At 42.8% G+C, this 72,089-nt stretch overlaps 1 protein-coding gene across 2 annotated transcripts; it reads left to right on the top strand.

The window, feature by feature from the left end:
* The first annotated feature begins 21,859 nt into the window (after positions 1-21,859).
* Positions 21,860-56,160, top strand: rragca (Ras-related GTP binding Ca). Of its 2 annotated transcripts, none has more exons than XM_085962488.1 (6): positions 21,860-22,399; positions 38,570-38,769; positions 41,617-41,731; positions 43,157-43,299; positions 44,633-44,781; positions 54,381-56,160. In XM_085962488.1, the coding sequence occupies exons 1-6, from the start codon at positions 22,010-22,012 to the stop codon at positions 54,413-54,415; spliced, it is 1,032 nt and encodes a 343-aa protein (XP_085818614.1). In that variant the 5' UTR covers positions 21,860-22,009; the 3' UTR covers positions 54,416-56,160. The 2 variants fall into 2 exon arrangements, with proteins under 2 accessions (XP_085818614.1, XP_085818613.1); XM_085962487.1 differs by lacking the exon at positions 54,381-56,160 and adding an exon at positions 47,959-51,269 and having other exon boundaries at positions 21,862-22,399.
* Positions 56,161-72,089: the final 15,929 nt, after the last annotated feature.

Raw genomic sequence — 72,089 nt, 5'->3', positions numbered from 1 at the left:
TGTTCGCCATCAACGGGTTGTCCTCAGCGCCAGTTGCCCTGCCGAGAAAAGGGAACAAAGAACGCACTGAAGCCGACGCGCAGGCTGCGAACCCCGAAAGCCAGCGGTCGTCACCCGAGGGAAAAAGCTTACCCTCCCGCCAGGAGAAGACAAGCGCGGGAAACCGCCATTTTGCCAGTAGGCGGGGAAGAAGACAAGCGCGGGAAACCGCCATTTTGCCAGTAGGCGGGGAAGAAGACAAGCGCAGGAAACCGCCATTTTGGAAAAAAAAAGTTAACGAACAAATTCGTTGTTGTTTCGCAGAAAGACAGTGAGAGATAGTGAAGATGCCTAAGCATGGTAACATCAACAACTTCGATTCCGAGGTGGAAGATTGGGCCACGTACGTAGAACGTATTGAAATATAGTGTGAGGCCAATAAAATAGCAGATGATGATAAAGCTCTCACCTTATTAAACGCAATGGGGGCCAAGACATACGGGCTATTGAAGCATCTTCTATCACCAGCTAAACCGGCGGATCAGACTTTCGCTAATATTGTTACTGCCCTGAAGGATCATTTGAACCCCACACCACTGATGTTGGCGGAACGATTCAAATTCTATGCGAGAACACAACGGAAAGAGGAAAGCAACGCGGAATACTTGGTCGAACTGCGTAGACTAGCGAAATACTGCCAGTTTGGGGAAAATCTGACAGAGGCATTGAGAGACAAGTTCGTGTGCGGGTTGTCGAAGGAAGGAACACAAAAGTGTCTGCTCGAAGAAAACGATCTTACACTTGATAGGGCTGTCCTTATTGCAGCATCGCATGAAGCCGCAGCGAGAGGCACAGCAGAAATGCAGCTGAAGGCAGCGGTACTCAGTGTGGATCAAATTACTTCGGGTACATCGAAATGTTATCGTTGTGGGAAGACAACACACGACCAGAACCAATGCTGGTTTAAAAACCAGGAATGTAGAAAATGTGGCAAGCTTGGTCACATAGCTAAGGTATGCCGGTCAGGGAAGAAGACCAACAACAACAAAAAAAGTCACCGCAGGAAAAGTACAACAAGGTACACAAGGTGGCTGAGAAGAGTTCAGATGAACAGAATTTGGATTCAGACCCAAACGGCCAGGAACTGGGTAGTCTGAGAATTCACAATGTGAGTAAAGAAACCAACCTACAAACTATATGGGTCATGCTAAAAATAGCCGGAGTCCGAGTGAAAATGGAATTGGACACAGGATCAGCCCTATCAGTCATAAATCGAAAGGATTACAACCGGCTATTCTCACATATACCCTTGAGAGATACTAAGTTTGTATTGCAGACATACACGGGGCATAAAGTATACCCCATGGGAAAGATAAGAGTCAAGGTGAGAGACAGGGGCAAAGAACACCCAGGAATGGATTTATATGTACTACCTGAGGGAGGACCACCACTTCTAGGACGGGAGTGGATCAAGAAAATAAACATGGAATGGCACTACCTAAAAGCAATAACGAGTGAGGACTCGGTGCAGACAATCAGCTCAGACTCTGAAACGGATGACGATAAGACCAGCCCAAGTACGAAAGACAAGTCTAAAATGGACTTGCTGACTAAGGTTGGAAAAACGAAGGCGTGCATAAATGCTTATGCTCCAGAGGAGAACAAAGTTGCAGAACAGAATTCCACTGAACAACAACAACATAGTTTGACAGCGAATTCTGAGTCTGTCCAGGTTACAGACATATACATTACTGAGGAACACTGAGCTCGAACTCAACTCCATTGCAAATTACGACAGCAATTAGAACAATTGAGTTGCCGTCTCGAGCAAGAGATGAAAGCAATGCAAAAGTTCTTGGACACCGAATGGGAGAATCTGGAAAGACAACAGAAGCAGCTGAGGGAGAAAAGGGAGCAGGAGCACACAAACCGTCTGCGCGAGGAGGCCAAACGAATCAAAGCTGATTCGGGTTCTGAAGGTGCGTGCTCTAATCTGGTGGAACATGATGTTCAGCAACTGAAGGCGCTTGTTAGCAGGTTGCAGGCAGAAAAGGCTGAGTTGGTCGACATGACTTCCGAGCTCCTACTGAAGTTGGGTGCAGCATCACCGGACGATTCAATTGTGGAAATTCGAATGGTGGAGGCTGCGGATGATGGCGAAGTAGAAACAGCAAAGGAGCCCCAGGGCAAGGTTATAAACAGCCCTGCAGCTAATGGGAAACGGATGATGGCAGAAGAATTAACAGTCAGCCAACTCCTTCATATGCTGAGGGACAAGACTCTAAAATGGAAAAAACTTGAACACGAGCCTCAATCTTCAAAGAAAAGGGGTTCGGAGCTCTCAAAAGTTATTGAAATAGCTGAGGTGGCAACACAGACTGAGAAGACTGCAGCAGAGCAGCCCTTGGATGCCAAAAGTACGCTGACTCGCGCCAATGTAGAACAACGGAATGCTGAAACAGCTACTTCAGTAGAAGGATTGAATAGTCCGATCAATCAATCTCCGAATGAAGTTGAAGTATTGAAATCACAAATGAGGCCATTAGTAAAAGACTTGCAGGAAGCCCAGGAAAAGCGGGATGAAGCTGAACGCATGAAGAAGTCTCTTCAGGAAAGATGTCTGGATTTGGAACAAAAGTTGGCTAACGTCCAGCTGGGTAAGGAGGAAATAGAAGACCCTCTCGCTGGTCTAGCTCAGGACGACACCGAATATTACCATGACCTGTTGAGCGACACTGAATATTACGATGACCTGGTCTGCCCAGCTTGTGTTGAAAACTCCCAAAGTGCCGAAACCATGATGAATCACCTAAAGTCTAAGGAACATCGGGAGATGGTGGCGCTACTACGGGAAAAGGAGGATGAGAGGGAGGAACTGTGCATGCAGCTGGCAGCTGACAGTGGAGCCCAGAGAGTCTCCAGGAAGCAGAAAAGGAAAAGACGAAGCAGAAGACGATGACCATCTGAACCATTATCACCTCTACCAGATCACGCACGTGGTCCCTCCGAACGGAGCCAAATCAGTTGGGAAGTAGAGAAACTTCCCAAGGCAATCTAGCTGTTTGTAACAGTCAACAATGCTGGTTCAGAAGTGACGGAAGTTCAAGCTGTTAAGTTAGGGAAGGACTATTGGATGAGTCACTCCAGCAACGTGAACCGACTACACCACAAGGAACTGCTACACCACGGAGGCGTTGTCCGGACCGAGTCAAGAAGCACAGGAGACGCCTCCACAGAGACTGAATCTGTGAACTGTTTCCCGCAGAGACTGAATCTGTGAACTGTTTCCCGCAGAGACTAAATCTGTGAACTGTTTTACGCAGAGACTATATCTGTGAACTGTTTTTACATGAAGTGAATATATATTGTGTTAATGGGGAATAAGTATGTTGTAAGCTAAAAAGGGAGGATTGTAGTGTATGTAACTGTTCTACCTTTAAGAGAACTATTGTATGTAACCGTCCCCCTTTAAGAGAACTATTTTAGGTGTGGTACTATTTGATCTTGGCTGCTGTATACTGTAATACCGACGGTGACCACACCGGTATATAAGTGCTGTGTCAGGATTTATTGGGCAGATTCGCCCTGACCTTCGAATAGTAAAGTCCTGTTAAAGTTACTCTTGTAGTCTGTGTATTAATTCGCCATAATACCTACAGACTTTACATATGTTACCACCCATGATCTTGTGAGGAGGAATTGAGGTCACGGATGTACACCACTGTGAAATCTGTCTCCAATGTGCCTGTGTGGTACTGAGTCCAGACTACATTTACAGACAATCAGTGTGATCTTCTATTGCAGGTTTTATGATTACCAATTAAACAACCAGATGGAATTCTTTGCTTATAAATAGCTGCTCATTTCACCCTAATTGCAGTTAGAGAAGCTTCATGGTGACAGTTTTATTAATGATGCTGCAAGTGTTAGACAAACTATGAAAGATGGTGTTGGACTTTAGTCAGGCACCTCCATAGGTAGTTATTGTAATTGATCAAATACCATCTGTGTGAAAGTGAACGTATCTAGGAACTGTCTCCAAAATTCACTCCGATTACAGTTGTCGGTTCCTCGGCAATTTTAATAGAAATTACTTTGGATTTTTCTTCACTGGTCATTTTAAAATAGAATTAAACGGCCCCATCTTAACATTTAAACCTCCGACAAAAGGAGATGACAACTATGCATTATCTAAATAAATACTGTACGTTCAGAGTTGGAGTGAGGTATTTTTGAAGAAATCGCTTAGGAAATGCCCTGTAGGTGGACTCGTTCAAGCACACTGACAAGTAACTGAACATTAGTAATCCAAGAATATGCTTAAAATTTAATTTAGCACAGACACTGATTCATGTTTCAGGAAGTTTGGTTCCAAATGAGTAGTCTGCTACTCTTTTACATTTGGAACATGGGAACAGGAGTAGGCCATTCAGCCCCTCGAGCCTGCTCTGCCATTCAATGAGATCATGGCTGATCCATACTTCAGATCCATTTATCTGCATTAACTCCATCTGCCTTGACACCCTTACCTTACAAAAATCTATCGATCTCAGCCTTGAAAGCTCCAATTGTCCCAGCATATACAACATTTTGGGGGGTGAACTCCTGATTTCTACTACTATTTGATAATGTTACCTCTGATCATTTAGCCAAAAAATATGAACAAAGAATATGGGCGCAAATTATGGAAAGGTGTAAAACATCAGAATGGCCAGAAACACGTGAAGTAAAAAGAATGTGTATTCAATTAACATAAAACTCTCAGAATTATTTAGAGGTTCTACTGGGCATTTGGTGGCACACAGTGGGTTACAACCTCAGGACTTGAATCCACAGAGAATGAAGTCTGTGAGTTCCTCGAGTGAAATAAGTTTGAGAAGATTACAGTCCAGTTCCTGTAGGCCAAAAGTCCACAGCGCAGGCCTGTTGTGAACTCAGCAATCATATTCTGAAGGACCACAGGAAGGATGGTGTAGGGAATGGGAGTGCATTACTAGTGCTGTGAGGATGCTCTGCTGAGGTGGGGCAGCATACAGAGAACTTAGCACTGCGCATTTTGTATTATACCTGACCTGGGGAGTGCAGGGGAGGGAGAGAGTGGTGAACTGATGCCAACACTGGATACAGAAAGTATTTATCATGATCATCCTTTACCTTGGTGAAAGAAAGAACATTTGTAATTTCTAATACTTGTTACAGTTCTCCACGATGCCATGTGTTCCTTCTTATGTAAATTCAGTCAAGCATTTTGTAGCAGTTGTACAGAGAGCTAAACGGTGTGAAATAAAGATAAGATAATCTATTTTAATATGTGTGGTATTTTGTTCTTTAATACGAACATCCATGTGAAAGTTGGATGTACTTATCTGCTGTGTCGTGGAAAGTGGTTCCTACATCTGAATCAATCCCCACCAAAGCAATGTCATTACCAACTGGGATCCTTTTGGCATCCTTCTGCATCAGGATAAGTGAAAGAAGTGTTTTTAAATTTAGAGATTGAATTCACAGTGCTAGGAATTCAGTGATAATATAGGAATTCAGTGGTAGTGAAGTGTGATATGAGCAGGTGTTCAGGTTACTCAGCTTCATCTGACATTGGCCTAGGATGAAAGCTGCCCTAAAGACGGGTACACTTGAAGCCAGGACGAGTTCTAAAATCAGGTTCAGGAAGTTATTCTGGCAAATTGCAACTTAGATTTTGGGTAAGCTCAATTACCAACATCAAAGGAGGAACGAGACGGAGCAGTGAAAAACCGAGAGAAAGCTGGTGTAGAAGAGAAAGTAAATGACTTATATAAGAGGACTTTTCACATTTAGTTTTATTGATGGAAATGTCAGGGTTCACTCAATGCTGTAAATTAATATTGTCAATTATTTGCAAAATGGTAATTTGTGGATTGGAGAATAAATCTTTAAAAATATATTTCTCCACTTCTTCCTCACTGCTGCCATTTTAAAGTAGATTTTGCTCCCTCTCTTTACCTCCCCGTGCTATGTACCATTCCCTGACGGAGAGGGTGACAAGGTAGCCAGCTTCGAGGTAGTCTGCTCTCTCAGATGGACGTAAAAGATCCCATGACACTATTTCAAAGAAGGGGGTGGGGAGTTATCCTCAGTGTCCTGGCCAATATTTATCCCTCAATCAATATCACTAGAAACAGATTATCTGGTCGTTATCACAAGGCTGTTTGTGGGAACTTGCTGTGCGCTGTGCGCAATTAGGCTGTCACGTTTCCTACATTACAACAGTTACTATATTTCAAAAGTACTTCATTGGCTGTAAAGCACTTTGGGACGTCCTGAAGTTATGAAAGTTGCTAGAGAAATACAAGTCCTTTTTTCTTTTCAATGGTGCACGCCTCTTGCCTGGATCGTAGATGCCTGGATGGCTTTTTCTGCTTATTCTCCTTGTGTAATAATTCTCTCTGATGGCATGGCTGAGATCAGAAACTCAGAATGGGAGACTCACTGGCATGAACTTACCATATTGCAAAGCACAATGGCATATCAATGCACAGCTCCATCCTTTAAACACGTTAATGCTGTGTAAAGTTATGTGAAGTTAGTTAATCTGATGAGTGTTTGAATTGTGAAGCTGAATGGGATTTTAAGGTTCTACCAACATTTATAAAACATCAGCACATAGAATCACATTAACCAGGGTGGGGCGATTCCTTGGGTGTCAGTAATACATAATTAGCTCACATAACCAACAACAGACAGAAGCTTCATTACCTGGTCATCTTAAAATAAATGAGACTTTAAAAAGGAGAAATCTGTTCTAACTGAAGGAAAAGATGTTATCAATTTACTTTGTAAAAGGCAACAATCATTTTACCATTATACATTTTGGACAATTAAACAGTTAACAGGAGGAGGAGGCTCCAAAAATATCCCCGTCCTCAATGATGGTGGAGCCTAGCACGTGAGTGCAAAAGACAAGGCTGAAGCATTTGCAACTATCTTCAGCCAGAAGTGCCGAGTGGATGATCCATCTCGGCCTCCTCCTGAGGTCCCCAGCATCACAGATGCCAGTCTTCAGCCCATTCAATTCACTCCACGTGATGTCAAGAAACGGCTGAAAACACTGGATACTGCAAAGGCTATGGGCCCTGACAACATTCCGGCAATAGTACTGAAGACTTGTGCTCCAGAACTAGCTGCGCCCCTAGCCAAGCTGTTCCAGTACAGCTACAACACTGGCATCTACCCGGCAATGCGGAAAATTGCCCAAGTATGTCCTGTCTACAAAAAGCAGGACAAATCCGACCCGGCCAATTACCGTCCCATCAGTCTACTCTCAATCATCAGCAAAGTGATGGAAGGTGTCGTTGACAGTGCTATCAAGCGGCACTTACTCAGCAATAACCTGCTAACTGACGCCCAGTTTGGGTTCCGCCAGGGCCACTCAGCTCCTGACCTCATTACAGCCTTGGTCCAAACATGAACAAAAGAGCTGAACTCAAGTAGTGAGGTGAGAGTGACTGCCCTTGACATCAAGGCAGCATTTGATCGAGTGTGGCATCAAGGAGCCCTAGCAAAACTGAAGTCAATGGGAATCAAGGGGAAAACTCTCCATTGGTTGGAATCATACCTAGCACAAAGGAAGTTGGCTGTGGTTGTTGGAGGTCATTCATCTCAATCACATGACATCACTGAAGGAGTTCCTCAGGGCAGTGTCCTAGGCCCAATCATCTTCAGCTGTTTCATCAATGACCTTCCCTCCATCATAAGGTCAGAAGTGGGGATGTTCGCTGATGATTGCACACTGTTCAGCACCATTCGAGACTCGTCAGATACTGACGCAGTCCGTGTCCATATGCAGCAAGACCTGGACAACACTCAGACTTGGGCTGACAAGTGGCAAGTAACATTCGCACCACACAAGTGCCAGGCAATGACCATCTCCAACGAGCGAGACTCTAACCATCTCCCCTTGACATTCAATGGCATTACCATCGCTGAATCCCCCACTATCAACATCCTGGGGGTTACCATTGATCAGAAACTGAACTGGGCCAGCCATATAAATACTGTGGCTACAAGAGCAGGCCAGACGCTGGGAATTCTGCGGCGAGTGTCTCACCTCCTGACTCCCCAAAGCCTTTCCACCATCTACAAGGCACAAGTCAGGAGTGTGATGGAATACTCTCCACTTGCCTGGATGAGTGCAGCTCCAACAACACTCAAGAAGCTCGACACCATTCAGGATAAAGCAGCCCACTTGATTGGCACTCCATCCACCTTCAACATTCACTCCCTCCACCACCGGCGCACTGTGGCTGCAGTGTGTACCATCTACAAGATGCACTGCAGCAACTCGCCAAAGCTCCTTCAACAGCACCTTCCAAACCCGCGACCTCTACCACTTAGAAGGACAAGGGCAGCAGACGCATGGGAACATCACCACCTACAAGTTCCCCTCCAAGCCACACACCATCCTGACTTGGACCTGTATCGCCGTTCCTTCACTGTCGCTGGGCCAAAATCCTGGAACTCCCTTCCTAACAGCATTGTGGGTGTACCTACACCATATGGACTGCAGCGGTTCAAGAAGGCGGCTCACCACCATCTTCTCAAGGGCAATTAGGGATGGGCACTAAATGCAGGCCTAGCCAGCCAGCGACGCCCACATCCCATCAATGAATAAAAAAAACATTTGTCTCAATGTTTGTGGATCTTGCTATAGTGGCCTCTGCTGTTCAAAAACGGTAATGATATCTTCAGTATTCAAAGCTGCACAGAGATTACATATCCTAACAGGAAAAATGGATAAGGCAATATGCAGTGCAGCAAATGAACAGCAGAACTTTTTTTAACAAAGAAAATTCGCTGAGTCACATTCCCAAACTCTTTGCATTGTGATGTATTAATGTAGAAACGGGAATAACAGTTTTCACTATGGGAAACTATATTGTAAACCATATGATAGGTTCCTGAAGGCATAAACGTTTAGAAAACACGTGTCCGACGAGGTCTATGGGCATCAGATTATTAGGCAGAACAATACAGTTAGTCTGCAACATAGAAAACCAGAGCCAGAGGAAATTTGTGCAGAAGTAGGATTTAAGACAGTGTTTTCCTTGTTTTGGAAAAGCCACAGGAGGCATTACAGTATTGGTGAGTTTGTATTGTTCTAAGTAAAGAAACTTTTCCACAAAGTATGTGTTAGAATGTTTATGTAACCGAATACTTGGCAGGTGCAATAATACTTGACACTTTACTTGAAAGCATTGGGTAATAGGTGCTCTGGTGCACTATTTAATATACCAAGAGGACACCTAGGAAAACTTCAACTGAATCTGGACTGCAAGGTTCATCAAAAAATTAGGAATCCCTCTCTGGCTTTCCTGCAAACTCTGCCATGTGTCAATTTATTTACTGTGCGGCCATGACCTGAGGGGACAAGTCAGGCTGAAAGGCACAGACAGAAAAAAATACAACACAAAGCTAAACAACAAAATAAATCAAGTAAAGAAAACTGAGCGATAACACCTTATTATCTCAAAATACTTCACACACAGCGAAATACAAGGAGGTAAACATTTTATGCGCAACAAGATCCCACGAATAGCAATGAGATGAATGATTAGTTTATCTGGTTTTGGTGGTGTCGGTTGATGGAAGAATCATCAGCCAAGTACTCGCTGACCTTTAAACAGTGCCATGGGATATTTAATGTATAATAACAATTCAGAGACGATTCACTAGGTTAATTCCAGAGATGAGGGGTTTGACTTATGAGGAAAGGTTGAGCAGGCTGGGCCTATACTCATTGGAATTTAGAAGAATGTACAGGGCCTTGGTGAGACCGCACCTTGAGTATTGTGTGCAGTTTTGGTCACCTTACCTGAGGAAGGACGTTCTTGCCATGGAGGGAGTGCAGCGAAGATTCACCAGGCTGATACCTGGGATGGCAGGAATGACGTACGAGGAGAGATTGTGTTGATTGGGCTTATACTCACTGGAGTTTAGAAGATTGAGAGGGGATCTCATCAAAACCTATAAAATTCTGTCAGGTCTGGACAGACTAGATGCAGAAAGGATGTTTCTGATGGCCGGGGAGTCCAGAACCAGGGGTCATAGTCTAAGGATAAGGGGTAAGCCATTTAGGACTGAAATGAGGAGGAATTTCTTCACCCAGAGAGTGGTGAACCTGTGGAATTCTCTGCCACAGAGGGCGGTGGAGGCCAGTTCATTAAATATATTCAAGAACGAATTGGATATATTTCTTGAGGCTAAAGGGATCAAGGGATATGGGGAGAAGGCAGGGACAGGGTACTGAATTTGGATGATCAGCAATGATCTCATTGAATGACGGAGCAGGCTCGAAGGGCCGAATGGCCTACTCCTGCTCCTATCTTCTATGTTTCTATGTTTCTATGTGATCTTATCAAAACATATAAGATACTGAGTGTGGTGTATGTGCCTTTAAGAGCCCCAGGTGTGCGTAATGCCGGTAATTGCCACTTGGGCTATATAAGCCTGTGTATTGTGTATATGCTTTAGAACCCCCCCCCAGACTTGCTTAGTAAATACCTATGAACCAACTCCTGTCTTCAGTGTCTTTATCTACACACGGACACTACAGTGGCGACGAAGTGGAAACGGACTTACCTGCAATTCGGCAGCACCTCAAGGACATCGATTCCTCCAGCGTCCAGAAGACTCAAGGAAGTAATAGAAACTGTGGTTTCACCAGCTGGCCAAGCTGGTGGCAGGTACTGCGCTAATCCTTCCTGGGCGTCAGGCTGGGGCTCCAGCGGCGGGCTCTACAGCTGAGACAGGCAGCGAAATCGGAGGCAAGCAATAACGGACTGGGAGGGTGCACTCGGGAGACGGCCGGCGCGGCAAGCAGGTCAGCGTTTAGACCTCCGTCGGGAACGAATCTCCAACAGTGAATAAACGGAAACCACAGTAAAACAGCGTTGTTATCGGTAGCAGCGGCGGGAAAGCGCGGGAAGCGCCATATTTTTTTTTGAAATGCCTAAGTCTGGCAATATTGATGCTTTTGATAACGAAACAGAGCCTAACTTTGGCAATATTGATGTTTTTGATAACAAGATAGAGGATTGGACCACATATGTAGAAAGAGTGGAGGTGTTTTGCACCGCAAATGGAATAGAAGATGAAAAAAAAGCTTCAGTGCTTCTGGATCTAATGGGCGCAGAAACATACAAGCTGTTACGCAACTTAATCACTCCAGCTGAACCGATGGACAAGAATTTTGAGGAGATTGTCGATACCCTACACTGCCAATTCGAGGCAGGACTGGCAGATTCTCTGCAAGACAAATTCATCTGCGATCCCCTAAGTGTAGAAACACAAAAAAAGGTATCTTCTGGAAAAGATTTAACACTGGACAAGGCTTTCAGTGCAATAGGAGCGGCAAAGATACAGCAAAGGCCACAGGACTTCGGCACCCATGAAATGACACGGGGTTTCAAGAGATGTTATCGCTGCGGCAGATCCAACCATGACCAGAGGGATTGCTGGTTCAAAGAAAAAGCATGCAGGCGATGCGGAAAGATGGGACACATTCCACGTGTATGCCGATCTGAAAATAAAAAATCCACTAACGGGAAAAGAATCAATAAGGAAAAGCACAGGAAGGTACAAATGATGACGGACAGTAGCTCCAAAGACCAGAAGAGCGATAGCGACTCCGGGAACAAGAGACTAAGCTCTCTCAAATTACATAATGTAATGGCCAATGAAGATTACCAGACCATTTGGGTTACCCTCATAATAGCAGGGTCCCCAGTTAAAATGGAGCTAGATACAGGATCAGCTCTAACCGTAATAAATCGACGCGATTATGAGAGGCTATTTTCGCATATACCTCTAAAAGACACATCCATTATCTTAAAAACATATACGGGGCAGAAAGTATACCCCAAAGGAAAAATAAAGGTGCCTGTGGTATACAACGGCAAAGAAATACAAAAGTTGTATTTATACATTCTACAAGATGGTGGTCCACCGTTGTTGGGACGTGAATGGATAAGGAAGATACGTTTAGACTGGCACTCCATTCAGGCACTGACGGTGACCAGTAAGGAAAAAAACAATGATGACATCATACCTGAACGATTAAAAGACATCTTGGCCAACGCCAAAGAAGTGTTTCAAGAGAAACTAGGAACCTTGAAAGGCATCACCGCCTCAATAAAAGTAGAAGATGCAGCAATTCCAAAATTTTTTAAGGCAAGACCGGTGCCATACGCAATACGTCCGGCAGTCGAGGCAGAGCTGGAGAATTTGGAAAAGGCAGGAGTATTATCCAAAATAGATTGGAGCGAATGGGCAACACCCATCGTTCCAGTCATGAAAAAAGCATTGAAAAATAACTCTGAGGAACAGAGAAAAATTCGCATCTGTGGGGACTTTAAGGTGACTGTAAACCCGGTCCTTCACACGGTACAGTATCCTCTTCCGAGGATAGAAGATATTTTCGCCTCACTATCCGGAGGAAAACGTTTCACAAAAATTGACTTGGCACAGGCATATCTACAGATGGAGGTTGAGGAGACCTCTAAAAAGTATCTCACAATAAACACACACAAAGGCCTGTACCAGTACAATCGACTGGTTTTTGGAGTAGCATCAGCTCCAGCTATCTGGCAAAGAGCTATGGAGCAAGTCCTGCAAGGGATTCCGGGGACTCAGTGCTACCTAGACGAAATCCTTATAACAGGAGAAAACGACAACGAGCACCTTGCCAATTTGGAGCAGGTGCTCACTAGGCTGAAAGAACGGGGCCTACGAGCAAATCGCCACAAGTGCGAATTTTTCCAAAATCAGATATCATATTGTGGCCACATAATTAATAAGGAAGGGTTGCATAAGTCACCTGAAAAAATTGAAGCAGTTATAAAAGCCCCAGCACCTGAAAATGTTTCACAATTGAGGTCATTCCTGGGATTAATAAATTACTATCATAAATTTTTGCCGAACTTATCAACTATTCTACACCCTCTTAATGATCTTCTACACACAGGAGTGATTTGGAAATGGAACGAAGACTGTAAACGTGCCTTCCATAAATGTAAAGACTTAATCACATCCGAGAAAGTTTTGGCTCATTACAACCCATCACTACCAATCAGACTGGCGTGCGATGCATCCCCTTACGGCATAGGAGCGGTATTGTCCCATAGATTCCCTGATGGCTCGGAACGGCCGATAGCTTTTGCGTCACGCTCATTGAACTCAGCTGAGCGTAACTATTCCCAGATAGACAGGGAAGCACTCAGCCTGGTATGGGGAGTGAAGAAATTCAACCATTACCTACACGGACAAAAATTTACCTTACTGACTGACCATCAACCCCTCATCTCCATATTCAACCCTAAGAAAGGTGTCCCCATTATGACGGCACAAAGACTACAGAGGTGGTCCCTTTTTCTAGGGGCACACCAATACAACATTGAATACAAAGGGTCAAAACAGCATGGGAATGCTGACGGTTTATCGCGCCTGCCGTTGCCAACGATAGAAGAGGCACCTACAGTAGACCCAGTAGAGATATTCCACTCTACCATAGTGGAATGTCTACCGGTGACAAATTCTGCCATTGAAAGGGAGACAAGAAATGACCCTACTCTCTCACGGGTCTACGATTTAACAGTGAAGGGATGGCCAGCACATGGCGAACCACTGTTGCCAGCATTCTCGCAAAGAAGAGAACAGCTGTCAGTGTGCCGAGGAACCTTGATGTGTGGATCCAGAGTGGTGATTCCACCCAAACTCCAGGATAAAGTGCTAAAGGAGCTTCACGAGGGGCATCTGGGTGGAGTGAAAATGAAGAACCTAGCTAGGGCGTTTGTATGGTGGCCAGGTATCGATGGAGACATCGAAGACATGACCAAGAGCTGCCTAGGATGCCAGAAGGTCCAAAATGCTCCGCCACAGGCCCCTCTACATCCATGGGAGTGGCCCTCATCTCCCTGGCAAAGGGTGCACATCGACTTTGCTGGTCCATTTATGGACTCAATGTTCTTAATCGCAGTTGATGCACACTCCAAGTGGCCGGAGGTAATAAAGATGTCCTCCACCACCACGGAAAAAACCATCACAGTATTAAGGACCATATTTGCCAGGAATGGGCTGCCGGAACAGATATGTTCTGATAATGGACCGCAATTTGTGTCCAAAGAATTCAGAAAGTTCTTAAAGAACAATGGGGTAAAGCACTACACGTCCGCCCCATACCATCCCGCCACCAATGGATTGGCTGAAAGGTTTGTCCAGACCTTTAAGAAGGCCATAAAGGCCATGGGTAATGAAGACATAAAACTTCAGCACAAGGTGGATAACTTCTTATTTGCATATAGGAATGCAACACATATGGTTACAAACCAAACTCCCGCCATGATGTTCTACAATAGAAACCTAAGATGCCGGCTGGATTTGGTCAAGCCCAACATCCGAAGGGACGTGGAGAACCGGCAGTTTCAGGGCATGAATGAAAGGCCAACTAGGGCCTTCCAGATAGGCCAACCGGTTTTGGCCCGGGATTACCGTACCGAGAAATGGCAGCCTGGAACTATCTGCACACGACTAGGACCACTGATGTATACCGTGGACATCGGAGAAAGCATAATAAGGCGCCATGCTGACCAAATCATCAAGTCATCCGAAAAGGGACAACCTACACCACCACGCTATACATCTAACGATGAAGTAGAGATACCCATATCTACCTCCGATCCGGTGATACTGGAACCCGATGAACCCGACACTGGCCTTCAAGCCGAATCAGCCTTGCCAGAAGAACCTACTACACCACCAGAAACTACTACACCCCCGAGGCGTTATCCGGACTGAGTCAGGAAGCCTCCTGAGAGACTAACTTATAATTAATTAATACAGCAATGTATATTATTTTGCATATAACATGTAAATTAATAATTACTTAAAATATGATGTACTAGTTAGCTAGAAGGGGAGGAATTGTGGTGTATGTGCCTTTAAGAGCCCCAGGTGTGCGTAATGCCGGTAATTGCCACTTGGGCTATATAAGCCTGTGTACCCCCCCCCCCACCCAGACTTGCTTAGTAAATACCTATGAACCAACTCCTGTCTTCAGTGTCTTTATCTACACACGGACACTACACTGAGGGGGCTCGACAGGGTAGATGCAGAGAGGATGTTTCCCCTCATGGGGAAATCTAGAACTCGGGGGCACAGTCTCAGAATAAAGGGTCGCCCTTTTAGAACTGAGATGAGGAGGAACTTCTTCTCAAAGAGGGTCATAAATTTGTGGAATTCTCTGCCCCAGAGAGCCGTGGAGGCTGGGTCAGTAAATACATTTAAAGTGGAGATAGACAATTTTTTGCAAGATAAGGGAGTGAAGGGTTATGGGGAGCAGGCTGGGAAGTGGCTTTGAGCCCAAGATCAGCCATGATTTTATTGAATGGCGGAGCAGGCTCGAGGGGCCAAGTGGCCTATTCCCGCTCCTATTTCTTATGTTCTTATAACCAGGGAGACAGAGCTTTAGTTTAACATCTCATCCAAAGAACAGCATCTCCAACAATTCAGTCCACAATATTAAAGATACGAACAAGTAGAGCAAATGTATGTGGAATGGTTTCAATTTCCTGCATTAACTATTTGTTTGTCAGCTAAGAAATTCATATTGAAATGATGTGCCATTTAATGACATGTTGTCATAAGAAGTTGATATGTCTGGGCTCGAATGTATGACTAAACAAATGGAGACTAAACAATCTCCATAGATGAGTCCTTAGATTATACTTTTAATTGACTTTTTGGTTAAAAAATACATAAGATATATATCAGCCATAAAGGGACGAATATATAAACAAACGCTCCAAATAGCTCAAAAGTAAGAAGGCTTTTGCTCCATTATGTGTTCTCTTCAAGCTGTTTTCTTTGTTTGAATATTTTAATTTCTGTGCAATGTAATTGGGGACCTTTTTTTCCTTGGCTCCAACTCAACCCTGTTACAGTTTAGTGCTGCACCCCTGGTATACACCAACGGTGCCTCACTTTAAATAGAACATTGTAAATGAAGAGGGAAGTGAAATCACACCAAGTTCAACCAGTAGATGGCATCACCTGTGCTTGAAAACACATTTTAACCTTGTAATTTTGTTCTTTAAATAAAGTCTTAGTATAAAACAGGTTGGGTCACTTATGTAGAAAATACACCAGACATAACTCATTCACATCTGCCACATTAATGAGGTTTTAGGCTTGGCATCACTGTATTTCTTACACCATTGGTTTCTAACAAGGTTCACCACATTAATTTTGGAAACTGGCAAATGCTGTGTGCCCTTAGCACAAGTTTGAAGTCAATTGATAAGAATTTTAATAGCCTTTGTTGATATGGACATTATTTTACTGGGTTCCAATATTATTGCAACATAAAGGAAGACTTGCATTTATATAGCACCTTTCACAACTTCAGGATGTCCCAAGGCACTTTACAGACAATGAAGAACTTTTGAAGTGTAGTCACTGTTGTAATGTAGGAAACACAGCATCCAGTTTGCACACAGCAAGGTCCCACAAACAGCAATGAGATAATGACCAGATAATCTGTGATGTTGGGTGAGGGATAAATCTTGGCCAAGACACTGGGGAGAACTCCCCTGCTCTTCTTTGAATCGTGCCATGGGATCTTTTATCTCTACCTTGGTTTAGTCAGAAGACAGCACCTCCGACAGTGCAGCACTCCCTACATACAGTACTACACTGGAATGTCGGTCTAGATTTTCGGCTCAAGTCTCATAGGGAGTGTCTTGAACCCACAACCTTCTGACTCAGAAGCGAGAGTTCTACCCACTGAGCTAAGGCTGACATATTCAGATATTTGTTGTTACATGAACATCCTTTAAATATTTTATCATTTGAGCAGATGGCTGGTGGAAGGTGCAGGCCAACCTCCTAGGAAGTGCAGGAGTGTCACAGCGGGAGGCCCGGACCATTTCGAGGGACGGGCCTTATTTAAATAGAACCAATGATCTGCCCATCCCAAACGGGCGCCCCAATGCAGCTTGCCAAATTCAGGCTATTGCAATATTGGGCAGCACGGAGGCCTTTCCCAGCTGACAGCAAGTCCTGGGGGAGGGTTTCGTGATCCTCAGGGCTCCACAAAAAATTATATTTTCGCCTTCCTTTGGGGGCTTTTGTTTCTTGGCCGATAGGTTCTACCGAGTGAAGTGTTCGCATTGGATTCTTTTCCCAGTAGACCATAAAAATGGCTTTGGGGTCCTACCTACATAATAGGACCCTGATCCATGAGACTCCCATCTGAGTCAGTTGCCTATTAAGCCAGCGATGGGAAGATGATGGTGGGGCAGGAAACCAGGGGTAAATCACCGCTTTGATTTTAATCCCTGTACGGCCTGGTGTACGCTGGGCGGGGGGGAGTTAAAATCCCCCCTCCAATTATTTACAGATCGTTTCAGATGGTAACACTGTCACCTCTGAGCCAGTCATGTTCCAGGATTCAAGTACATGATCTAAGTCTACACTTCAGTGCAGCACTGAGAGCGTGTTGTATTGTCGGAGGTTCTCTCCTTTGGATGAGATGTCAAACTAAGGCCCCGTCTACCTGTTTAAATATGTATTAAAGATCACATGGCACCGTTCAAAGGTCAGGGAGTTCTACTGGTGTCTTGGCTAATTTTTCTCTCTCAATGAACACCACTAAAACCAGATTAATGAGTCATTTGTCTAATTTGTGCAATCCTCTTCATTAAAGCAGTCAACTTTTAGATGACAAAGTAGTATATAAATGCATTTTTGTGTTATTACTACAAGTGAAGATAGGTGGATTTTGGTGGGGAGGGGGAGATGGTGGTTATATTCCATTTTCCCCATGTTGCTGTAACCTATTTCTCTTGTTTTTTTGTCAACAGCGTCATAGTGGACAGCTGCCATGAACTGCAGCGAGACTGTACTACATAATTTTTTATTGAAGTGATGATCGCATTTAATTTTGTCTTACATGGACATATTATCATTTCTTTCAGATTCTCAGATTTTTTTTCCAAAAAAATTGCATGTTAAATCAACTGTGAGCAAATACATACAAACTGCTCATAATCGGAAAACAGTGGATTAAATCACATTTGATCAGCCAATAATTCTTGAAGGAAAAATAAAATACTTTTAATATATAATGGTTACAACTGCCTTCTCTCAGAGTAATGCAGAAGGAGTTGACGTTCTCTTCCCCATGAAATCTCATTTAGCCATCATTGATGGTTCCCGTTGGTAGAGATGAAGTGCATCCTGTTCTAAAAAGGGGAAATGGCTGAATGTGTCCCAGCAGAACAACAGCACACTCAAGTTGCTATTTCAGACTTTATTGGGCTTAACCCTAATTTTGGAATTCAATGATTGAGGTGGAATTATAAACCGTAGCAGAGGTGGAATTATAAACCGTAGCAGCTGTGGCTTCAGTTGTCTAGGCCCCCTCTGGAATTCTCTCCTAAACCACTCTGGCACTCCACCTCTCTCCACTCCTTTAAGACCTTCCTTGAAAGCCTCCTCTTTGACCAAGCTTTTGGTCACCCCTCCTAATAACTTGTTCTTTGGCTTGGCATGGCTTCTGCATTTTTGTTTGATTATACCTCTGTGAAGCGCATCGGGACATTTTTCTACATTAAAGGCGCTACAAATATTTAAGGCATTGGCTGAGATTTTCCTTACCTCGGCGGGTACAGGGCGGGCGATGTCGGTGGCGGGTCGCAGCCCCGCTGCTGGCTCCATGCCGTTCTGAAAAATGAATTTACATTGATGGGGCTTGTTAAGCCCCCCCCAGCGCATTTCCTGGGCCAATTAGAGGAAGCGGGTCTAGACATTCATGAAGCGTCATCAGCCGATTTCCTTAAAGGGACCATGGCAACCTTACTTTTGACATTTGTGCTGTCAGTGTTCTATAGCATTGAAGTGCTGTAAACACTGACAATCACTGCACAGAGGTGCAGGGCTGCACCCAGGTTCTCCTATGACTCATAGCACGCAGGGAGGTCCTCTTCCCTTCCCATGGGAGGAAGAGACCTCCCCAGGAGAACAAAACAGCCTGGATGCACATTGCATAGGAGGGCACAAGCAGGGATGTCATCAGGAGCACCTGGGTGCAGTGCCACAAACGTTTCAATGATCTCATTAGATCACGAAACGTTAGTACAAAACCACACCTAACCTCATCCTGCTGTGCCTCTCATCACATCCCCATCACTCTGCCTTCCATACCCTACTCCTGCACATCCTTACTCACACCAACTTACCTTGCACCTCCACCCATCCCTCCCTATCTACATTATCACATCTCCATCTTACTAGCCACCCCTCACACTCACCCTCATCCTAGTGCAATCATACCAACTAATAACACACAAAGGTAGGCACTTGGGTGTTTTATCCAATGAAAGTTTCTGTTAATGTGCTGTCAAACATTGAATCCTTTATTTTCAACACCTTCTGTTTCTGGACAGTTTTGTGTGCACCTTTGGAAATGGCTTAGTGAATTGCAGTGAATGGTGAGGCATAACGGTACCCCCCCCCCCCCTGCAATGGCGATGAGTGTGAAAGGAATAGCTTGGGCATTGTAGGGATGCTTTATGGTGTTGGTGTGGGGTGGTGCCAACCTGGCGCATCATGTGGCAGCCAGGGTGTACAACGTCAAGTGAAGTAAATCTAGCCACATTGAGGCCATCCCTGGCCTCCTGGGCAGCAATGTGCTCAGGTGCTAATGCCCTGTGCAACATCAGGTGATTACGGAGAAGGTTGGTGTTGTTGTTGGAGCTGCTGGTGTGCCTGGTGCTGCTGGTGTTGGGGCTGACCGTGGTCGGATTCTGAGGACCAAGGTGAGACAGTATAAAGGGCATCCATGCTGATGGAATAGATGGCAGGTGAAGTAGAGATGACAGAAGCATTCTGTCAATGGTGAGAGAGTTCTTCCAATGAGGTAAGAGTGGATGGAGAGTGGAAAGTGGAAAGCCTGCAGAATCTGTGCTAGAAATGGACTGAGAAACAGCTTGTGGCTGAGGAAAGTGATCATCTGTCAGGTGGGAGCTTTTACTGTACATTTGAAGCTGTCAAGTAATCAGCTGGAGCAATGGCCATTCAGCTCCCACCTCAGGTTCAAAGACATGGTCCCCGAGCAGCGTGGACCATGTGGGTGAGCAGTTAAAGTTAAAAGGTAAGTTTAAAGGCATTATTAAGGGTCTGTCAACAACCCAATAATTGGTTTAATTGGGTCGCCTACCTCTGCGGGTTCGGTCGGATCGGAGATCCCACAGGCGCATTGCAGCGGGTTGACAGTGGGGTCCCGACCCGCTGTCAAAAAAATCAGATTTCCCACCCGACCTGCCCGCTGATCCTCTGGAAAATTCCGGCCATTGTTCTTGACAATGAGATCAAAACCTGAGGAGTTTATTGGCATTCTGACTCTGATCTGTGTTAGGGTCCTGGAATGCATTACATGGTACATATCTACAAGCAGTGAAGCCACGGCAGACAGCAGCCTCCCACAATCAAATCACATAACTGGACAAGCAGTTACATAGGAATATAGGAACAGGAGTAGGCCATTTAGTCCCTCGAATCTGCTCTGTCATTCAATGAGATCATGGCTGATCTGCGTGCGACATAACTCCATATACCCACCTTTGCCCCATATCCCTTAATATCTTTGATTAACAAAAATCTATCAATCTCAGATTTAAAATTAACAATTGATCTAGCATCAATTGCCATTAGGGGAAGAGAGTTCCAACCTTCTACCACCCTTTGTGTGTAAAAGTTTTTCCTAATTTCACTCCTGAAAGGTCTGGCTCTAATTTTTAGACTATGCCTGCTAGTACTAGAATCCCCAACCAGCAGAAATAGTTTATCTCTATCTACCCTATCTGTTCCCCTTAATATCTTGAAAACTTTGACCAAATCACCCCTTAACCCTGTAAATTCCAGGGAATACAACCCTAATTTGGGTAATCTCTCCTTGTAATTTAACCCCTGGAGTCCAAGTATCATTCTAGCAAACCTATGCCGCACTCCCTCCAAGGCCAGTATATCCTTCCTAAGATGTGGTGCCCAGAACTGCTCAGTGCTCCAGGTGTGGTTCACCCAGGGTTTTGTATAACTGCAACATAACTTCTACCCCCTTGTATTCTAGTCCTCTAGATATGAAGACCAGCATCCCATTAGCCTTTTTGATTGTTTTCTGTACCTGCTCATGACATTTTAATGATCTATGCACCTGGACCTCCACTGTTTTTAGCTTTTTTTTTAATGTTTTTATGGGATGTGAGCATGGCCAGCATTTATTGCCCACCCCTAGTTACCCATTGAGAAGGTGGTGGTGAGCCGCCTTCTTGAACTGCTGCAGTCCACGTGGTGAAGGTACTCCCAGTGCTGTTAGGGAGGGAACTCCAGGATTTTGACCCTTTACACCATTTAGCAGTTCACCATTCACTGCCTGGATTTAGCTGAATGATCCAGGGGTTGTTGTACATTATGATCTGATATCTCATGGTAAACAAATCCCTTCCTGCCAGTCACATGATAGAGCTTGTACTCTGGTCAGTGATTGGAATCCACCTGTTGGGACTGCAACAAATCCCACTATCAGAGATTTCAACCACACTGAAACTAAGGATCTGCTCCCCTTCCACCCCGCCCTGATGCGCCTTATCCCCTCCCTCTTCACCCCACTGCCAAATGCTGGCTGCTTCCTGGCAGGGGGGAGGGGGGGTCAAAGGTGCCGAGCAGCAGTCAGGTGATTTTAACACATGACGGGGGCTCAACCGAACCTGCTGGCGCCGAGCTTTGATGGACGTGGGCCTCAGCCAATGATTGCGCGGGGCGGGGAGCGAGCGCGATGACGTCACGGGGCCGCCCGGCCAATGAGCGGCGGCGAGGGGCGGGCCGGGACGTAAGGTGTGGGCAGGTTGGGTTGCGCGGTGAGGGAAGCGGGGCTGAAGGCTGAGCTCGAGCGGCCCCCATCTCCTTCCCTCTTCCCCCCCACCCCCTCGCCAGCCGCGACATGTCCATACAGTACGTGGATGAGGAGCCGCTGGCCGGCAGCTACGGGGTGGTGGACTCTTTCCCCAAAGACTTCGGTTACGGTGTGGAGGAGGCCGACATGGAAGGGAGCGAGTCGCAGTCGGACAGCAAGCCCCGGATCCTGCTGATGGGCCTCAGGCGCAGCGGCAAGTCCTCCATCCAGAAGGTGGTCTTCCACAAGATGTCCCCCAACGAGACGCTCTTCCTGGAGAGCACCAACAAGATCTACAAGGACGACATCTCCAACAGCTCCTTCGTCAACTTCCAGATCTGGGATTTCCCCGGCCAGGTGGACTTCTTCGACCCCACCTTCGACTATGAGATGATCTTCAGGGGCACCGGGGCGCTCATCTTCGTGATTGACGCGCAGGTAAACTGCAGCCGCACTGAGCCAGGGCTTTCCAATGCAGAGAGCGCTTTAAAACCAATGATGTAATCGGTTTAAGATGGAGGGGAGGGAGCTGATAACTTCTTCAGCTTCTTCTGTCTCACTGTTCATTTCACTGCACAACTCTGACACATTTGAAATCCTATTTGGTTCACAGCCACATTGTATTGTTGCATTGTAATCATTTATTAAAAAACAACTACCTCTTAACCTGTTTGTGACCTAAACATAAGGGCACCTTTTTTTGTTATTTAGCCCAACAGCTAACCATATCTTGAAGTGTCCTGGGATTAGCTGAATGAATTTCAGAATCACAGAAATCACAGAAACCCCACAGTGCAGATAGAGGCCATTTCGGCCCATCGAGCCTGCACTGACACATATCCCACCTGATCCCCGTAACCCCAACACATATCCCACCCCTATCCCTGTAACCCCACCTATTTAATCCCCCTAACACTAAGGGTCAATTTATCATAGCCAATCAACCTAACCCGCACATCTTTGGACTGTGGGAGGAAACCGGAGCACCCGGAGAAAACCCACGCAAACACGGGGAGAATGTGCAAACTCCACACAGACAGACAGTCGCCCGAGGCCGGATTCGAACCCGGGTCTCTGGCGCTGTGAGGCAACAGTGCTAACCACTATGCCACTATGCTCCGTGAAGGAGCTTTGCCCCCAAGCAAACCCTAAATAAGTTTGTTTCTCACCCAGTGTGACAGTGGACATGTAGACATGCCACATTTGAGACAGGTATGGTTTCACCCATTCTGTGATCATGATTACATGGGATTACATACGATATATGGCACGGAAGCAGGTCATTCGGCCCATCCAGTCCATGCCGGTGTTTATGCTCCACTAGAGCCTCCTCCCATCTTTCCTCATCTAAACCTATCAGCATAACCCTCCATTCCCTTTTCCATCATATGCTTATCTAGCCTCCCCTTAAATGCATCTATACTAATTGCTTCAAAAACTCCGTGGTAGCGAGTTCCACATTTTCACCACTCTTTGGGTAAAGAAGTTTCTTCTGAATTCCCTATTGGATTTCTTGGTGACTATCTTATATTGATGGTGATGCACATACATTTATCTTGTGACTTATAATGTCAACTTTTCAGAGAGTTGCACTGTAAATTTCTTGAGGTGGCTTGACTGATACTTAGGTAAAGCAATAAACAAGATACACTGCATCTTGTGTGTCTGTGAACCAAATTCAGCTTTGTATTGTTGCAACGCAAGTGTGAAATTGCCAAATATGAGTTTAGGTAAGTGGTGCGAGACAATCTCAAGGAAGTATTGTTTGCACTATAATTGGAAAAAGCAAGTTTAATAGATTGCCTGTGAAATGTTAAATTGCAGAAACATCCTGCCCTGTCAGCTCTTTAATATTAAAATGTAACTGGCATTTGGAGCAGAATCTGGCTGCATACTGTCTGAACAAATACCAGTCTCCGATTAGTGCCTGTAGTCATGTTCTAAGCTAGGATTGTACAGCTCCACCCATTCTTTCCCAATTACTTGCGTCATAATTAAGATGGGAGATAGTTCAGCCCTTGTACAAGATTTGTGAAATGCAAGTTACTGTCTTTGAAAAAAAGTAACCACCTTGCTCCTAAAATTACTGTTAATGTATTATGCAATTATGAAATGTCAGGTGCTTTTCACTATTAAAATATCATAACATAAGAAATAGGAGCAGGAGTTGGCCATTTGGCCACTCGAGCCTGCTCTGCCATTCAATAAGATCATGGCTTATCTTCTACCTCAACTCCACTTTCCTGCACTATCCCCATATCCCTTGATTCCTTTAATATCCAAAAATCTATCGATCCCAGTCTTGAATATACTCAACGACTGAGCCTCCACAGCCCTCTGGGGCGGAGAATTCCAAAGATTCACCACCCTCTGAGTGCAGACATTTCTCATCTCAGCCCTAAATGGCTGACCCCTTATTGTTTTCATTATCTTTAGTATGTTGTGTTGCTGTAGGTTTCAGAAAGTAAATTATATATTTGTATTTGTGTGATGTCAGGTAGGATGCACAATTAGTCCAGTATTAACACATAATTTCTAGCATCAAATAAGCAAAATATATCTTTGTCTTGTCCTGACATGCATATATTTTCCTTTTATTGCAAATAGCCATCAAAAAAGATAGGTCACTTCACGTGGGAAAGGTTCCCACCTAAAATATTAACCAATTTCTTTTCAGTAGTTTGGAGTCATACATGCAGTGGAAAGGGAAAATTGGGCAGAGATACTGCAATTCTATTCTTCACTACATGTCAGCACAACTGCATATTTCCCCAAAATAAGTATGTTAGTGCAACAGATGGTAGGTGACAGATTATGAAGGTTTATGCAGTATCTTGTTGGTTTTGCATATATCTTTGGATTACTCATGAAGTTCAGTCTTTCCACTTGGCTCACATGCACTATTTATTCTGACCTTGTAGCAATGTGACATTTCATATAGTTTCCCTTTGATTTTGTCATTCTGGGACTTAAAATTCCCATTTTGTTCATTTTAAAGAGAATGGAACGCTTTAAACTTTTTTCTTTTTAGAAAAAAGCAACAAAGATGGGATTCTTAGGCACTTTGATCTTTACCTTCTATGCTGGCTTCTTGTCATGTTGCTTTGGCAGAGTCTCGGGCCTTTCGTTCTATATGTACATAAATCGTTGCTTTTGTTAGCAATGAAATTTGCACAGCAGAATTTGCGGGGTCTCTTGTAATTAAGTTAGGGACTCGCACGTCACCTTCAATAGTCAGACTCCATTTGCCAATCCTGTTAAGTCACATCATTTAATATGTCACATATTCACACTTCTAGTACCAAAATCACAACTTTGATCTTGATGTGTTTCAACACGTCAACTGTGATTTCTTTGTATTTATACTTCCTGATCAGTGGTGGTGCCCATCATGCAGCTGTGCAGGTAGGGGAATTCTTTCACTACTTTCAGATCCTCTGGTGCTTGAAATTAAGGTAGCAGGAGCAGAAACTGTCACAAGTTATTGTTAAACAGATATAGCTGAAACATGCAGTTGTTTTAATAATTAAACATTTTCAATGTATAGGTCCGTAGGTCAGTTGGGTTTGGAATGCATTAGACTATCTGATCTGTTGCTAATTGCACTCTTCTTGGCCTCCATGACCAGATTCTCATTTTAAACCTGAAGTCTAGATAGTAAAGAAGGTTATCCTCCCAAACCCATTTCCTCTGCCACCTAGAAGGACAAGGGCAGCAGGCGCATGAGAGCACCATCACCTGCAAGTTCCCCTCCAAGTCACACACCATCCTGACTTGGAAATATATCGCCGTTCCTTCATCGTCGCTGGGTCAAAATCCTGGAACTCCCTCCCTAACAGCACTGTGGCGGTACCTTTGCCACCCGGACTGCAGCGGTCAAGGCAGCGGCTCATCACCACCTTCTCGAGGGCAATTCGGGATGGTCAATAAATGCTGGCCTTGCCAGCGACGCCCACATCTCGGGAATGAATTTTTAAAAATCTCATTGCAACTGGATGTTTCAGCAGCTTTCTGGTAAATTGAGTGATGCACTGTAGTGTGCTTTTGGGCCTGTAGTTCACATTGAGCCTAAAAGTGTAGTACAGTCTAATTGTAAGTAGTTTTATAATTCTAAGTCAGTTTTTTGCCTTTAAAATTTGAATTATCCAATAATTGGAATTAAGTGAAGTCAATAACACAGGAAATTGGGAATCTCGTACTTAAAATAAAGAATTTTGAATTAGGATACTTGAATTAGGGTAGATTATAATGGTGACATCCCAACCTAATAATAGATGCACCTTTCCAGAGGTTGCTTATGCCATCATTCTATTCTCTCTTGATTGAGACAAGCTGACAGTCAGAAGAAAATACACTAGCAATGAAACTGATTGTGCTCTGTGATTGTGTTTACTTGGCGGTCAGTGATGGTGTGAACAGCTATTGCAAATGGTTACCCCTCTCTTGCACTGCTTTGCAAATGGTGCCAGCAGTGTAATTAAACAGGCAATGCAAATCAAGTAAGGGGGGTATTAATGGAGTGTCGGGACAATACATCTCTGGAGGTTATATTGGAGTGTTGCCATCTCTGGTAACTACATCGAATGAGTGTGAGTAGCTATACCCAGGTCTTCATTTTTATTTTCTTCCCTTCTCTGCTTCCTAAGATTTGGCAAACATTTCTTGGTATAGTATCTTTTTGTTTCTTTATCCACATTTTGCATTGCACTAGTTAACCTGTCTCTTGTATATTTCACGTGAAATCTGAGGCTTTGATTCCAGTAGTAGTAAATTACTTTTTCCCTTGCTCTTTCATTTTGTTTCTTAATGGCTCTTTGCACTTGTTGGGTGAGTCAACATTACTCTAGCACGACGAACCTGAGCTTGTGGCTACAAGTCCTTCCTCTTCAGCGAGGATGGTAATTTATTGAATGAGTCAATGAATTCTTCCTGGGTTTCTCAAAAAAATCATAATGCAGTAGAACTCTCCTGACTTTTTGGAAAGGAGTGGTGTGAAATCACTTGGAAGAAGCAGTCACACACACCTAATGTGCTGAAATACATTATCTGATAAAAGAGAGACAAGAGGCAACCTAAATGAGGTAAATGTGTTCTCTTGCTTGTGTTGTACTGTAATGGCACAGTCCTGCTTTGAGTCTGAAGAGCAGGACGTGTTTAAAAAAAGTTAGAAGTCATTATGATGATCAGAACCTCTCTCCCATCCACTTTGAATATTGTTTAAACTAGGAGTGATGACATTTTAAGCAATACTTGCCTGAATGGATTATTGAGACAGATGGTGTGAGCGTTCTGAATTAACATCAGTAGCCAGCTCTGCAAACATACAAAAAAAAGTGTCACAGCTTGCCTCCATAGCCTCTAGCAACAGACTTCTGACATCATCACAAGCAGCAACAGCTCAACTGTAACATTCTCCCTGGCTTCCACCTGGTTGTCCCCAGATCTCCTACTTTCATGAGGCCTCAGCCATTAGCTGCGATTCATTCCTCGTCCTGCCTCCGGTTTGCTCGCTGCCTACATCTAATTTTTGGGCCATCTGGTCTCGAATGGTGCATTTGCCCTACAGCTTCAGTGCTGGTGTGAACCAGTTTCACTTTTGGACTTGTGGAGTGTGAATTGAGTGTGAAGTCCCAAACTCCAGGGAGTCTCTGTCTCATGCTGGTGCCCTGACACCAGATTTGACTCCATTTTACACAACTGTAGGACTGGTGTGAAATGAAACTGCTAAACTTTAATTGTACAAATGGACCCTTATGGGCTTCAGCCTGCTCCTGGGCTTCTGCTCTTCGCCCTGTGTGCAAAGCTGTTCTAGTATTTGTAAATTTACCAATTTCACAACATCAGACTCTGTAACATTTCCAAAGCACAGCCTGTCATATCTAAATCGATATATTGACAAAATGCTTTGTTAACTAGTACTTGGTAACTGGCTAGTAAATGTCTTAACGGTGCGATTCTTGGAGCAAAACTTTTTCTCCACTAAATTGTTATCTTATTTGAAATTCCTAAAAACTGAAACTAAGAACATTGCTTACCTCTGTGCCTTGCCTGCCAACACAAAGTTGAGCCAGTGTGCAGATTTATAAAATAAAAACAGAAAATGCTGGAAATACTCAGCTGGTCAGGCACCATCTGTGGAGAGAGAAAGAGTTAACGTTTCAGGTCGATGACCCATCGACCGGAAACGTTAACTCTCTCCCTCCACGGATGCTGCCCGACCATCTGAATATTTCCAGCATTTTCTGTTTCAGATTTCCTGCATCTGCAGTATTTTGCTTTTGCAGATTTATGGTTGTGCGTCCTCCTTTTCCTTCTTTCATTTCCTCCTGTACTTGCACTCTGGGCTCCATTGGGCTCCATTTTTTGCAGTGTGGTGTACAAAGGGCAACATGCGATGGACTCACTGGCGTGTTTTCCTCCAAATCTGAAAGAGTATTGGTGTTAGCACAACTAGTTAACAGTACAGAGGCTGAGGATTTGGAAGGCATTGATTTAGAAGCTCTCCAGATAAAGTATACACTTTTTGATTAAAGCAGAAATGATTAATTTTGGTTATTTCTTTAGGTTTAGTAGTTCAGCATACATAAAGGTTCTGCACTTTGACATTAACTCATCTACAAATGCAGTTTTTCTATGAAAGGGGATGACAATTTCTTTATCTTGCATACATTTAAATGGAGACTTCTTTCTAGGATCAGTATTGACTTGCCTTGCTTAAGCAGGTTTTGCTCTTCAGTGCAATGCAGCTGTAAGCTGGCATTACAATGAATGTTGGTTGCATCAGTTGGAAGGATATGCATCACCTAGGACACCTGTCAATTATCAATAATCTCGCCCCAGAATTAAGTTATTGTAAGATGTTGCTGTAGTTTTTGTTTCATTCTTATGTAGAGCAACGCTCTTTCAATTCCGTTTATGCAACAAACATCCACACACACTCACCTTCAGAATGTCAATTCCGTTTACATTTGACAACTCCAACTGTTGGAAGGGGAAAAAGTGGATCCAATTTGTTCTGGGGGGAGGTACTGCATGGGAGAAACTTACCACAGATTTCTGCAGCCATCTCCCACCTTTTCCCCCCCAATAAACTGAGCTCTGAATGATGTTTTTAAAATACTGGTCCATATGGTGAGTTGCATTACTCTTACACCAATGTAATACATGAGGTGCCAGTTTTCACAGATGGAGGAGAAACTGGAAGAGTTGGTGATGAAACGCGAGTGAGAATGACAACTGACGATGAGCAAACATTTTTTTTTAATTGTTACCTCAGAAGAAATGCCATGTATAATATACAAGCCTTGATTTAAGTTCTGACACTTTTTTTTTTTGAGTTTTTTTTGTTGTGGTTTAGTGCACCTAACACTTGTGCAGTCTGTACCATTTATTGCCTATTAGTCGTCGTCTTATCGTGTCCACGGACAGTCTATACAGAGCCCAGCCAGAACTGGACACGTTTTTGCGCCTTGTTGGATTCGGCAAGATCTGCAACAGTGCAGGGTTCCTCTAACGATGGGCATTGCAGGAGATGTTGCATAGTCTGTGCCTCAGTTCCACATTCACAAGTTGTCGGGCTGGTTGAATATCCCCATTTGCTTAGTGACACCTTTGAGCAACCTACACCGGTCCTAAGTCTGTTCAGGCACTTCCAGATTGCCCAGTTGCAATTAGCTCCTGGGGGAAGGCTTTCATCAGGTAAAATTTCCATCGCTGGGGGTTGTTCAAGACTGGCGAGCCGGTCTTTCCACAAGGCGATGCGGCTTCAGATGAGGTTGATTGTAATGGAACAACACTGTTCATGAAGCTCTTCCTTGACTTTAGGCGGCTGGGTGTAGGTGTATGACAATGCAGAGGGTGCCTCTCATCTGATGTTTGACGGAGTCGCTCTTTCTTGCTGGCTACTGTTCTCATATCAGGGGGAGCGATACCCGCCAGGATATATAGGCTGTTGGTGTTTGTTGGTTTTAAGCAACCTGTGATAAATCGGCAGCTTGCATTCAGAACGGCATCCATCTTCTTGGCATGAGTAGACCTTTCCCATGCAGGGCAGGCGTATTCGGCAGTGGAATAGCAAAGAGCAAGTGCACTGGTTCGCAATGTTTTCGGGCTTGCTCCCCATCTTGTGTTAGTGAGCTTATTCAGGATGTTGTTTCGTGCGCTCACTTTTGCCTTTGTCTTCTCTATGTGGTTCTTGAAGGTGAGGCATTGGTCAAGGGTGACTCCTAAGTAGATAGGGTGCTCGCAATACGTCAATGCCTATTAGTGATTGATTCATATGTTAAAAAAATCTTGTGTTCACACCGTGGTACAATAGAAAGAAAGACTTGCATTTATATAGTGCCTTTCATTCATGACCACCGGACCCCTCAAAGCGCTTTACAGCCAATGAAGTACTTTTGAAGTGGAGTCACTGTTGTGGGAAATGTGGCATTTGTGCACAGCAAGCTCCCACAAATAGCAATGTGAAACTGATCAGATAATCTGTTTTTGTTATGTTAGTTGAGTGAGAAATATTGGCCGGGACACTGGGGAGAACTCCCCTACTCCTTTTCGAAATAGTGCCATGGGATCTTTTACGTCCACCTGAGAGAGCAGACGGGACCTCGATTTAACATCTCATCCGAAAGACGGCGCCTCCGACCGTGCAGCACTCCCTCAGCACCGACCGGAGTGTCAGCCTAGCTTTATGTGCTCAAGTCTCTGGAGTAGGACTTGAACCCACAATCTTCTGACTCTGAGGCAAGTGTGCTACCAACTGAACCACAGCTGACAATAGTTATGTATAGCAGAAGATTAGGTACTGGGGATTTATTTTTCATCCTGGAAGTACTTTGATGTCACAGAGCTCCATAGAAAATAATTAATTGCATTTATAACGGCTGGGTGCTATGATTTGGACTTTATCTCAAAACTTTTAACTTGTGGTTCAGTAAGAAAAAAAGTTTCCATTTTCTTTCAGTCTATCTTTATATAACTACAAAGTCAGTTCCTGCAACTCCCAGGATGCTGTAGCTTGTGCATTGTGGGGAACTTCCTAGCACGCATCATTCTCCGTGTCTTTTCTCATTGGAATAGGATTTTTGAGCTTTTTTTAAATTAACTGAAAACAAGTTGGAGAATTAATTTAGAAGATTTTATGGGGAAGTTTTATATTTAAACTATTAAGTGCACAAATAAATTGATTTAGAACACTTTTATTTTTGAATTCTCATTGTAATTGTTTATAGAAAAAATATTTTTCTCAGTGGTAACACCTCTGCTCAATTAACTTTTCCAAATGACTTGAAAACAAACTGGTAGATAAATGAAAGAAAAATTCACCTTTTATAGGTGTTATCGCTTGCTTATTTTTAAACTTCAGAGACAGACAAAGGACGATGGTTCCATTTCTTTATACTGAGAATTCCAAAATGGTGGTTGTTTCTGCAGTGCTAGCTATGCTCAGTGCAATGTCAACCGGTCATAAAATGTAAAAACTTTGTTTATTTGAACTTTTTATACATTATGCAAGGGGAGGGCCAACCTTTTTGGAGCAGGGGATCGGATCTACAAAGGCAATCATTTAATGGGTTGCACACAAGGAATCACTGGACCAAACCGAATCATGACTAAAAACTGTGAATGACAGCATCACTTTTTCAAAAAAAACATTTGCACGTTTATTGAACAAACATCCACACGTGTGCACCTTTAGAATGTCAGTTTTGCACGGCCTTCTATTTACAACAAAACATCCTTCTAGTTATTGGACAACCATCTGTTATACCGCACCATTGGTCAGTTTCTCAATTATGAGCTTGCTTCTACTTTGCCTGGCCTTTCATTAGTGATGCCAGCTTCAACATGGAAAACCAAAGACATCCATGTCCTGCAGATGTTAGCAGGAGTCCTGCAAGTTCATTTGCAAGAATATTTGCACAGTTGCACCCTACTGAATTACATCACAAACCTCTAAATTCCTCTTAACAGCTACGTAGCATGTTGACCCATCCACATGAAATTAATCTTCAACTGGTCATTGCATTGAAACTCATCCATTTCACTTGATGTAGGGGCACTGTAAATGTTGAAAGTAAAAAGGCTTCCAAACACCTCTAGCTGTGGTAATCTTAAAGTCTTGGAAATGGCTGGCAAACTTGCATGCCTCATTGTTGAAGAGTAATGGCTGCAGTCTTGGCCTTTTGAATGGCAGCACCTGAGGGGCAGTGCAGTACAACTTGACATAAATCAGCTGGCTTTCAAACAACTGGAGCTTGATCTCTAAAGCACACACATGACTAAATGCCTGTCAAACCTGGTGAGCCTCTTGGTGAGAATAGTCTGTGCTCTGTGACATGCAGGGTCTACCAGCCATGCTTCATGACAGTTCTAGCAGGATTTTTTTCCCTCCTACTCCATAGAGATGTGTGTATTTAATGGCACACACAAAGTGTGAATAGTGCAGCGTGGTTGAGCCAGCATAATCATTGTGGGACAGCAGCCTCTTCTATTGTGCATTTAACTTCATTAGATTTTGGAACTGGAAATGGTCACGCCTCTTTCTTGAATGAAGGACCATGTCCATGGCAGTGGGTGGTTGATTCTGCTCGCCAGAGCTGCTTGGTGTGCTATGCAGTGGCGGTGGCTTGAGTTGGCTCCGTAAACTTGCAACACAAATAAGACTATTTAATCTATCTGCTTTCATGATAACGGTAGTACAGAAAATATCAAAAGACAGCATATATCTTCATTGGTGAGCACCATCTTGACGACTGCCTTAACTCTGTCAGTCCCCAAGTGTAGCTGTAGCACCACCAGTAGTCAGGCTGGTAAGTGGCCTGTGACCGCTTCAGGTGTGTGATTATCTCCTCACGATGCAAGAAAAGCTCGCATCTTGTTAACAGAACAATTCATGTTATTAGCAGAGCAATGGATTAATTTTCATTGTTGAAATTACAAACCTATTTAGGTTTATTTACACCTTTTTGTGGTTCCCTGCATTTCCTACCATACAATCAAAGAACCATTGGTTTGAAGGAGTGACCAACTCCTCCCTCAAAGTTGACCAGCTGGACAGGGTCCACATTGTTGGTGTTTTAAGCAGAGCAAGGCCGTACCGCACACAACTCTGGACCTTTTGGAAACAGTTGCTCAGTGATGACCTTAAAAAGTTGCTGCACTCTTGGGTTGTGTTGCATGACAAATTGTTTGTAAAAGACATCTCTGGACAAACCATTGCTGTCGTGCACTGTTTCTCCAAAATACCCATCTGATGAGGGCTTTGCTGCCGTTGCAATCATGTTTACTGAAGGCAGACCGGTTATAACTTGTGACACGGCCCCCCCCCCCCCCCCCCATTACTCTTGGCAAGCTGGAAAACATGATACTGTAGTGCGTTAACTTTTCAATTCATTGACCACTTCATGCAAAAAAAAACAACAAAAAAAAACAAAATCCCTTAAATGTACCAAATCTTGCTTTGTGTCCAGTATGATTTGGACAGGTTGGGTGATTGGGCAGAAGCATGGCAGATGCAGTATAATGTGGATAAATGTGAGGTTATCCACTTTGGTGGCAAAAACAGGAAGACAGATTATTATCTGAATGGCAATAGATTGGGCGAAGGGGAAGTGCAACGAGACCTGGGTGTCCTTGTGCACCAGTCGCTGAAGGTAAGCATGCAGGTGCAGTAGGTGGTAAAAAGGCAAATATGTTGGCCTTCATAGCGAGAGGATTTGAGTACAGGAGCAAGGATGTCTTGCTGCAGTTGTACAGGGCCTTGGTGAGACCACACCTTGAGTATTGTGTGCAGTTTTGGTCACCTTATCTGAGGAAGGATGTTCTTGCCATGGAGAGAGTGCAGCGAAGATTCACCAGACTGATACCTGGGATGGCAGGAATGACGTATGAGGAGAGATTGGGCCGATTGGGCTTGTACTCGCTGGAGTTTAGAAGGAGAGGGGATCTCATTGAAACTTATAACATTCTAACAGGACTGGACAGACTGGATGCAGGAAGGATGTTCCCGATGGCCGGGGAGTCCAGAACCAGGGGTCACAGTCTAAGGATAAGGGGTAAGCCATTTAGGACTGAAATGAGGAGGAATTTCTTCACCCAGAGAGTGGTGAACTTGTGGAATTCTCTACCACAGAAGGCAGTAGAGGCCAATTCATTAAATATATTCAAGAAGGAGTTAGATATATTTCTTAAGGCTAAAGGGATATGGGGATAAGGCAGGGACAGGATACTGAATTTGGATGATCAGCCATGATCTCATTGAATGGCGGAGCAGGCTCGAGGGGCCGAATGGCCTACTCCTGCTCCTATCTTCTGTGTGTTTGGTCTTTGTGCCTTTGCATGTTGTACACTTTTTAACACTGCAGACAGTTTGTGACAGGAGATAAAGGCACTGCGCCTGCTGTGTTCCATTAAAATTGTACCCATCTGTCTTGAAAAATGCAATTCTTAAAATCTTTGCTTTTGGAGCATCTGCCAGCCATTTAAACACGACAAGATTTCTTTTTAAAAACCGAAGTAGGATCTTGTAACATAGCAACATTCCTCCTTTCAGTGTTGAGATTTAGCAGTGCACAGTGAATAACACTGCCATTCAAACTTTACACGGTAACACAGTTATTACATAGCTTAGGATTAGCATGACATGCAATTCACTGTGTCCTGTGATTGTTGGATTTTGTATCGACACTCATATTTCACATGAGAAATTTAAATGTCGAAGCTAAGTTTTTTAACTTTCCCACTACAGTGTACTCATTTTTAAACATAATATGTGCAAAAATCACAGCATGTAAAAGTGTTGGCAGCACTTTGTGCCCTATTCCTGTTTTACACCCCTACACAAAGTCCTAGCCCCCGCTATAGTAAAAATCCACCCTCCCCCATAGACAAAGCCTCTGCACCTCAATGACCTTTTTTGTTCTTCATTTGCCAGTCTGGTCTGCTGCCCTGCCATTCACTGACCTTTTCTGCCTTGTCTGGTCCAACAGTGCCTGCTCCCTTCTGTGCACGTGCCAGCTCTGCTGTGGCTGCTCCACTTGCAGCAGCCACCATTGTTCCTGGGAAGGTCTGTGCAAAGTTCAGAGCTCGGAAGCTTCAACATCGAAAGGTTCGAAGCCCAGAGGACTGGTGAAGGCTGCTCACTGCTCAGTGTGTTTAGACCAATGAATGAGCAGCCTTTTTTCACCAATTAGGAAGTAGCATTTTTCCTAATCCTCAAGGCCTGGCTAATTTAAACATCAGATGGAAAATCTTCATTATACACACTGTGGGATGGATTTTGGCTCTGTTTTGGACACTACCACATTAAGTCATTAAAGAGAAATTCTGAGCTAAACATATAAGATTGGTCTTTTTCCTTTTCTTGATGACTACTATTGTGCCAGGGTTGTTTATGCAGCAATTATTGAACCAACCATTTCTTTATTTACTGTTCCAAAGCATAAACACAATTATTTGTGCAGGGAATAAGGCAAATGCTATATTGTCCAAGAAACAATCGAAAAGCTCCTTCAGTCTCAGAAGACCTTTTTTACAAATTTCTTTCCAATTTATTTCATTGCCTGTGTCCATATTGTACAGCCATGCAGCCCCCTCTCTCTCTCCCTCCCTCTCTCTCTCTCTCTCTCTCTCTCTCTCTCTTTCCCCCCCCCACCAAAATTTTATTTGAAATGGTGTAAACTCTTAACTCGCCATGAATAATGTCACCGGCTATGCGCTAGCATCTGTTATGTGCTGCATTTGCTCATTACGGTATACTTGTTTCATTTGTATTGGTTCCTGTAGTGTTGCTGAGTGGTTATATGGGGTTGAATACTGAGGGTGGATATTTTGCAGTCTTGGTCAGTACTTGGGATCAGGGTGTATGCAGAATCTTCCATTGGGAGATCAAATGGGTAGAGTAGAGGCTATACTAAATTACACTAAAACACTGGACTGATACACATATATATACACACAGTATATATATGTATTTTATATGTATATCACGATTCTTTGGTTTTGGTGGCCTTGTTTATTCTGCTGATCTTGAGCCTCTGAAATAATCCCTTGAAGTGGATAAAAGTGAGCCTCATCCCATGATCCATTTCTGGATAAATCAAATAGAGGAGATTCTCATAAAACTGTAGCAGCAGATAGTGTCCTGTCACTGACAGCTACCTATTACATTTAAGGACATCAATTGCGAATATTGTGCCGTTAAGGTCAATTTCGGTGTGGGTGGGGGATGTAAAGCAGAATCTATATTAAAAATCTTCCATCTGCGTAAACTTCAGGTCACATCTTTCCATTATAAATTCCTGTGTCCACATTTGTAATGGAAACTGCGTATGTAAATTCATCATGCTGTAATTCCACCCTACCCTGAGTGAAGATGATGCAGTGCCATCACTGGTAGAAGGGTGTAATCATAGCATGAGGCAGTTTCCATTATAAATGTATACGTGCGAATTTATATTGGAAATATAAAAATGAGAGCAGAATCGTTGACCTTAAAATAAGGACTGAATTACATCTGTGCACCCTGGTTTAATTATCTCCACCCTGCTTCACCTGTAGATCAGCTTATCTTCTGAATTACTGAACGGCTAAAATTGGTGTTTAAAATCTGAGATTTGACTCTTAACAAATTGTATACATTCAATAACTTAGGTGTTATTGACAAATGAATCTGCAGATCAGTTACAAAGATGCCTGGAATGTTTGCTTATAGCTTTGAACTCTATGGCCCAGAATTTGCCAGAGTGGGGCATCTCGCAATGTGCCCCGTTTGTTAGATTTTTTTTTTTTTCCTCATCCGTCAACTCATTTTTAGCACTGCAAATTGCTGGAAGTGCGAGCTGGCAACGGGGCATCTAGGACCTTGGTGAACAATGGGTTCAACAGTGTATCCCTGTAACCAATGAGATTTAAAGATAGAGACAGAAACCGGAATGACAGCGAAGGAAATAGTGAATTCGAGTCAAATTTGATACAAGAGGAGAAATTGAGGGGGAAAGAAAGATTGGATTGAGAGAGACCGAAGGAAAAGCAAGAAGAAAAATTTAAAAAAATATATAATTAAAAAAATCTCTGGAAACAATTTAGTACCTGCAGGAATGAGACTCCACAGTTTCAATTGTTCCCTTTCTGGGCCAGGTGAGGTTAAAATGGCATTGCAGGAACATAAATCTTGTCATGAAAAGGGTCCTTACATCATTAAGTACCAGTCCTAACTTTCTGCAGTGAGTTTAGTTTGTTTTAACAGTGCAAATGCAGCAAATTCTTGAAACTCTGGGCAAGTTGATGGCGAGCTCCTGTTTTCCCGAGGCTAACGGCGGAGTGGCACAAATCGTCCAGCGATTCGCAACTCACGGCGTATCTCTTTGCCATAAATTTCTGGGTTATTTGCACACTAATAATGACGTGCGCATAAACTCGCCGTTATTTTCCCAGCAAATTCTGAACCTATATTAGTTTGTAGTAAGTGACATTCATGTGCGATTTGAGACTAGTGAGTTTGAAGCTAGTGTTACATTTTTACAATCTGGCTGTCCATACCACCACTTTCCTGGCAAGTAGTGGGATTCATCAGTTCTATGGGCGCAATCATTTTGCCAAATAATCTAGGAAGGATAATCGGCTAGGGCTCCTGCTATTCAAATATTCTTGGTATGCAGTGCTGCCTGCGAGGTGTATACATCTGTGTGGACATTAGGTAAGGATAGGATTTAGCTTGAGGTTAATGGCTCCTACAGTTGAATAGCCTGCTGATACTTAGAAATGAAGAAATGGTCATTTGGGTGAGGGCTGTTGCTAACTGCCTTCAGGACAGAGCAGGTAAGAGGAGAAATATGAAAGAATGCCTTCTAACTTGCATTTGTTTTCTGTTTCATAATTTTGTGGGTTATATACTAAAAATAGAAACAACTTCTCTGTGCAGATTTGATGGGGCAAATGGTCTGTTTCGGTGCTGTAACATTCTCTGATTCTCAAACTTGGGTAAAGGTACAACTTGCAGTAACTAAAAATATCTAAGGTTAGTTGGAGGGTGTACAGAAAGTTCATTTTTCAACAAGGGGGAAAAAAACCTATAAAACAGATTGACGAAAGCAGAAGGGACAGCAGCTGATGGCACCTTGCAAATTAACTTGAGCCCAGATATCTGTTTTATCACAATGCCAGGACCCAAACTGCAGCCTCCTGCTGCAACAATAAATCTGAATTACCGTTGCTGCCAGAACTGGCATTTGGTCTCTGGCTGGACAAAACATTTCACAGGGTTTGTCCTGTGCATAAAATAGTTAATAAGAAACCAAATCAACAGGGATCTAATCTGCTTGATCTGCTTTTGTCTCTTTCTTCCTCTTCCCCCTCCCCAACAAGAAATGAAACAAAAATATATGCCATAATTAGCCACAGCAGTGATTGGAGCTGTTGCATGATTGATTGACAGAGAAGTAAAATGTTGAGAAGTAATAGTACAGAGATTGCTGTTTCTGATTGGTTTGGGTTTGCTTTTTATTGATCCGAATGTGCACTGTGAATTTTTTTTTGATGCTGATGGTGGTTTCTGTGTTGCCCTCCTTTCAGATGTGAGCTTACTGATGAGTGTTGTGTCCTTGGCAGGATGATTATATGGAAGCTCTAGCAAGACTTCACCTGACAGTATCCAGAGCATACAAAGTCAATCCTGAAATCAATTTTGAAGTATTCATCCACAAAGTAGATGGTTTGTCAGATGATCACAAGATAGAAACCCAAAGAGACATTCACCAGCGAGCCAATGATGACCTTGCTGATGCTGGTTTAGAGAAACTCCACCTGAGGTAAGCAAAGTGGATGACCAGAACTGCTGTATTGCTGTCAGTCTTGTTGATGTCAAAGACGCTGTATAGTTTTTTCCCCTTCAGAAATATAGCGTATTAATGTTGTAATTAACCATTGATATGAATCACTGGAGTAATTGTCACAGTCTTGGTATTTAGCTCAGAATCACTGCATCCAGCTTTTTGGTTGTCCTAAATCCTAATGCATTTTATAATCTTGCTGTAAAAATAATGACGTGTTAATGATGCACTCCGTTCATGTGCAAATTGTCCAGCAGGTTCTGGGGATTAAGAGATACGTTGTGAGTTGCAATTCTCCAGAACTTGCTGGTCGATTTGCGCCGCTCTGCCATTTGCTTCACATAAATGGCATCTCGTCCTCAGCCTCCCCGTTATTTTTAAGGACTTGCTGGATTTGCACGTAACTTGCCACAGAAAGTTAAGTCTGATGGTTAAGAGTGTAACTACCTTTTAACGAGGTGATAATTGTTAATACAGTGCTAATCAACTTCTCTGGCCCAGAAATTGAACAATTTAAACTGTGGAGTCCCATTCCTGCAGGTGGTAAATTGTTCTTGGAAGTTTTAAAAATGTCAAATTTAAAATGTTTACTTTTTATTTCTCTCTCAATCCAATCTTTCTTTCCCTCTCTCTTCCTCTTTCTGTACCTGATTTGACTCTAATTCACCCTCCTCTCTTGTTCCTCTTTCTTTCTCAATCCTTAAATTTCATTGGTTAAGGCGATGCACTGTTGACCTCCTCGTTCACTGAGGTCCCAGATGCCCCGTTGCCCTCACCACGCCGTTAGCAGCCCTCACTTCCAGCAAGTTACGGCACAAAAACATTTTGAACTGAAGGGTGCAGAAAAATGTCAGATGCTGACTGATCAGATTCGTTTTTCCAATTTTTGTTTTCAGATTTTTGGCACTCAGGTTTTTTTGCTTTTTATTTGACACTTTGGTGTCAGTTATTGCTCAAGTCTAGAATAATAAAACTGTTTTTATTTGCAATTCATCCTGTTTCATAATGGTTCCTCTCATTTTGTTTAAAAGAGCTTCAACCAACCTTGAAGTAAATTACAAGCACTAAGCTTTGTAGATCTTGTTTAGACAGGTATAGCTTTTCAATGACCGCTTTAGGATGATTGTAGCCCAGACCTCTTTGAGTAGGTTTTTTCGTGCTCCACATTTGCAACGTTTTATGCTGTCAACACATACAAGGAAAGGCCCAGCTCTCCAGAGCAGCTAGTTTTAACCATTTTCAGCTTGTGGCGATTAAGCGAATAGTAATCGTACTTTAATACAGCTACTAAAATATTCAGTTTATGACATATTTGCCCTAAACTACAAAAATAAACATACAATTTTAATTCCACTTTAGACACTTGTTCTTATACCTCATCTTTTTTTTCCATATTTTCTGTCCTTTTCTTGTATAAAGCTTTAGTTCAATTTTTTTCTAACTAATCTAATCTCTCTATCTACCTGTCTGAGAGGGAAGAGGCTATGTTAAATGGGTATACTTGGCAGCTCCTGGGGACCAGTAGTGCCTTAACTAGTAGACTTGCTTGTGGCAGTATAAGGATCATGTTTTTTCTGTCTTTCCCTGGGTAAAATGATAGAATGAAGATTTACTCCTTGATATTTACCATTAATGCAAGAGAATATGCCTAGGTATTCTCTTAGAGCCCTGTTGGAAAGTACATGTCATTTTCTCAATGTCTCTCCATGGCTGCATGACTTGAGATCAGTATCTCATCATGTGAGGAGTTCAAGATCGAAATCTGCTAACCATGAGCTTCAGTGCACTGCACGCACAGCACATTCGCTTTTAGATTACAGCCTTGAAATGCATTCATATCCCTAACCATTAGTTTCAGAAACTCGGCATTCTGATTTAGAATTGCAAAGTTTCTGAGAGGCCTATTAAAAAGGATGGGGTGCTTTTCCCGGATAGGCCAGCCACTGCTAACAGAACAACAATTGGTGAAACAATTTCTTGGGCAGACACGTGTATAAGAAAGAAAGACTTGCATTTTGATAGCGCCTTTCACGACCACCAGACGTCTCAAAGCGCTTTACAGCCAATGAAGTACTTAGGAAATGCGGCAACCAATTTGCGCACAGCAAGCTCCCACAAACAGCAATGTGATGATGATTGGGGGATAAATATAGGCCAGGACATGGGATAACTCCCCTGTTCTTCTTCAAAATCGTGCCATGTGATCTTTCACGTCCACCGGAGAGAGCAGACAGTGCCTCAGTTTAACGTCTCATCTGAAAGAAGGCACCTCCGACAGTGCAGCACTCCCTCAGTACTGCACTGGGAGTGTCGGCCTAGATTTATGTGCTCAAGTCCCTGGAGTGGGACTTGAACCCACAACCTTCTGACTCAGAGGCGAGTGTGCTACCCACTGAGCCACAGCTGACACTGCTTTATACTTTAATCCATCATTCTAGCCACAAAAGAGAAAAAAGGAATTTAAGATGAGGTACCAGTGGGAATAACACGAGTTGATGATCCTGTCATGATCTGTTTGCACTAAAATCTAGCCCAGGTTGTTTGGTTATTGTGGCTTTGGAGGGATTTGATCACATATGCAGGCCACCAAGTGCTTAATCATGTAATAATCGTGCTGTCTCAAATTCTAGAATTCCTCTGTCACAAATGTGTAGCTTTTTTTAAATGAATATTAGCTAAAGTATGTTGGGTTAAAACCTTGGCTGAACTTGCATAAACTATTGTCAGTTTCTTCATTTTGTTGGTGTGCTTCTGGGCAGGTTGAATAGTTTTTGACTTGGCTAAATTGTTCAGTGTTACTGATTACGTTGCCTTTCCTTTTATCAGCTTTTACTTAACCAGCATCTATGATCATTCAATATTTGAAGCATTTAGTAAAGTAGTACAGAAGCTTATCCCACAGCTGCCAACACTGGAAAATCTACTTAACATCTTTATATCGGTGAGTACCTAGGTTTAAACTATTTCAATCCAGAATGGAGGATGAAGGATAATTACTTTTTAATATTAAAAAAAAAAAAAAAAAAAAAAAATTCTGACTGGATATTTCAAGCCCCTAATCTGTAGTCTAAAACTCTGTTTTCACACCTGAAGTTGATCTATTATCTGATAGTTACCGCATACATTTTGTGGTGTTGGAGCACCAAACCTGCTTCACAGCAATGCAAAATGTGCAGTATAACTCTGGAGTGAAGTCACCAAAGATCATCTTGTAATCTACTGCAGTTCATTTCAGATTCTGGACTACTGTTCATTCAGGAATGTCAGCAATAGGACTATGAAAGTTATACTCCTGGAACTTGACCCCTCCTATTGAGCTGTAAATCAAAAATGGCGGTCTAGTAGATAATTGGTTGAACTTTTCCAATTGTTTAGATTTTTTTTTAAAATTACTAGCTCATTTCTTGTTGCATTGTTTGTGGGATTGAGGCCTTCTACGATGGGGCCTGGCCTGGCCTAGTGATTGAGGTGGGTTGTCTAGGTCCTAAAGCCTGGGCATCACATCAGTGAGACACCAGGATTGTGTCAGCAGCTTACCTGGGAAATGGTGAAGCCTTTCATCAGTTCTTCAAAGGTGATTGAAAAATGCGAACCACTGTTGGCCTTCTTAAATTTTTGTGAATACCATTGATCACTTAACAGTATTCATTTTTTTATTCCTCTTTCTCCGCTTTTCTCTCTCCTTGCCCCTCCCCTACCGCAACAAATTACATCATTAAGTTTTTAATAGAACATCGGTTAGAGATCTTTATTTAATTTAATGGATACCATAATTTATTATTTGATTTTGTAAATCTGTGGCCTTTCCCATTAAAATGTTTTGGGTATCCAGCCCTGAGTTTGTCTTTCATTAGTTGACGCATGGTGCTGTTCAAAATATGCTTATAATTAGAATTATAGTCTACTCCTGAAAATTCAGTCATTTTTATGCACCATGAATAATTTTCCAACAGTTTGAATTGAACAGCATCAATAATGCAGCAAAGTGGGAATTTGGTTCTGAAATAATTGAATTATTAGATCATTTGAAGTAAGTGACTTGAAATTAAGAGGAGTAGATCATATGGCAAAGGCAGCCAAGTAATGACTGCAGGGGAAAAGTAGCACCCAAAGACAGGGCAGTGCTATCCTGCTTCTGTCTGCATCATAACCAAAGCAGTTTTTGGTATGCTTTTATTGCAGTGGCTACTGTTATGGTTCAAAAGAGGTCCAGTTTAAAATAAATAAATAAAAATAAAAAAAACATTTTTAAATAGTTTAACAAGTTGAGGTATTGTGCAGGTGAAAATCACTTTTCTTAAATCGGTAAGTTTTTTTATTAGTGTGTGAAACCAGATGTTTAAATTGTTGATTTTTTTTTTTTCAGAATTCTGGGATTGAAAAAGCTTTTCTTTTTGATGTAGTCAGTAAAATCTATATTGCTACGGACAGTTCACCTGTAGACATGCAGTCATATGAGCTGTGCTGCGATATGATAGATGTGGTGATCGATGTCTCCTGCATTTATGGGTAAGTAACCATAAGCATTAATGAATATTTATAGTTTTTAATACATTTCTGTAGTCTGTACTATGAAACTGGACAAACTAATCACAGCCACTGTCACAGAAAATACTTGCGGATTGGAAAAAAAGATGGAATCTTTTACAGTTTTTTCATTTTCACCCACTCCACTTGTGCATAAGTAAATTGGTCCTCATGGCAATGTTGTGAAGAAGTGTTTTCCTATGAGCACAATCATAGAATGATACTGCACAGGAGATGACCATTTGGCCCATCATGCCTGTGCTGGCTCTCTGAAAGAGCTATCCAGTTAGTCCCATTCCCTTGTCCTTTCCCCATAGCCCTCCAAATTTTTCCTTCAAGCTTTTATCCAATTCTCTTTTGAAAGTTGTTATTGAATCTGCTTCCGTTACCCTTTCAGGCAGTGCATTCCGATCATAACAACTTGCTGTGTTTATTTAAAAAAAAAATAATAATAATAATTTTGCTCATCTCCCCTGTGGTTCTTTTGCCAATTACCTTAAATCTGTGTCCTCTGGTTACTGACCCTTCTGCCACTGGAAACAATTTCTCCTTATTTAATGCATCAAAACCCTTCTAGATTCTGAACACCTCTATTAAATCTCCCCTAATTGTGTCTGCTCTAAAGAGAACAGTTTCTCTAGTCTCTCCATGTAACTGAGGTCCTGCCTCCCTGGTGCTAGTCTAGTAAATCTCCTCTGCACCCTCTTGAGGCCTTGACGTCCTTCCTAAAGTGTGATGGCCAGAATTGGACAAAATACTCCAGCTGGGGCCTCATTAGTGATTTATAAAAGTTTAGCATAACTTCCTTGCTTTTGTACTCCATGCCTCTGATTATAAAGCCAATAATCCTGTATGCTTTTTTAAACAGCCTTCTCAACTTGTCCTGCTGCCATCAATCCTATCTCTCAATCCTTCACCTTGTTCTCTTATCCTTGCTTTTCTTTTTAAAAAAAAAAAAAAAAAAAAAAATTAATTTTAAAACTGGCAAAGCATTTGTTAGACATTTTTGCATTATGGAGAATGTGTTGGCAGTTTTCTAATCCATGGTGTGGAGTATACCACACCCCATATCAGGAAGATGCATGTAATGTTTCATACACTGGACTTTGCTAGCAAGCTGTGCATAGTCTGCCGTCTAGTGACTGAAATTGTATGCTGCAGTAATATGCCAATAATTTGACTTGAGGTTGTTTTCTGTAGACTCCTATTTTTATAACGGTCGTGGGTGTCAAATTGCATTCTGGAGTAGTGGGAATAATTGAATGACCCAATAACCTATGAAAGTAATACATATAATAAATTATCTCTGCTGCAGACTTAAAGAAGATGGCACTGGAAGTGCATATGATAAAGAGTCTATGGCAATTATCAAACTCAACAACACAACAGTCCTGTACCTAAAGGAAGTGACTAGGTTTCTTGCTCTTGTATGCATTCTGAGAGAGGAAAGCTTTGAGAGAAAAGGTAATGTAAACTAGGGTCTGAGCTGTTGCTGAATAAATCTGCTGAATTTTCTCCCTGCAGGATTTATAGAGGTCACTTTCCTCTATTTCACTTTTGCTTTGTTTATCAATCCATTTGGGGTTATGCTCGTTTAGTCTGAGCTACTGGTTCTAGGTATATATTTATTTTGCATAATTTTTTAAAGGTGTTCCACTTGTCTTCTACAGAAATGTTGCTGAATAATCCTTCCCAATTTGCATAAGATGTTCCCTCATTTATTTTGAAGTTTGTCCTTTTAAATGTATATACCTAGCTCCTGGTCTTTGGTATTTATGAATGTCAGATCATGTTGAACATAATCATTCTGTAGTCACTGTCCCCCTAGGGTGACATGACTTTCATTTTCTGTATGTTGTCTGAGTCATTTAGAAATACCAGCTAAAGATGACCGGTGCCTCTAATGGCTTCTCTGACGCAGTGATGGATTACAATTACCAACTGTGACTGACTGACTTTAAACCACTTGAGCTTTTCCAATTCATATTTGGTTGATTGTAGTTGCCCTTTAATATAACTTTACTTTTCCCACATACCCTTCCTATCTATCTCTCCGTAGAGAAAACTGTCTTCCTCCTTGTGCTGATCTGGTGGTCTCTAATGCTAGCCTGGATTTTTTTGTATTGGTCATTTTGTAGCTTTCTACCTCCCACTAGACTAACTTCATTTAGTTTCCAGATGTTTCTGAGATACAGGGCTACACCACTAACTTTCCTGTCTATTGTTTCTGAATACTCTCTATTCCTGGACATATGAAAATGAAGGACAGGGTAAGATCAGCTGGTCCATTGAGTCTGTCCTATACTGTCAGCATAACATCTGTACACCATGACCCTGATTCCCATTCCCCACTAACCAGCCACACACTCCTGGGAGAGGCAAAAAAACCATAGGCCAATTTCGTAAGAAACTGGGAAATTCCTCTCCGACCGAAAATCCAGTAGACCATGGTGATTGGGAGAAACATTCCCCAATATCCACCTACGCAGTTCTGTTGGCCACACTCAGGAACTCGCCGAGCTCCCTTTTGAATGCTTGTGGCAAATCTGCACTCGCTGCATGTGCTGGCAACTGGTTCCAACGGTCAGCAACACTCTGAAAAGAAGTACCTCATAACATCTAACTTAATTCTATACTTGGGTAACTTGTACTCATGTTCCCTGGTCCTCCCTAACCTATCTAGTTTAAATACCCTATCCTCATGGACTGAATCTACATTTTATTTTAAAAACCTGAATCAAATCTCCTCAAAATCTATATACTTTTCTAAAGTAAAAAGCCCCAACACTCTCAGCCTATCGTGGTAACTGAGGCCATTTAAACTAGCTATCAATCTAGTGGACCTCCCCTGAACCTTTTCCGTGTCTATTATCACCCAGCATGTGATAGGACCAAAACTGGACACAATATTCTAGCTGCAGCCTAGCCATGGCCTTGTACAGAAACAGTATAGTATTTCTTCTGTATTTAATTGGTCTGTCAATACATTCCAACACTTTTGGTTTTGCAGTAGCCTCACTGCAGAGGTTGTAGATCTTCAATGACTCATGCACTATAACAGGTTCTTCTCCCACTCGCCATCCTTGAGCATGCAATGCTGGTGTAAACATACTGCTTGGCATTTTCCACTCCCACGTTCATATTCCTACACACCAATATTAAAAGACATCTTCCAGATTTGGATCCATTCCCTAATAATATCTGGATCTGCCTGTAATCTATTTTTCTCATAAGGGCTTTACACCTGTGCATATCTTCTATCATCTGCAAACTTGTGGACAGTTTCTCCCAGTGCCTTCATCGAGATCATTGATGAAGATGAACAACAACGGTCCTAACACCAATCTGTATGGGACTCCACTAGTAACCAATCCCCATGCAGAACCACTACCATGTATCTACAAGAATGCAACCAGTTCCTTATCCAGCTCAAAATCTGCCTGCTAATCCCACAGGACTCAACCTTATTTAGTAGTCATTGTGTGAATGATGCATTCATTACCATCCTCTGAAGTTAGTCATGAAAAATGTCACAGTCCAAGGATTTAACTTGCAGCCTACTTTATTCATCCTTGAGCATTGTGCCACTTTTGATGCAGTATGATCATTGTTGTATCCCCTTCACTGGGGATAAAACAAAGCCTACTGGTTTGAGATGCACTTGCATAATTTTAAGTGTTATTTGAACAATACTGTCATGGTGATTTTATTAACTTTTTTGGACTTTTATATAATATGACATCACTCCTTTAAATTCTAGAGGTGAAATATAGAAGACAATTGAGCTAGTTATTCAGCAAATTGGATTAGCACACCAAAAACTCCTGTTCTGCCTTGAGATAATTTACAAGATACCACTCCATAGTAAGACTTCTAATTTTCCACCAGGATTTTGCCATGAATTTTTGTTGCAATAATACACTTCACATGATAGAACTGATTGCCATCCAGGCTTAAAACATTTTGAATTTAGTGTTGTGCAATATTTTGACAATATACTAGCAGAGTTTACCTTCAGTTTTTTGTTTTTGAAAATGTTCCTTTTTCAATTCAGTACCTTTTTTTTTCCCCATAAAATTAAACCTACACCCAGTCAATTAAACTGTTCTGTTGTGTTCTGAAGTTGCTTAGGAGGTGGCACTGGAGAACCAATCTGTCCTTTGCCCATGCCGGAAATGTAAACATGGACAATGCCATAAGAGTTGTTTGGGGAAAGGATTGCAGTGAAAAACCAGCTGGGAACTGTCAGCCATGTGCCGTGGTCTGGATGTAAGGACTTCCTGGTTTGGATGCAGATCATACATGCCATTTAAATAACCCCACTGTACGTTTTATGGAATTTTAAGTATGTAGTCCTAATATTTCAGAACTTCAATAGTAAAGAATACTGCAAGTGCTCTCCACAGTTACAATTTAATAGTTTTTTTGAGAGACACTGCCCCTACATTTATAACTCTTGCATGTGTGAAGCTGAGCTTAATTTACAGCACTTTCAATCAAGATTACTTCCCCTTTTTATGCCGCCCATGTATCTTGGCAAAGGTCTTCTACCTCCATCAGGAAGTTGTGTGGCTGTGATGCAAGATGGATAAAAGTGGAAACTGAAGAAATGTTTCTCAGTGTACCTGACTTCTGTTACAGGTCTGATAGACTACAATTTCCATTGTTTTCGTAAAGCCATCCATGAGGTATTTGAGGTTGGAGTGAGTGCTCACAGACCAAGCAGCCACCAAGTGAATATGCAGAACATGAAGACAGTGACTCACAATGGCACACCCAGAGCTGCTGTGTAGCCCAACCATAGGATGACTGTGCCAACCTTCCCGTGATCCAAGTCTGCTGACACAGCAGTAGACAAAAAAAAACGCAAGCAGAGCACAACAGGACTTGCATTAAAGACTAGAGTGGTGCCCTTTCTCTTGATGAGAAGAACATTGTGTACTGAACTTTTGTGGATTAACGCTAAGCGATTCTGTAAGCTGTATCTGTGCACTGGGAGGTCTAGCTGTGTCAGTACAGTGGTGGCTTTGCAAAGTACCAAACCCACAATCATGCCAGAATAATATTTCCATTGGTTCAGCCTTTTGATCTGATTTGTACTGTTGTACAAATAGAATAAGATAACATCCTTCTCATGGCCTAAATATTTCTACAATTGTTGATTTATTGTTCCAAGTGTTCCCCCCCCCCCCCCCCACTTTTTTTGTATCGTTCCTATCTAAAGGCTTCGGTTTGTGGACCCTAGGTGAAAGTTGAGATAATTGTAGTAGTATATGCTGCTACTGCCAATGTTAAAATAACTACAGTCACCTGATCTTTTGTGAAAAGACCAATTATAGCTTTGTGAGGGATTTATGCAGGGCCACAAAAGGGGGTACTGACTGCATAAATAACTTTGTCCTGACAGTTCGTGTAGCATTACTTATTGCTTAGAATGGTCCAGAATGTGTGCGCTAGTGCTGGTACTGATGATATTCCTACAGTACATTGCAGATTGCAGTTTTGGTTTCCCTCTCAAATTCAACGGGAGCCAGAACATTTGAATTATACCTTCACTGCAAAAGCTTAATGCCAAAAAATGCACAACTGTAATAACGAAAAGCTTGGATTTCATTAAAATGAATGGAGGCTAGAGTGAAGGGAATTGGAGGCCCTGAACCTGCTGTGTGGTTTGGTGTGGTGATTGTCAACATCCTGTACTTGCATTGCAGGTGTCCTGAATTCCTGTAGGAAACTTGTCACAAGCTTATTTAACTTTGATCCAGTTCCGTTTACAAGTGGTGCAGAACATTCAAATACATGCCAGTAATGAGGTGAATTGAGTGTGAAGCCTGTCTTGGTTCAATTGATCTCTGTTGAATAATGTTACATTCAAAATGTTACCAATAATGACCATGAATAACCACTTGGCTTCCATCAGTGATTAATAATACTAAGTGAATTGCGTTTCTGCTTTAACAAAAGGCAACTGCACAATCACATGAAAAAAAAATGGTCAATTGGCCAATCAAGTAACACAGGTGAAAGATGGAGCTATTTCATTTGGGTAGTGCTAATAACCAGCATGTGTTTAAATGATTATACTATATGACAGAGCCTTGTACAACAATATTGCATATCCTAATGCACAAGAATGCCCCATTGTTACTACTACTTGTTCTGTTTCACACTCCCTTATCAGTACATCTTAAAATGCCACTGTATATTTTACTTGTATGCATTCACAGTGTGATTAGATCTGATACCGGCACACTCTGCAGGTGATTGAGTGTACTGTGATGTTGACTTGCTTCAGTATTCACTTAAACCCTCCATATTCCTGATCTGATAACTTGATGCCTTTATATTTATAGCTTCTTTCTTTCACAGAACTGTTTTAAACTTGGGTTATCAATAAATCTGTAACTGGCTTCAGATGTTTTGTACTCTTCGTGGAATTTTGAATCTGCTGAGCATTATTCTATAATTTTAAATGAATTAAGATCTAAGGATCTATATAACAAAGTTTATTTCATTTTACCTGGGGTCAGCACATCCCAAGAACATGTTTCAAATTTCCCTGTGGTCGACAAAGACAGCGCTGTTCAGAGAGTGGTATACAAACTTTCATAAACCTTGGGTGTGTGTGTTCAATAAATCTGAAACTAAATTATATTCACAGGATGAAATCTGCTAACTACCTTGCTACAGGAAACTTTGTTATCCGGAGGCTAAATGTCCGGCAAGCTCGAGCCACCGGCAAAAATCAGGAGCCGTTTCGTTAGTTTTTTTTTCTTTTCGTTGCTTTTTTCTCTCAACAGTCAAGCTCTGCAAGGTCTGTAGCTAAGCAACAGCTTCAGCTAGAGACGCTACAGAGACGCTTGCCGACTGTTTAGAAGCTGTACAGGGTTTGTTGATTCACACGGAGTTGAAAATCTCCGTATGTTTCAACATCAGCGCTGGTGTGTCCGGCAGTTTTGAGGGAACAGCAACAGCTCGGTCCCATCGGTGCCGGATAGCACAAAGTTTCCTGTATTATAAATCTTGAATAGGAAGTCCACAGAACTTTAGGAGGTTTATGATTGAAGCTTGTGCTTAATTGGTCCAACCTTGGGGGACTCTGCTTATCTGGCAAATTTTGTTTAAAATATTCTACAATTATCAGCACATGAAGCACAAGGGAACATGAGAGCAGATTTAGTTGCTAAATATCCCTTGATTCTTTTTCTTGTAAAGGCTGTAGATCATCACAAGCTTTTGGTTATCAAACTCAAGGGTGTGAGAAACTGCTCCCACGCTCAAAGAAAGTTACATTTTGATAAAATGACCAGAATCTCCATGTCCTTGTGACCAGCAGCTAGTAGTTAATGTATAGCCTTAAATGTGGTCATGGTCTAAACCATCTAATGCACCTAGAAATATTGACTTAAGACTTAGTCCTGAACAAAGGTCTTTGTGCTAATCTAAAGCAGTTTGATTTGTATTGCAACCTGTTGATGCATTTATGGTTAGATGTGATGAGTGGGAAGTATTTTCCTGCAGAGGAGGGAGAAATGATTGGAGGGTGTGGTCAACCGGAGCTGCTGTGACACACTTAATATCTGATTCCAGATTGGTGTTGGCAGAGGCCTTGGCGTTTGATACATGCCTTCTCTTGTACAGTGGCGGGTAATACATGGGGACCTGGCGATGGGAAGACTTAAAAACTGCTTCTGCATTGGCTTCCTATACCAAAATGGAGCCTGCTTGCCTACTATCGGCTTCTTTCAAATGCCCTGTTTTAATCCCTTCACCAAGCTGATTGTTTATTGCAAAGCTGCTGTTATGGCTGTTGTAATGTTTTTTTCAAGGTTCATTATTGTGTAATGAGACTATATATACACACAGCCTACTGAATCCTTGTACTGTCTACGAAAAGGAAATGCACATTCTGATGTCAGAATGTCTACTAGAATAAACCTGTAATTTTTTCATCTCCAGTGTTGCAATGTTTTCTTCCCCCTTTTCCCTGTTTCCCCCCCTCCCCACCCAGGCAGCCTGTTGTCCCTGATCTAAAACCAGATTTTTTTTTAAACCATGCTGCATGTGGTTGAAATATCAGATGGTTGGTGATTTGAGAATAGCGGACTATAGGTACCAGTGAGTTGAAATTACAAGACCGTCATCCTGTTAAGGTCTTCAGATCAGGCCAGATATAATGAGAGCAGTGTTGGTTATATATGTTCATCAGTTGAAGCCCAGATTGGATTGTCTCATTCACTGGCAGCCATCTTATGCTAGAGGGTATTGTTTTAGTAAAAGAAAATCACAATTTAACAATTGGATTGTTTTAATGTCAGTTATCTTTTAATGTTTCATCTCAATTTTTAAATATGTAGATGTTCTCTGTTGGATTTAGAGTTTTATGCATGCTGGTGGTAGTGTTACACATGCATGTATTGGCCTGATCACCACAAGTTTACATACACCATTAGCCCTCTCAACATCAGAGTACAACGCGCAATGCACATTGTTCACAACACCCAAGAGTTGGTGTGTGGAATAATGCCTCTATTTTCCCTATATTTATATATTTTGGTACTGTGCAACATTATTGTATGTAGTTCAAAAGGAGGCCTTTCAAAATCCAAAATACTGGGCCCAGAGGGGGAAAAAACTTAAAATTGCAGGAAACCGATGCAAGTCACCTATTTTCTGGACAGTACGGACACTCTGCATTGTTTTGAAGTTCTGAGTTTAATTCCAAACTCTCTAGATGTGTACTGTTTTGAATTAGAATCTATAGTTGAGCCAAGAGTCTTTATCCAGTGTCTATATGTCAAGTTATAGCTGGCATAGCAAATGAGAGAAGTACGATGTGTGAAGATTTGGTCTTTTGATGTTTACCTGCAGCGCTTCTATGACAGGGGTGTCGAACTCAGTTTACATGGCGGGCCTGATTTGACATCCTAACACTTGGTGTGGGCTTCATTCAGCAAAAGTTATTTGGACACATTTGGGTAGAAACCTGTATGTGCTTTACCTGTTTTTTGAACGTGAAACAGGCGCAATGTATACCAATTTCTGGCTGCAACCTCCTGCACCGGCGGCATAGCCTCTGCCATATTGGTCCTCACTGCTTTTAGGTATCTCCTGCAGCTGCCTGAAATCGGAATTGGGTTAATTTAAATATGCAAAGAAGGGTCCTGTGCCTGTTTCAGGACCCTTCCGCAAAAGGTGTGACAAATTATGTGGAGCACGCACCGTGCAAGTTCTGACTAGTTTTTCTAGTTCTAACAGCAGCCTGAACAGCAGTCTTTAAAGGGACCACTGCAGGATACTGAAGATGTGGAAGGGAAAAAGTGCCCCTCCCAGCTCCAAAGCATTCATACAAGCCGCTGCCGGCCTATACCTGGCCCTCCTGCATTTACTTCTGCTCACTGACCCGGTGATGGAACAGGCTCAAATCTGATTCCCCAGCGTTGGGCGAAGTGCGACAGGCGTCAGTAGCTCGCCTCCATTATTAAAATGAGGTCCGAGACCCGATTTCGGATGAGCCTCTGAGCCCCAACTACAAATTCAGCGAGATCCCCAGGCAGTCGAGACGGGAGCATCAAGCCTGGGGTTGTTTGTGGGGTTTGTTGCTTTGAGAGCCGAGGGAGCGGGACTGCAGCTTGGGGCTGTGTCTCGCGCTGCCCCCCTCCCCGACGTGAACGTTGGCGGTTGGAGCTTGCGATGTGGAATCCCTCGAGAGCCGTGAAAATCCTCGGTCTCTGCCCCTTTGTTCCCCATTCGAACACCAGTCGAAACAATTTTTCAATTTACTCAGTCAGGTCTCCAGGTTTCACTCTCCCCTATATGGGATGCTCCTCTCTTGGCGCCACACCCACTCAGCATGTTGCTGCTGCTCCCAGATCTGCAGGAAATGCTGGGCACCATGCCCACACAACCCCACTACATTCCCCAGTCCGCCTTTTCCCTCTTTCTCCCTTTTCCCCCCCACCCCCCCTCCCCAATATCCTAACCCTCATTCCCTAGTCCCCTGCGTCCCCATCTCGCCAATACTGATTGGAGTGGAATCTCCAGTAATGGTTTCAATGCACAGTGGCTCAGACCTTCTGCATCAACCTCCCCAAGAGATTCATGTAGGACCTGATGATTCTGTTTACAGCTTCCAGTGCTCACCAAGGTGAAACTTTGCACATTTTCTACTGGTGTTCTCCTGAATGAGTATAACCAATAGTTATAAGCTTACTCAAAGCAGGGCAGGTGTAAAAAGCTGAATGAAGTACCTGGGAACTGATGCACGTGACATTTCACCAATTATTTAATCCTCCTCCTTGGCACGCTGGCACTTACCATCCCAGAGGATTGGAAAGGGTGTGGTGAGCAGCGAAATGTTTGATTCGCACAAGTTTACAGCACACTTCCCACTTTGTATTTGATTAATTTATCAAATACAGTCATTAAATGTCTTTTGTATTGGGATTGTTTAATGTTATAAATGAGCTGGGATGTGGCAAAAAATGTTGCAATAACTTCTATAGATTTTTAGTTTATGCAGTAAAATATGCTAAATGCAATCTTTGTTCCTGGGATGTGCATGGGCTCCGAGGCACCAGCAGAGGGCAGAATATACACAAGTACAAAAGAGTTGCTTTTTGTTTGGAACAGTGGGCAGCGGAAGCTTCTCACCACGAGAAATATTTGACTCCAGGATAGGTTTTTCAGACTGCAGTGTCTTTGTATTTCATGATATGACTGGCATCAACCAGAAAGGCTCATCTTCCATCTGGTGAGGGCAACTTCTCGGGAGCTGCTGGCAGTTTTTCAGAAACCCACCGAGCGAAATCTTGAATGGTCTTTTCTTGTTCTCCACTTCCATTGTATGTTATGTTCAGCTCTCTGGTGCTTTTGATGTAAAAGCCCTGCAGGCAGAGACTGCTATCTCAATATTTATTACGCATGCTATCTGTCATTACAATTAGAAAATTCTGGATATAATTTCATTCCATATTAGATAAAGTGTTTCTTTGTAACATCTTGCTTGGGGTTTTAATACCAAGATAACTAACTTCTTATGAAACAGTTGTTTTTGTCCCCAGAGACTCCAACAGAACTGATGGCATGGGACCAGTAATCAGATGATTTTGTTTGCTGAATAAACACAGCTGAAACCAGCCTTGAACAATGTCCATTGTGATTCGCTCCCAATTTATCAGGGTTCTGAAGCAAGACCATCATTTATAATATGTTGTGTTTTATAAATCTTCAACTTGCTCAGTTTCACTCATTGATTCTTGAGCTTTCGGTAACTTCCACAGCAGAAGAATCTACTTCATAACCGTGAGCCCATTTTCTTTCTAATGATTAGAAATGTAACTTTGCTATAACTAAGATTCAAGTAGCTGGTGAGCAGTCAAATTGACTGATTGTTAACATAAGTCCTTTTAGTCAAATCTACCTGTGTTTAGTGATGCTAGTTATACTTGTATGTCTATTTATTTCAATAAAGTGATTAGGAGATCTTTTCTATATAGTTGTTAGAACCACAATTTTGCAGCATAAAAGGAGGCCAGTTGACCCAACCTGTCTGTGCCAGCTCTTTGTAGAATAATCCAAAAACTGATCCCACTGCCCTGCTCTCTCCTAATAATAACCATATACTGTCTTCTGCTTCAAATATTTATCCAATTTTCCCATAAAAGATGAAATGGTCTCTGACTCAACCACTGATTGTGGTAAAGCACTGAGCACACCAACAACTCTGGGTAAAGACATTTCTCAATCTTTTTCCTTATTGTCGGTGACTATTTAAAATTGTTGGCCACTTGTCACCGATTCTCCAACCTGAAGAAATAGTCTTTCCCTATTCATTCTCTATCAAAACCCTTCATTATATTAAAAAAAAACCTCTCTTAAATCTCTCAGCCTTATCTGTTACAATGGAAATGGGTCCTGTCTCTCTTTCCTCATACTTTAGTTTCCCATATCCGGTACCCTCTTGGTGAATCTGCTGCCCTTTCTATAATAGGGTGCCCAAACCGTTACGCAGTGCTCTGTATCTAACCAATGTTTTTTGTATATATTTATCATTACTTCTTTACTCTTGTATTCTATGCCCCTATTTATAAAACCCCAAATGCTGTTGACCTTTTTTAAACCTTTATGCACCTACACTCACTTTCAAGGAATTATATACTGGAACCCCTAGGTTCATCCACACCCTATGATATGGGGTTGGCACACTGTGAATGCAAAGTACTCTGCTCCCTCCCACTCCCAAAAACAGTCTTCCTATCTGTTTGGAAAAAGAAGTGGTGTTATTGGGCGATAGTGCATCCTTTCATTGATGTCAAGCATCAGTGTTTTAAAGTGACAATTTTAACTTGTCAGCCTTTTACAAAAAGTCTCTCTTCATTTGGGATTGTATCCACCATTTTGGTCATTTGGAAGGCAGGGTTGGTAGTGCAGTGGTTATATTACTGGACTAGTAATCCAGAGGATGTGAGTTCATAATCCCATCATAGCAGTTTGTGAATTTGAATCTAGAATTTGTGCATGAATTGGAGACAGAAAAAATTTAAATGAGCTGTTGGTTTCTGAGTTAGATGTGTGACTTCATGGGGGGAGGGGGGGGATAAATACCTGAAGTTGAATATAACAAAAACAGCTGCTAAAATGGGCCCTTTAAAAGCTTTTTATTATTTTCCTGAAATACACTTTCTGGGGTATGCCGGGATGTTGCCTTGTGTGAAGGTTTATTTCCTTCAAGACTGGTTGTACTGATTTTTTGAGATTGGGGATATTTCTGGTGTGAATACATTAATTAACTTTGAGAATTCTTGTCACTGCCAGAGTTTCAAAAATAAAATGATGACTGGGGTTGGAATTGTGATACGTTTTACTTGAAAGAAATTACATTGAGATTTACTCGATTATAACGAGCTCCAAAATGACACACAATGCACCAAATCATCTGTTCAAACATTGTTTGGGGGTTGGGGGAAATGCCCCTTCTAAACTGTATTTCATGCCTTCAGCACTCGCATCCTCTTTAATAATTCCACTGCTGTTGCAAACTGCATTTTTACGTATTGCAAAAAAATGTTCAAAGTCAGAAAGGTAAACCTATAGCTTAAGTTACGACGAGCCCAAATACTACCGCACTTTCAATCTAACTCCTTGCCTACGTGTGTCAAACGGCTGATAACTTTCTGGGGGCTGTATCAATTTTTGTTTTAAGCTGTCGGTCAACTTTTGGCTTTTTTTCAAGTATGTATGACCTTTTATATGCTGGGCCCATCACCAAGCACCTTGCAGACTGAGGATTGATATCTTTCCTAGTCCTAGTTGATAATCCAGGATACCAAACTCACTTGTTCACCAGAGATCTGAGTAATGAACAAGTTAATTATTCACTTGCTGTATAGGTGGGGGAACTCTTGTTAAAATACTTTCTTCCCAACTTACAAGTGTAAGCAGGAAATTTCTAATTGTACACAATCCTTCAAAATGCTGCACATCCTGTTCGCGCACATGTTCCGAAGGATATCTATGGATTCCCCCACCCTCTGTGGAAATTTTGGTTGTAGAAAAAAAAAAGTATACTCTGGTTTAATTTAAAACACTTTTCAAAGTTGATTGATCTTGGATCCACAAATTTATGATCTGGGGTGAATGAGCATTAGAGGAATAACAATAGGGTTACAACAACCAGAGAGACACATAACTAGGATAGAGCTTGGCTATTGGCCCTAGGAATTACTCAGTGCTGAATTTGTGCTGATGTTTCATTTACAGTTGACAGTGGACTTCAAGCCTCAAGAAGATGAATCCTTAAGAATTGCTAGCGTGGTTTGATTGTACCTAATGGAATGTGTCAGCAGGTGGCAGGCTTGATCAGCAGATCGTTGCAACTGGGTTGATTGAATTGGCCAATGACTCTGGCAGGCATCGGTAAACGATTGTTAAATTGTTTAATTTAAGCCTTTTTTCTGTCGACCTCAGCAGCTATTCTTCACCTATAAAAGTTCTATTCAGATTTCAATAATTATTGTAATTTGGGGCAAAATCAATTTATTGCAACTAAATCCTAATCTTGAATATTTATCTGAAATAATTTTTGCCAATTAATTTAATTTCATGGATTTAAAATATTCTCAAATGCAATGCCAGTGAAAATTAATAGAGCATTCGTGATATAGTTGTCAGATAATGAAATATGTTAATATTAAAACAACAAAATTGAAATTCCATAAAACGAAAGGGTTTTACAGCAGTTCTGAGTGAAATATCAATTGAGTTTCTTGCTGAAGAGAATGGGTTGAGTCTGATATATTTAATAGAAAACCAAAATTGTGGCCCCTGAATTATATACAAAATATCGTTAGCAAAGAAAACAAAGTGAAGAATGTTGATTAATGAAACATTTTTCCATAATTTGTATCCAATGCCATTTTCTGGTGAAATCTAACCACCTTCTGACAGACATCTACATTCTACTCAGCTTATTATTGCAGTACTTCATAAAGATTAAAAAACAATTTATGCCAAAAAGTATTAGGAAATCCCTGAGGTCTCATTAAACTGGTGACATGACATTAGAAGGCAGCATCCATAACTGATGTTCAAGCAGCTCTTCTGCAGCTGGTCTGCAGGAAACCACTTTGACTGGGCACACCTTAGGTTTGTAGGAGTTGGTTTTCTATTGGTGATGTTGATTTTTTTAACTGTTTTGATATGATGTGGGCAGTCTGAGGTGACACAAAGTGTCAAACAAAGCAATTCTGGAAAAAGTCGGGTTCATTTGCTGATCCACCCATCAGCAATGCAATTTGCTGATAACTAAATAAACACTTTCGTTTTTGTTATGCATTTAAATGCCGAGTAGCAGAATTTCTTGACAAAGTAAGAGTGTCATCTTGAGCACTTGGCATATGAAAAGCCAAGGCGAGAAATGGCGCTTTGATTTTTGTCAAGGAATGCAGTTCCTAGGCATATAAATAGTTTCCAAATCATTATAAGTTTAACACTTACAAGATGGTTTAAGAAAATTTGTAAAAGCTAGAAGCACACAGCAGGTCAATCAGTATCTGTTGGATTTGCATTCTTCTTCAAAACTCAACAACAATGTAGTAAAATGTCCCAAGGCACTTCATAGGAGTATTTTAATACAAAAATTTGACACCGAGCCACATAAGGAGAAATTGGGGCAGAGGACCAAAAGCTTGGTCAAAGAGGCAGGTTTTAAGGAGCATCTTAAAGGAGGAAAGAGAGGCGGAGAGGTTTTGGGAGGGAATTCCAGAGCTTAGGGCCTAGGCAACAGAAGGCACGGCCACCAATGGTTGAGCGTTTACAATCGGATGCTCAAGAGGGCAGAATTAGAGGAGCGCAGATACCTCGGTTGGGGGTGGTTATGGGGCTGGAGGAGATTACAGAGCCAGGAGGGTGAGGCTATGGAGGGATTTGAAAACAAGGATGTGAATTTTGAAATTGAGGCATTGCTTAACCGGGAGTCAATGTAGGCCAGCGAGCACAGGAGCGATGGGTGAACGGGACTTGCTACGAGTTAGGACACGGGTACGACTTAGGATACAGGCAGCTGAGTTTTGGATGACAAGTTTACGTAGGGTAGAACGTGGGAGGTGAGTCAGGAGTGCGTTGGAATAGTTAAGTCTAGAGGTAACAAAACCATAGATGAGGGTTTCGGCAGCGGATAAGATGAGGCCAGGATGGAGACAGGCAATGTTAGAGGTGGAAATAGACGGTCTTAGTTATGTTGCGGATATGTGGTCAGCAGCTCATGGATAAGTGCTGGAGAAGCATATCAATAGCATCAGGAAAAAAAGAGAGGATTGGGAGCGGGAATCAGAAACCTACATAAACAAGCACAGATAGCAAGTATGAGTGGAATGATTGCCGGATAATATAACATCATCTCAGTCAAGTGATGGACAGAAGCATTACAAAAATAAAAGACTAAAAAAAGAAACAAAGAATGCATGAATAGCTAAGGAAAGTACAAGAAAATGGGAGATAGAGAGCACGGAAAACCTGGGGTCAAGTTTGAAATTTAAACATAAGGTCCTGGCAAAGTGAAGTAGGATCACCAGGTCCAAAAAGTGAATGAATAGGTCAACAGGAGTGTCACCTTAATTTCCCCCCACCCCCCCCAAAGGAAGAGACCCTTCATCAGAAGTCAGTGCTGGTATCTGAGGGATTGCGTCCTCCATTGATTCTTTTTTTTGGAGCTGCTTAAGATAATGAGCAACTAAGCCATAGGAAGGTCTCGGGTTGGATTCCTGCTCCCTGATGAATTAGCTGATCTCAGGAGTAGGCTTCAACATCTTTGAATTGGGGAGGGTATAATCCTACTCCAGAACACTAGCCAGGGGTCCCTGCTGAAAGTATGTACATACGTATGTATTCATAAACTTAACTGGACCAGCCACATATATACTGTGGCTACAACAGTAGGTCAGAGGCTGGGTATTCTGCATGAGTGACTCACCTAACTCCGCAAAGCCTTTCCACCACCTACAACAACAACTTATTTATATAGTGCCTTTAACGTAATAAAACAAGGCATAAGTCAGGAGTGTGATGGAATACTCTCCACTTACCTACCTGCACTCAAGAAGCTCGACACAATCCAGGACAAAGCAGCCTGCTTGATCGGCACCCCATCCACCACCTTAAACATTCGCTCCCTCCACCACTGGCGCACCATGGCTGCAGTGTATACCACCTCCAAGATGCATTGCAGCAACTCCCAAACCTGTGCCATCTACCACCTAGAAGGACAAGGGCAGCAGACGCATGAGAACACCACCAGCTCCAAGTCGCGCACCAGCCTGACTTGGAAATATATTGCAGTTCCTTCAGCGTCGGGTCAAAATCCTGGAGCTCCCTACCTAACGGCATTGTAGGAGTACCTTCACAGGGACTGCAGCGGTTCAAAAAGGCAGCTCACCGCCACCTTCTCAAGGGCAATTAGGGATGGGCAATAAATGCTGGCCTTGCCATCCCATGAATGACTAAATAAAGAAAAATGTCTGATGAATGAGAAGAGGTTCAGGCTCTGCTCTGATGGCTCTACGGCTAAGCAGTTTGTTGACATTCACTGTCTAGGATCAATCATGAATAATGAACACTTGAGTGAAGTAGTGAAGGGTGATCCGTGTCTGTGAAACTGTACCCCAGCACAGACTCACTATCTTGAGAAGAAGGGAGGGAGAGAAAATGGAGGGAGGCAAAAGTTACATACTAGATTTTCTTGAAGGTAAGAGGCCATCTCGTTATGACACTGCAATTTGGAATTCTCTGAACTATTACTCAATATCAGTCTATTTAATGCCAGTTTTGTTTTATAGTTTATGTAAGATCTTCAGGCCAAACAAATCAGATTTTTGTTATTGATTGTGGCACTTTTGAAATGTTTGCCAGAACCGTTCTGTAGTGATGTAAATTATATGAAGTACTTTGCAAAGGAAAGCCAGGAATACCAGCAGCTTCATTTGAAGGGGGTGGGAGCAATCCTTCAACAACTCTGTAATGAAACTTTTGTAACGTCTGTACAGTTGAATCCTGATAAATACATGATTTGGTTTCCCAAGGAACTTCTGTGTGAATCATGATTCTATTCGGATCAGCACTCCTATTCATTGCAGATAAGAGACACTTTGAATGAGCTGTGCTGCACTGCTTTGCAATCAGCCATTCAGCAACTCAATCTAAAAACCAACAGAAAACACTGAACAAATGCATAGTTTGTATAAACGTGATTAAACTTCTAAAATATGCCGCTGTCTTCAGGTAACTATATTTCATGGACCAAGCATTAAAAACAGGTCAACGGGGTCAACCATTTACAGGCCAGTTAGAGGACATATTTTACAGTTTCAGCTCTCCAGTATAACCACAATGACAGTCCACATTGTAGATTGCCTTACTGCATCATAGCCTCAATGACTATTTAATAGATTCTCATGTAATTTAACAAATGCCAGTTTTTTTCCCTTTTCAAGCACATATACCATGGTGTACCACGTAGATATTTTGTTAGGGACAACAGCCATTTACTGACTACTATTGCAACGTGTTTATTTTACAAAATAGCAATCAATATTCAGAGGAGAAAATAGGTGTTAAACTGCGAGGCTAATTCATGATGCCTTCACCTGCTATCTCCTGTGTGTGAGGCACTCTTAAAACTGCACGCCTATGTTTAGAAGATCATGTACAACACAAGCTCGGGTAGACTAATAAGGAATGGGATCGGTAATACTACAGGCAAAAATTTGGAGTTCTCTTTCACTTTGGTTTGAATTCTTCTGAGTTAGATGTTTGATTAAGATGTTACATAGGAAAAAGAGAGAACACTTACATTTATATAGCATCTTATCAAATCCTCAGGACATCTCAAAATGCTTTACAACCAATGGATTATTTTTGTAGTGTATTGTTATGTAGGCTAATGCAGCACCTGATTTTGTGCACAGCAAGGTCCCACAAACAGCAAGCGAATGAATGATGAGATAATTTGTTTTTGGTGGGAAAAGTCCTTGCCCTTCCACAAATAATGCCATGGGATCGCGGGTGGCGGGGGCGGGCGGGGTGGTATTTTGGCCAAGGGATGAATACAAGCGCTAAATGGGTGCAGTGCTAATAAGACTCGCCTGTTTGAAGTCCGGATTTAGCGCACAATGTTGGTGCTGATTGCTATAATTTGAACTTGCCTGGAGGCGCTAAACAGAAACCTGCAGGTTTAGCACTCGTGCTGATTAGACGCAATTTTCGTGGAGCAGTATATGTGGGCTCCTCGCACCCACTTCCACTGAAGGTGTGGAGTGCTCTGGCTGGCACACAGCAGCACATCACAGGATGGCTCCGGGACCAAGGGAGAGGGCACACAGGTTCTCGGATGTGGCACTGGAGGTCCTGGTGAAGGAAGTCCTGAGGAGGAGGGATGTCCTGTATCTGTAGGGGAGAAGGACACCACCTCGCCCTCCTGTCCCTCTTTCCTGTAGCAGCTGGTGCTGCTCTGCCTGGCCTGATCTCCTCCTCCCATTCCTTGTTCAGACCAAGGGTGACCCCTAGCAAGATGCCCATGGCCAAGCACTCCCTTTCTCCTGGTGACTCCTATAAGGTGTCCAATAAAGTGGAGTAGTACAGTACTTACTTTTTTCAGGTGAAGTCCTCAGAATTTCTGGAATAAATATTGCTCAACTGTTGAAGTCTTGACAAAGTGTCCCAGAAAGCCTCCCGATGTGTTTCAGAGGCCCTCTTCACAGCTCCAGCAGAAATGACCACAAAATGGTTTTTAAGTGGTGAGTATCCCTTTAAGTAGCACTTGAAATCGACATCAATGCTGTGTTTATTCCCAAACAGCTGGTCGCAGTTAGGAGGGAGTTAGTTGAAGCGCTAGCCACCAAAATGCCGTGTAGCCTCTTTAATGAATGCTAGCAGGTATTTTAAGTGGCAATTATCTGTTTAACAAGCTCCTGGGCGGCCATTCCTAGCGCTGGCTTCAACTTGTTTACCAAGATGCCGACTTACACTAAACGCGAGCTAAACCGGCATTTCAGCTTAAGATCCCATCTTGGAAACCACTTTAGCGCCTAAAGTATTCAGCGAAAATCACCCCCACCCCCTCCTATATGTCTACTTGAGCAGGAAGATGGGGCCTCGGTTTAACGTTTCATCCAAAAAATGTCCCTTCTGACAATACAGCTCAGTACTGCCAGTCTAGTGGGTCAATCTTAAATGTTCCCCGCGGGTGAGAAACAGGTGGCAGTGATTGGCTGCCCATTTAACACCTGCCCGATTCTCCTTTCTATTGACTTCAATGGGAAAGGGAAGTCGGGTGGGGTATAGCATAGGCGGCTGACCCACTGCCACCCGTGTCTTGTCCGGCGGCCACAGCTAAAACTGACCCCGTAGATTATGCGCTCAACTCTATGGTGGGACTTGAAGATGTGAAAACATGAATGAAATCCAAGTGGGTCATCACCTGAACCCTGAGATTGCATTGGAGCCTTTAACTTCTCGGGCATCTGAGATGGATATATAAATTTGTTCGTGCAACTTCACAAATCCAAGTGATTTAAGGTGAGTTGTGAAGTCTTGGACTCTTGTGCGTTGGGTTTTCCTCTTTGTGAGTGCTCTGACGTCATATCTTGTACCTATTGTGTAAGAGCCTCTAGAGTTACAATCGCACAAGGTGGATGTTTGCAGAGTTACTGAATTGTGGAATTTGTCCAGATTGAAGAGCAATCCACTGTGCAGCCATCAGGATACTCCGATTCTTACTGCACCAAACTTATTTGATGCACCCCATGGTTTTGTGTCACTGGTTTGTTCTACTACTCATTCCAGAAGCCTTTAAATGGTATGAAAATGTAACATTTTCTGGCAAGTTAACCCTCAGCCTTGACTTGAGTTGGGACAAATTAGCAGCCCAGCTCCAGTCATTATTCATTATGTCATTATGCGTTAGGCACTTAACTCCTGTACTACATAATTTAGATCTAATAAAAAATCCATGACAGTATTCTTAGCCACTTCATTAGGTCACTAATTTCTTGTAAAGAATTGTACATTAATCCTTTTCACAGCTTCTTATAAAATGGCATATTGTTATTTTATGCTAGTAATGGGATGCTCGTGCCCTGGCACCCATTGCATGCCGAAGAGAAGCTTTTCCATTCGTGTTCAACATAATTTCACTTGGAATGAAACATATAGCACGCCCTCATTTTCTTAGCCCAGTTGTTAACCAACAATATTTTAAGCAAATACTGTATTTTTGACAGCTATTTTGATATTTTTAATAATTAAATTAAAATACTATTTGACTGCTTTGTCATTACACATAGTGTAATGATACATTTGTTATACACATAAATGTTCATAGAATTGGTAGATATGTCAATATTTAGCAACTGTTGGATCATCATCGATGACTTAATACTGACCATGCTAAAATTTACACTGAGACTCGGGGCGATTTTTCCCACTGGAGGCGAGATGGAGGTGGGTTTCAGTTTGGGTGGGTTTGAAACTTGCCTCCACTGATAGGTTTCAAAATTTTGCGATTTTTCCCCGATTGTCCACTTGATTTCGGAGGTGTGGGATGCCTTGCTCAATTAGTGTTTTGGGACTGAAACTCGCCTCTGTTGACAGCACTTTTCCAGTCTGATTTTATGGCTTCTTGCTCCCTTGGCTCGTTCCACAGCATTTCTGCATCTCCTGCACCACCTCCAACATCTTTTGAGAAACCACTATGTCCAATTCCAAGGCAAGGGCCAACCCGAGGCTCTCGGATGAGGCGCTGCAATTGTTCTTGGAGGGGCTGATAGCCAGCATGGAGGTGCTCTTCCACTCATCTCGGAGGAAGATGCCTGCCAAAGAAACCAAGGCTGTGTGGGTACAGCTGGCAAGGGATGTAACCTCCAGATCTGTGTGCAGATTGGGAGAATGTTTGTGTATTGATGAAATGCCATCCCTGTTGGAAAGCATTAAAATGATTTGAAGCCAAAATGTTGGCGTTATGCCACCTGTTCTTTCGCCTTGGGCAGCTCCATATTGCGGGCACCGCCACACTTGCGTTGTCAGGTTGTTGGCCTGAGTGAAAGGAGGCCAGAGAGTCATGTCCATTGTCAATGATGTCCTAGGATGGAACAAAGGACATGTGTGCCAACTTGGGCAACCTATGCAAATCTGGCCATGATAAGTTCATCGCTTGCATCCTGGGCAGCCATGTGCTCGCGCGCTGCCGCTGGTCAATACACCAGCGCTCTGACCTCCTCCTTCTCCTCCAGATCCTGCTCCTCCTCCTCATCCTCATCCGAGGTCCATGCAGAAAGAAAATGAATGGTTCCCATGCTGCTTGTAGATGCCTCCTTTGGGGAAGCTCTCATTGCAAGCAGGGAGAGGGTCTTCCAAAGAGGTCCCACAGTTGATGGAGTCAAGCTGCAGCACCTCCAACTTCAGAAGGCCTTCTAAAAGTGCTCCGAGACCTTTTAAAGCCAAGGTCTGGCACCTATAAGTAATCCTTGCTGCAATAAACGATGTCTTGGTAGACCAGCAGTGAGGAGGCCACCCACGAGTCAACCCGCCAGGTTTACCTGGCGTGGTTCAGGAGGTGCGTGGAGCATGCCGAAAAGCTGGAAAAATCACGAGGGCCTCTCAAAATAGGCTTAGAGTGGTCCTTAACGAGCATTTAAGGATCTTTAATAGCGCAATGGCCAGCTGGAGGCGGAAGCGTTTCCCAACCTCCAAAACTGGCACCGGCAAAATCCTGCGGAGGTGGGTTGGAGACAGGTTCCGAACCCAACCTCTCTGAATCTGATTTTCCCACCTTTCCCACCTCCTCCGACGTCAGAAAATCGCCCCCTCAGAGAAAAAGTGCAGCTCTTTGTTGAAGGAACAGTCCCTTGAATATTGTGTAACTCTGGACACTGTACCACAAAGTAACAGCCTTGATGGGTACAAAGAAAGTTGATAAATGGGATTGCACACCTGTGCAATGAGGAAAGGCTCAAGTAGTGAGGATGTTTACACGGGGGAAAAAAGGGTGGCTTGAAGATGATTTTACTGAGCTATTTAAGCTTCTAAACACACAGAAACTGGACCCTAGACCGAAATTCAATATTAACAAAAGTTGCAGAACAAAGAGGCACACATTCAAGCTTAGATGAGAAAAGGTAAATGAACTGTCAATATATAACTTTTTCATGGAGAGGGCAATGAAGATGTGGAATAGCCTACCCAGAGGACAGTGTAAAACAAGGATGTTACTAATTTCAAGAGGGCAGTAGATACATTTTGATGGACAGGGCTATGAGAACTGATTTTTTTTAAAAACTTGCATTTATATAGCGCCTTTCACAACCACCGGACGTCCCAAAGCACTTTACAGCCAATGAAGTCTAGTCACTGTTGTAATGTAGGAAATGCAGCAGCCAATTTGCGCACAGCAAGGTCCCACAAATGGCAATATGACAATGACCAGATAATCTGTTTTAGTGATGTTGATTGAGGGATAAACATTGGCCAGGACACCGGGGCGAACTCCCCTGCTCTTTAAAATAGTGCCATAGGATCTTTTCAACAACAACAACTTGCATTTATATAGTGCCTTTAACGTAGTAAAATGTCTCCAGGTGCTTCACAGGAGATGGTGACCATGAAATGGTGAGTATCCCTTTAAGTAGTGCTTGAAATCGATATCAAACAAAATTTGATAGGGAGCCACATAAGGAAATATTAGTACAAAAGCAAAATACTGCGGATGCTGGAAATCTGAAATAAAAACAGTAAATGCTGGAAATACTCAGCAGGTCAGGCAGCACCTGTGGAGAGAGAAACAGAGTTCACGTTTCAGGTCAGTGGTTCTGACGAAAGGTCATCGACCTGAAACGTTAACTCTGTTTTTCTCTCCACAGATGCTACCTGACCTGAGTATTTCTAGCATTTTCTGTTTTTATTTAAGGAAATATTAGGACAGGCTTTGCAAAGAGGTAGGTTTTACGGAGTCTCTTAAAGGAGAGAGAGAGGCTTAGGGAGGGAATTCCAAAGACTATGTTCCTAATGCCCTACTTAAACTATGCTTGAATTTAATGAATCATAGAATAGTACAGTACAGAAGGAGGCCATTCGGCCATCGAGTCTGCGCCAGCTCTTTCGCAGAGCAATCCAGTTAGTCCCCCTCCCCCACTATTTCCCCACATCCCTGCAATTTTTTCTCCATAAATCCAATTCCCTTTTGTTCTTATGAAGTCCACTATTGAATCTATATCCACCACCCTATCAGGCAGTGCATTCCAAATCCTAACCACTCATTGTGTAAAAATGTTTTTCTTCATGTCACCTCTGGTTCTTTTGCCAATCACCTTAAATCTGTGCCCTCTGGTTATCGACCCTTCAGAAATAAGTTTCTCCTTATTTACCCTATCTAAATCCTTCATGATTTTAAGCACCTCTTTCAAATCTCCTCTTAGCCTTCTCTGCTCCAAGGAAAGCAACCCCAGCTTCTCTAGTCTATCCACGTAACTAATCCCTCATTGGGTTTCCCAACCGCCTCAGAGCTCCACCGCTCTTTTTCCCCCCCCCCCCCCCCACCCCACCCCACCCCACCTCAACCCCCCTTCCTCCTCAAAATTCCGGCCTAGGCAACAGAAGGCACGGTTGTCAATAGTGGGGGGAGGGGATGTACAAGAGGCCTGAGTCAGAGGAACTGAGTTCAGGCGGAGGTTACAGAGATAGGGGTGAGGTCATGGAAAGATTTGAACACAAAGATGAGAATTTTAAATTGGAAGCTAAGGGGGGACTGGGAGTCAAGTTAGGTCAGTGGGGACAGGGGTGATGGATGAGCTATACTCTCAGCCAGGAAACCAGAGGCAGCAGCAGTGGTCTTGAGGAGGGTAATGGTGGCCTTGAGGGCAGTGGTAGCCCTGAGAGTGCAATGGGGACCTTTGGGAAGGCAATATTGGAAAGGGAGGGTGAGCAGCTGACATTATGGTTCATGTATGAACCAATGACATAGGAAAGGTTGTGTCTTGTATGGGGAGTTTGAAGGTGCTAGATTAAAAAGCAGGTCCTTAACGGTAGTTATCTCAGATTACTCATTACAGATTACGGTGTCCTGGCCAATATTTATCCCTCAACCAACATAACAAAAAAAAAAAAGATTATCTGGTCATTATCACATTACTGTTTGTGGGACCTTGCTGTGCGCATATTTGGCTGCCGCGTTTCCCACATTACAACAGTGACTACACTTCAAAAAGTACTTAATTGGCTGTAAAGCGCTTTGAGACGTCCGGTGGTCGTGAAAGGCGCTATATAAATGCAAGTCTTTCTTTCTTCTTTACTCCCAGTGATATACACTTGGCTAAATAGGGAGCTGCAGATTTGTACTGCCTAGAGTCACTGGAGTGGGGCTTGAACCCATGACCTTCTGACTCAGGCAAGAGTGCCACTACTGAGCAAAGATTGACACTTCCAAGCTCCACATAGGCATGCTACTGTTATGCGGTTGTAAACGTCACAACAGCGCTGAATTGTTATGTGTCAACATTGTTTCAAGCTGTCATTAGGAACTTTGTAAATATCAGCCAATCAGCTGTGCATAGATGTGTGAAGCAAGTCACAGATACATTTTTTTCTTGAGCATTGTAGTTCATCTCCTTCCCCATGGACAACTGACAGCTACATAAGACAGAGCAATTTTGGAGAGTGGCAGAATACAAGATGCCAAGGTTACACATTGCACCCACATGATCCTACATGGTTCATCACACAATACCACTACCTAAATGAATCTGAAAGGATTCCACTCTCACTATTCAGCTCGTCCGCAGCCATCAGCACCGTATTATGTAAGTACTTGTTCGCTTCCCTGGCAGCTGTCACAATGCCTTCATTTTAAGGCAGACCACTATCCCACCAATATTTGACTCAAATAACAAGCCATAGCTCAGGACACCAATGTGGTATCCCAGCTGAATATATGTTTCATAGAAACATGCCTCCACCAGAATGATCATTGAGCACACATTTGGTATCTTGAGGCAGTGCTTCAGATATCTGGATTGATCTGGGGGCATTCTGCATTGAGAGAGTCTAGGATTGTTGTCTGATGCATGTTGCACAACTGTACCCTGCAGAGAGGTATCATGGAGGCCCCAAAGAAGGAAGGTCCCCAGGTACAATGAGGCCACCAGCAAGAGGAGCTGGAGCAGCAGGAAAATGCTGCCCTTTTCTGGCTGTGAGATAAATTCATGGTTCTCTCCTACAGGAGAACATCTCACCTCTAACTTCCACATGTGCCAAGTCCTGTCAACATCTTCTCCACACCGTCTGCACATTTACCTTTCCTAACATCCCTTTTCTTTTCAGTGCTTTTTCTTCTTAGGCAGTCCCTCGGAACTGAGGATGACTTGCTTTCTCAGGTGACTGATGAGACCTACAGTCTTTGTCACAGGTGGGGCAGACGGTGGTTGAAGGGGCGGGTGGGTGGGGTGCTTGGGTTGACGTGTACTCCTTCCGCTGTTTGCACTTGAATTCCGCTTGAATCGAGGTGTTCGGCGCCATCTCGGATACTTCTCCTCCACTTTGTGCGGTCCTGGGCCAGGGATTCCCAGGTGTCGGTGGGGATGTTGCACTTTTTCAAGGAGGCTTTGAGGGTGTCCTTGAAGCATTTCCTCTGCCCACCTGGGGCTCTCTTGCCGCGTCGGAGCTCTGAGTAGAGCGCTTGTTTTGGGAGTCCCGTATGTGTGGTCAAAGCTTCGATGCTGGGGATGTTGGCCTGAGCGAGAACACTGATGTTGGTGCACCTATCCTGCCAATGGATTTGCAGGACCTTGCGGAGGCAGCGTTGGTGGTACCTCTCCAGTGCTTTGAGGTGCCTGCTGTACATGGTCCATGTCTCTGAAGCATACAAGAGGGTAGGCATCACTATTGCTCTGTAGACCATGAGCTTGGTGCTGGGTTTGAGGTCCTGGTCTTCAAACACACTCAGGCGACTGAAGGCTGCACTGGCACACTGCACTTGCTACTCACAAATGTGTCACTCATGCCACCTGATGAAACCTGCTCCTAACCCTTAGCAAGAGCACTCTCTGCACAAGCAAGTGTGACCATATTTTTACTGCATGTGTGTGCTTATTGTTTTCTACCATGGTGCTTTCTCCTGGTGACAATATGGGACATAAGTCCTCTTCACTCTAATCTGATATTTTATCCTGGTGCTAATACAGTGGCAGGAGTATGTGAGGTGGCCGTCTGCTGTGTTAATAGAGCCTCTTGAAATTGAGGTAGCCTTTGGCAGCTGAGTTCTGAGAGGGACCTGCAGACTGCAGTAGTTATACTGCTGTGTGAACAGCCTGGGGCCTGTGCTGTTTCTGGCACCTGTGCTGGTTGTGAAGAGGAATGGCTGAAGGGTCTAGTTTTTTCATTGTACTGAGAAACAGCAACAGTATCTCTGCCCATTCCAGCCTTGCCCCTGCTACTGGGCACTGCCACATTATGGCCACTGATCCGCACAGCAGTAGATTTAATAGTATCTTGAGAATGAAGTTTTCTATCCAGGTTCTCTGTAACTAATCACCAATCCTATCGAGGCTGATAGACAGTTCCACACATTGTTTTGTTACCCAGTGCAGTCTCTTCCAGATCACTATATATATCCGCTGGGATGGATGTATCTGAGCTGGTGCTTGAGTGAGTGACACTGTGATGCACTAGCCTGGCTGGATACACTAGGGCTTGGATCGCTGTTGTCTGGTACATCTAGAGAAAGAGGATGATCGGTTACAATGGTGTCCTGATGATCACGTTCATGTACAGTTTTTGGAAGAAGTGGTGACGTAGCAAAGGGCTTAGTATATGATCTGCTCGCAGTTAACAAATAAGAGAACAAGAACAGCAGGAGAAATTGATACCGAACATTGAGATGACCGCCTCCCTCTTACGTCTCTCCATCTCTGGCATCCTCCAAGGTCTTCCGAGGATTTCAAGGGCTTCTTCCTCAAGAGGTATGATGTTTGGGAATCCACTGCCTGTCATAGATTTCTGCTGTTCATATGGGCTGTCTTATCCTTTAAAAATAAGTGCACGAGAACTGAGAAATTGCAGTTGTTACGATGAAATGCAGTAATAGCCAAGCATTAGCATGCATCCCATGGTGAATGTGATGCCATGTATATGCAACAGTCAGGTACATTAGATGGGAGGATTTTTGGGGGCTGAATACATGCAAGGCTGTGAATGAATGAACACTCCCAGGTGAAGGCTGGGGGTGTAAAAGGCATTCAGCTGTCTCGTGAGAAATTTTGGTACGGTTTGTAAATTCTGTAAGGCCCTATGCGAGGGTGGATTAATTGTAAGTGGGAAACATATTTAGTATCCTGTTATGTGTTTGGGTCATTTTACTCTTATCCTAGATTATTTTGTCTCTTGTAGCTTAGATCAGTCTCACGGGTGAGACCCAACTCCTCATACTGTCAGTGTCCACCCTTATCTTGGGATCTACGTAATGTTCTGGGAAACAGAAGCTGAATTGCCATATAATTAGGTCGACCCTGGAAATTCCAGCAAACAAGAAGTCCACCCAATTTGGACAGGATTCTGGTTAGGGGGGAAAATTGGTGAAATTACTGCCTGCCCACCCTTTGTCAAGGCTACCTCAGGAATTCCTCCCTTTACGGTCTTAAAAGGCCTCAGTGGAACTCATCCCAGTTCAGACTTGGCATGAGTCTCTTTATGGTCTTCTAAAAGTTCCAAACCTTTACTTGAATAGGGTAATCGATCCTGGAGGGAATCAATGACCACCTCTGGCGTTCAGTGGCTCCGGTGGGAAATAAAGACTTTTTTTTAATAAAATTTTCTTCAATCTATTTGGGGCTTGGGGGTCTTCAAGATGAGTAGGACCCAGGAATTTTGAGTCTATTGTCTTTATACCAATTCTAGGAGTATAACAAACAAAATAAAGGAATTAGAAGCATGAATCCAGCCAGAAGGATAAATTGTGACCTGGCTGTAGCCTGAGCAAGACTGGAAATTAAATATACAAAACAGAAGTGTTAAGTCTGTGTGTTATAATGAGAATATTACACAGACCACAAGAGTAAATTTTAACAGGTCTTTACTAGTCGAAGGTCAGGGCGGAACTGCCCAATAAATCATTACACAGCACTTATATACCGGTGTGGTCACCACCGGTATTACAGTATACAGCAGCCAAGATAAAGTAGTGCAACCCTTTAAAATAGTTCTCTTAAAGGTGGAACGGTTACATACACTACAAT

Source organism: Somniosus microcephalus, chromosome 20, assembly GCF_052327205.1.
Source record: "Somniosus microcephalus isolate GS21.2 chromosome 20, FLI_Smic_1.0, whole genome shotgun sequence".
Lineage (NCBI taxonomy): Eukaryota > Metazoa > Chordata > Chondrichthyes > Squaliformes > Somniosidae > Somniosus > Somniosus microcephalus.
The sequence above is the reverse complement of the archived record's forward strand: the minus strand, read 5'-3'. Positions and strand labels throughout refer to the sequence as shown.

Coding starts and splice junctions, on each gene's coding strand:
- rragca (XM_085962487.1), top strand. CDS start 22,010: ATGTCCATACAGTACGTGGATGAGGAGCCGCTGGCCGGCAGCTACGGG. Junction 43,300..44,632: donor GATGTCTCCTGCATTTATGG/GTAAGTAACCAT, acceptor TCTCTGCTGCAG/ACTTAAAGAAGATGGCACTG. Junction 44,782..47,958: donor GGAAAGCTTTGAGAGAAAAG/GTAATGTAAACT, acceptor CTTCTGTTACAG/GTCTGATAGACTACAATTTC.